At 40.0% G+C, this 72,089-nt stretch overlaps 2 protein-coding genes across 3 annotated transcripts in view; both read left to right on the plus strand.

The window, feature by feature from the left end:
• The first annotated feature begins 27,072 nt into the window (after nt 1-27,072).
• Nucleotides 27,073-60,500, plus strand: plekhh1 (pleckstrin homology domain containing, family H (with MyTH4 domain) member 1). Of its 2 annotated transcripts, none has more exons than XM_085257116.1 (30): nt 27,073-27,336; nt 32,280-32,451; nt 42,161-42,223; nt 42,683-42,832; nt 42,932-43,015; nt 43,129-43,210; nt 43,318-43,500; nt 44,735-45,483; nt 45,715-45,793; nt 49,395-49,486; nt 49,619-49,766; nt 49,974-50,110; nt 50,226-50,336; nt 50,615-50,701; nt 51,069-51,227; nt 52,387-52,467; nt 52,559-52,738; nt 52,836-52,947; nt 54,074-54,186; nt 55,207-55,383; nt 55,551-55,648; nt 55,748-55,925; nt 56,241-56,396; nt 56,849-56,946; nt 57,152-57,293; nt 57,438-57,580; nt 57,719-57,848; nt 58,103-58,186; nt 58,808-58,954; nt 59,143-60,500. In XM_085257116.1, exons 2-30 carry the CDS (start codon nt 32,308-32,310, stop codon nt 59,293-59,295), a joined length of 4,260 nt encoding a protein of 1,419 aa, XP_085113242.1. In that variant the 5' UTR covers nt 27,073-27,336; nt 32,280-32,307; the 3' UTR covers nt 59,296-60,500. The 2 variants fall into 2 exon arrangements, with proteins under 2 accessions (XP_085113242.1, XP_085113243.1); XM_085257117.1 differs by having other exon boundaries at nt 27,073-27,310.
• A 2,150-nt stretch (nt 60,501-62,650) lies between these two features.
• The window catches only part of slc25a21 (solute carrier family 25 member 21), an 85,686-nt gene continuing 76,247 nt past the window's right edge, over nt 62,651-72,089 (plus strand). The window contains exons 1-2 of the mRNA XM_085257688.1: nt 62,651-62,758; nt 62,869-62,958. Of these exons, the coding sequence (XP_085113814.1) occupies nt 62,889-62,958 (70 nt within the window). The 5' untranslated portion in view covers nt 62,651-62,758; nt 62,869-62,888. The remainder of the gene's footprint in view (nt 62,759-62,868; nt 62,959-72,089) is intronic.

Raw genomic sequence — 72,089 nt, forward strand, 5'->3', positions numbered from 1 at the left:
CCTCTAAAGTCACGACATGCAAACTTGCCCTTTCAGAGTAATTTGCTAAAGATTCTTGTCATATGGTTCCCACTATAGAGAACATACTGCTTTTCAAGCAAGGGTTGAGGAAACAGGCTTATAGCGATGCATCAAGCTTGGTCCAAACTAGACTAAACTAGATTGAATCAGACATTTGACCAAACCCGACCAGACACAACACATGTGAGGGGGATTGTCCCTCTTCCTCCCGAGGTTGTTATCAGAACAATGATATCACTGTAGTTTTGTCTGCCTGTAACATTAGCAAATCTAAGATGAGGTTTGGGGACAGAGGAAAAAAGCAGAGCAGCAAGAAAGATGGGAATAAGAGCGAAAGATAGAGACTGGGAAAAAAGATGCCTTGAAAGAAAAGGCCACAGCTTCGGAGAGAGAGAGAAGGAAAAGGAGAGAGAGAAAAGCTTCGAGCAGCGGCTTGGCTGAACTCATCGTGAACCTCAGCAGATTTATTTTCTCCGAAGCCAGTTGCTTGCTCAAAGGGGCCCAGATTTACATGCCTCTCCCAGGACCGCTGTGAAGCTCAGCTAAGGGAGCTGAGGATGGGACAAGTGGGCTGAAGGGATGGGGTGGAGGAAGGTTATGGAGGTGACAGGAGTAGGAGTCCATCGTTTGTTGATTAACAATCTGCCCATATGTTCCACGTGCCCTTGTGGAGAAGTCCAGCTTACCAGCTAATTAGAAACACTCTCTCCATTAACTCGGGTGTTTCATTTAAAGCCCTGCCACTCTTATCGATAGGGCTGGTGTGAGCTGACTGATACCCTGCTCTCACAGCTCACTAATTGAGTCTAGAAGTCTACAAACACTGTGGGTGTTTGTATCAAGGTTGTGTGAATTTTTTATAATCTAAGCTAATGTACTGTACACAGTAATATTTATGTTTGTAGACTTCTAGACTGGCTTGTTGTCGAATCAAGCATAACTTTACAACAAAATTTAGGATTTTTTTCTTACATTTCTGCATGCATATCACATTTGAAATTATAGTAACATTGATTTGATCCATGCATCTAAAACTGGAGCATTAAATTTTAAACATTTCCTGGTGCTGTGATCTTCTCTTTTCTTGAAAACTTGCATTCGTTTCTTGGGGACATTCGTTCGTTTCCTACAGATGGCATTTGGTGGGTTTTTTTTTTTGTTTTTTTTAAAAAGCCAGATAATCTAAATGTGGGTTTGATTGATTCTGGGTAATTTTGAAGAAATGAGGAAACGCAAAACTAAATTTTGCAGTGATAGCTTCTTTTTTGTGTGTGTGACACAAAATGTGAGACAGGGAATCCAATAAACACACCCGCACCGCAAAAAGATTTTGAAATTATGTTCAAAACAACTGTTAGAGGAAGTGAAATTAATGTCTGAAACCCTATCATTTCATGAGAAAAATAACACTTTGTTTTCCAAGAGAAATTTTGTAGAGAGGAGCCTGCTTTTAGTGACCAATAGAGGAACTGCGCCCAGTGGTAGCCGCAACAAAGAGTAGTGGATACATGCAGGAATCTAGCAGGATTTTAAAGGCAAAATAAGTCATCTAAATACATTAAAGCAATAATCATGTAATGCTTTAAATGCTACATCATTGTCAGCTTTTCCCTTTAGGGCAAACATTGGAGTTAACTTATAATGCCTTGGAACAGCTGTCCACTTTGTGTCCAAAAGTTGACTTCACTCTCAATTTAAAAAGGATTTCCGTTTTTCCTCCAGTTGTACTGCATGCGCTGTAATTTTAGAGGATAATACTGCATGCAAGCTCACACTGGAGCCCGCTGAGGAAAGGAGGAATTAGCTAGCTGTCCTACACCTCTGACTCAACTCTCTGTGAACTGCCTGTGGAACCAGGGGTCAGCGACTTTGGGTTTCATATCATTTTTCCTCTCCCACTACTCTGCTGTTTTTGCTAAGAGGTGAGTTTTGCATGGCTGAGGGAGGCAGGATGAGTCACGTCAGCCCCACACTGCCACCCACTCACCCAGCCATTTCTCCAGCACTTGGTCTGTCTGACAGGTAGTAACGCTGCGTAAGCCTGTAGGAGCGGTCCAGCTGTGAGCCAGAGAGTTAAGAGGTGTGAGGGTGAAAGGCCAAACAGGAGGCTGGAGTAAAGCATTAGACCGCAGCCCTGCAATTTGAATTCTTTATTTTTCAAAGGGGCTGAAGGAACTCGCAAAACACACAATATTTTCTGCAACCAACAACACTGGTTTACAACTTTTTCAAAATTTCTTTGTCTTCCTATATACGTCTCCATGAGCTTGTAAAACTTGAAAATTTTACGTTCTACCTCTCCTGCTCCAAAAGCACAAGTGCTTAACAAAACTGTATGTGATATGCTGCATCAGCTGAATAAGCAATGCTTTGTAAAGCTGTATTTTTTGGTGTCTGGGGTGATTTTACAAAAACAAGGAAGCTAGAGAGGAAATTATTTCACCCTTTAACAGACAGCTGCCTTCTCACGGGTCAGTCATTACGTGGCTGCAGCCAAATTTTGCTGAATCCCACAGAAACAGCTGTATCTCAAAAAAGCCCCCAAGCAAAAACTCGTACACTATGAAATTTATAGAACAAACATGTTAGAAAAGCATTAATTAAGTCAGTTTGTGTCATTGGAGATACATCAGCATGCTGACAAATCTAATAAGATGCTTGTACTTAAGAAAACATGCAGATTTGTTGCCTTAGAAAAACTACTTATAGTTTACTTAAGATAGCTAAGTTAGGCCAGCTTAAATTAATTTATGTACTGCTCAGAAAAATTGTTAAGATATACGCCATGCCACGGCAGTTGACTTGTAGAAAGGCTTAAAAACTATCCATGGCAGATGGGCAGTATCGTCAAATACTGCCCATCTGCCATAGATAGTTGCCCCTCAAAAACACAGAGAACAAAATTTAGGCAAAATAAATAAATAAATCAGAGAACGTGAGAGGTACATCTTAAAGATACTACTTAAAGAAATTACAAGAAGGCCAAATAAAAGAAAGAATTGTACAATGTCGGTTTTGCCTTGTGTTCTGCATTTTCATGTATGTTTGCTCTCGATTCAATAAATCACGGCACCTATTTGACATCCTCTAAAGCATATAGAAACGAGGCGTGGCTCAAAACTTTTGCAAAGTATTGTAAGTGGAGTTGGACGAACTGGATCTTTCAGGAAACATTTCCAGTATGAAGCCTCCTGAATCCACTAAAACCACACAAGATACACAAGTGCACAGAGACACATGGCTATGCAGAGTAGGAGGAGCAGATCAAAGAAATCTGGTTAAAAAGAACACCCGGGGACACCCAGCTCCACATAAACAGGGGATCTCCTTACCAAAAACAAAGAGACCTGAGCAGCCAGCCCACTTCCAGTGGGACAGGGAGGGGTGAAAGGGGCTTCAGAAAAAGTATGTTACATGGGCGGAAAGGTACAGCAAAATCATTCATTACTGTAATTACAACCTGAGCCCACTTACTCTTTCATTCAGCAGGAGGGGGGAAGAAAAGAAAAGGAGGAGAGGCGAGATTAAACAGAGGTGTTAACCACATTGTGGGAAATAACTTGTTCTTTCTTCAAGTGATGAGCATTCAGAACACACACACACACACACACACATACAAGCATCCACAGACATAGGTATAAAAAATAAGAGACACACACTAACACACACTGTAGGGGTTTCTCAATCAGGGTCTCTCAGTCAGGATGCAGTTTTTGCCAAAGGTCTATGTATCCTGGTATTTGCTTTGAGTCATGCGGTCCACCTCCCCTGACTCATTAAACCTCAAAAGCAAAACAGTGTTTGACTTACAGATAAACATTTGTTATTCTGTTTATGTTGTCTTTACTTTTCAATCAAGGCGGCTTATTGGACAGCTTAGATTTTAGGAAAAGAACATTAAGCTGGCTCAGTGTGTATCTACTAGATTTATACTGTTAGTATCAACCTTTTTATAATAACAACAATGAGCTGAAAGAGCCCAAACATTTTAGCATCTTTCAGCTCATTATTTTGGTTTTATGCCCCCTTACCTACACCAATCACAAGGCAATCAAAGTCTGCGATACTTATTTACCATATAGGAGAAGTCAGCAGAGATTGATGTCTTGTTATGAAGAGTTTCTGCTTCCGGTTTTTATTCTACTTTCCTTTAATGAGGTTAAAAACTTGAAAATATTCCAGTGTTCCTTTTTTTTATTAAATCAGAACTGTTTCTTTTAATCATTCAAAGCGAGAATATCACACGTTTATAATCATTTAGGTTATATACCCATTGCACCTTTCTATATTCTCAAAAGAGAGATGTCTTGTTACTTGGCGATGACTAATAATGGGCAGTGGTTCAGCTTCTGTTTGTGGACTTTCTGGAACATGTTGACTCACTTGACAGCTCCCAGTCTCTTGTCTTTTTACTGGCTCTGCTCAATGTGTTTACCTTGCTCTTCTCTCTGTGTCCCACAGGACTTTTTAAACACTGTACTGGATTTCCCTCTGGGGGGAGGGTAAAGAAATGTGCAACAGAGAGGAAGGGAAACAGTAGCTTAATAAGATCTGAGGACAACGACAAGTACAATGCCAGGAAAGTTCACCTGCCGAGCCACATTCTGCTGCGGTTTCATATGAAGCTGTTTCCAGTCATTCATGAGACCTACAGGTGTTTCATTTGTGACAGGAAGTATGCCTCCGGTATCTTCAATCAGAATCAGAATCAGAATACTTTATTGATCCCTGGGGGAAATTATTTTTTGTTACAGTGCTCCATTTTAAACCAACATTAAGACAAGACAGACAATACACTAACTAAGAATAGTACAATATATACATATATATACATACATACATAAGTCACTTATAAATAAATATTTGGAAAAGAAACATGTGTAGCTGTAGCAGCAAACAGTGTGTTAAGTGGATGCGTTGTACAGGGAGATGGCCACAGGCAGGAATGATTTCCTGTGTCGTTCAGTGGTGCTTTTCGGTAATCTCAGTCTCTCACTGAACGAGCTCCTGTGGCTGACCAACATGTCATGGAGTGGGTGTAGAGTTTATTGAGAAATATGATACTGCTAATGCATAGGAAGGTTCACAAGGTGTCTGATACGGTGCACACATGATATGCTTGTGAGGATGTTTTTACATGTGTGTATTATGCCTTTTAATGTGCTGTGTGTCCTTTGTGCTCTGTATGTGGTCCTTCTGACTTTTGGAAACAGAGACAAAGAATATAACTGTTTCCAAAATAGCTGGGAGGCTGTGTAAAATGTAAATAATGATCACTGAAACTTTATATTTATTTGGAAAGAGTAAAAAGGCAACTTTAAATTCCTCAAAATGTACATGATAATCACTCTTTGATCTACTCAGGGAGGAAATAGACAATGCTTCTGTTGTCATTTATATAGTACGTGTATTGGTGGAGGCTACGAGACTCACTCTCAAGGAGAAATCTGAATTTGTACAGTGCTCACCTCAGGGTTTTTGAAAACATGGTGTGTTCAGGAACTTCTGTCTCTTAAGTCGCACTTTATACATAAAGAGCACAAGTGTCCTCCAGTGGACAGAAACAGTACTGCAAACTGTTTAAGGCCTTGCTTACACCTGAGTGATAAATATAACCTACTATACCATGGTATACTTCAGACCCAGGGTTTATGGGGTATTTATGAGAATTCATATTAAACCTATTAATGAGTAAAAAATTGTGTGTTTTTGTTATAACAATAAAGGTCAATGTTCCCAATTATGATGAAAAACAAGTGTTTTATATGTCCTGAAATTACTTATTAAGATTTTAAAACATTTTTAAGTACTGGACAGTGGTGTAGTTCTTGCCTCACAGGAAGAAGGTACTAGGTTTGAATCCAGACATGTTTTCTCTGTGTTTCTGTGAGTTTTCTTGTGGCTTGCATGGGTTTAAAGTACTGACTTTAATGTGAAGCGTTGTCTGTCTCTGTATGTTAGCCTTGGTATATATTGGCAAGGGTGTCCAGGGTGTGCCTCTAGCCCTATGACAGTTGGATAGACTCCAACCCCTTCTCAACGCTGAACCAGATAAGTAGAAGATGAATAGATCCTTTTGTGGCACAGTCCACCCCTATAACAATGCTAATTTTAGTTTGGATTTTAAAGGCTTGCAGCCATCCTATAAAGTCCAGGGATAGTGTACATAAACCAACAAAGCAGAAGCTTCTTGTAAGATGCACAGGTGTAGGATGTGTATTTTTAAAAAAAAAAAAGCTGATGTAAAGGGCACAAAGTAAAGGAAATGATCTGGTCTGATTACCCCTTGTTGACCTAGGCATTTATAATGGTGAGTATACAATAAAGAGAGTGAGCCTTTCAACCAACAGCAACTTAAGCATTTCAGTGATGCTATTTAAAGCCGCCTTGGTCAGGCGATCAGTCACGAGTCATTAGATCCTTATTAAAGGCACTGCATCTCGTGAAGTTTAAAGACAAACTCAACTCAAGCAAGATGTGGCAAGATACCCTGTGCAGGCTTCAAGCACAGGCTGGATCTGCTTTTTATTAGGCATTAATATTTATATGCTATATGCATTGATGTTACTTTATCTTCAGTATTTTGTTTCCTTTTTTATGCTTTCAGGGAGGGTGTCTGTAGTGGTCAGAACATCTGCGTCTTCCACTGACCTGAAACAACTCCTCTGCTTGCATACATGCCGAGCCTCCACGCCTCAGACAGAATCCAGCTCTCAATAGCTGATTGTATTTACTCCTGTGAAGCTTTGCGTCTGATCTTCTCTCCTTCCGCCCACAAAACGGCTCACCCTGCTATGGCCCATTTGGTTATATACATAGACACACGTGTGCCTCTGTATGAAAAACAAATGTGTCATATGCTCTAAATATGAATGCAAACAGTCACTCTTACACACAAGCACCCGAGCATGCACGTAGAACCATACAGCAACCTCTCGTCTCTTTTCTGGTTACATCTGCGGCCCAGATGTGCTCTGTAGTCTGAGGTGCTGCTGAATGCAGGATGTTTTGCATTCCCTCTGTGTGGAACATGTGAGGCGTTCCTGCGGGCTGTCCGTCTGGCTGAATTAGTCTGTGTGTCATGGGGATCTGTTTGCCTCAGCCCCTTGTTGGCTGGCTCCAGGGGCTTAGGCACGTCCATTAGCATGCTAATTCGGGACAGATGTGGGATGCTGAATCAGGTGTTGAGAGGAAACTCCGGCCCTAGCAGGAGGGAGAAACCACAAGCCCTGTGAGGTGGCCTAGCCCGTCATAACAAAATCTTCCCGGCTTTACTTCCTCTGCTCCTGCTCTTGTTGCATTGATCTGGATATTCTAACCTACACTCAAAGGTACATCTTCCTTATGAATGGAAGGAGTCTGAACTATACTATTTGCTATGGCAAAGTTTGCAATTTTCCAGTAAAAATTTTCCAGTAAAATTATGGAACTCTTTTTTTTGGATTTCTCTCAATTTTACCTCCAAATAATGGTGCTTACCATGGCCGGTATTGGCACCTGATATTGGTAACAATACCAGCTGACCAATCAATTGCCAACTGATAAATGCAATCTGGCTAGTGTGGTGTTGCAGCAGTTAGCACTGCCTCATCACAGCAAGAAGGTTCTGGGATAAAATCCAGGCTAGGACCCTTCAGTGTGGAGTTGGATGTTGTCTTCCTGCCTGCATGGCTTCTCTCCAGTTACTCTGGTTTCTAGTTTTTGCAAAGACATCCACTGGTTCTGCAGCTCCCATTCCAAAAATCGATGTTTTATTTACAATGGAACATAGAAAACAAATGAGATGTTTAAGCTGAGAAAATGTATCCGGTTAAGAAAAAGTAAAGGTCATTTTGAATTTGACGGCAGCAACATGTCTCAAAAAAACTGGGAAAGGGTCATGTTTACCACTGTGTAGCATCACCTCTTCCTGTCTGTGAAACAAAGATACCAGCTACTGGACTGTATGGAGAGGCGCATTGTCCCAGCCTTATCTGATATAGAATTCTAGCTGCTTAACATGTCTTAATTTCATTGTGCCAAATTCTTTTAGCCCGTGAAAGGTCTGGACTGCAGCAGGCCAGTACAGCACCCAAACTCTACTATAAAGCCATGCTGTTGTGATTGAGGCAGTATGTGGTTTAGACTCTTGCTGAAATGTAGCTTCCCAGAAGAAAAAGTCCCCCGGATGGGAGCATATGTTGCTCTAAAACTTGTATATACTTTTCAGCATTGATGGTGCCTTTTAGGATGTGCAAGCTATTAATTCCATAGGCACTAATGCAGTCTCATAATATCACAGATGTAGGCTTTGAAACTGAGCATTGATAAGGGGATGGTCTCTCTTTTCTTTTGTCCAGAGGATGCAGCGCTCACTCTCTTTTCCAAAAAGAATTTCAAATTTCATTTTGTCTGACCAAACAGTAATTTTCCAATTTGTCTCAAATTCCCAAAGCCTAAGCAGTGATTTCCATGACAGAATCGTGTCTGTTATTAATGCAGTTCTACCTGATGACTTTAAGATCACAGACATCCAGTACTGATTTTCAGCCTTGTACCTTGCTCACAGAAATTTCTCCAAATTATCTGAATCTGTTGATATTATGTATTGTATAGAAACATATGTGCATTTTGTATATTCAATCGTGTTACTGACCTGTTGCCAGTGAATCTAGCAAGTTGCAAAATGTTCCTCCAGCTGTTTCTTTTTACCATTATTTACTTTTCTAGTCTTTTGTTGCATCATTGCATTCTGTTTTTATTCACATTTCAAATAGCATGCAGACTTTCTCAGAACTGGGATTGCGAATTGGCTACAGGTGTAAATACAAGTGTGGATGGTTGTCTATCTTTAGGCCTGTGACGGGCTGGCGACCAGTCCACTGTGTGTCCTGCTATTTACCGTGCTGAGATGGATTCCAGCACCTCCATGACCTTGAATTGGATAAGTGAAAGAAAATGATTGCTTTCAATCCTCTCACCTCTGCAGAAAATGGTGCAGAATCACACCTACACCCTGACTGTTGTATGAGATTCACCAAGAAGCTCTTTTTGAAGCCACATTAAAATCAGTACGCTCTCTGATGTTCCCCAGAAGATCAATGGTGATGGAATAAATGCATATTAAAAATCTCATATTCAGAATTAATATTTAATGCAAAATAAATACATAAAAATAAAACATGCTTTGCCTCTACAAGTCAAAAATTTATCAGCAAGATCAAAAGACAGATGATGACTAAATGATTGTATCAGAAAATCCCTGTGAACACCGAGCACACACGACACCCCCGCCTAGTTCTGCTCTTTGCATTAGTCTCGGTTGGTGTGGAAAATCTGAGGTTAATGCGGCACGAAAACTGAACAGGCATACTTCAGATGGCACAAATCCCAGCGAGGAAGTGAGAGGAACATGAAGGGGATATGTGTTAGCGGATACTGTGAAGGAGTGATAGATATGTGACTTGTCAAAGCTTTCCCTGTCAGAGCAGTGTACAAAGATTGTGCTTATCACAACATCCGCTGTAGCTGAGTGACTGGTTAACATGCAACAAAGATGATATTTGAGCAAAAATAATGGTAAACTCATTGCCAACTGTAGTATTACCATTTGAGGAACTCCACAGATTTAAAGTCATGTACTCTTCTGTGGAACTGATCATTTCATACAAACCATCCAGGTGATGTCATCACTTCAGCTTTAAAACCTTAAACTAAAAGAACTAGCATTGCAGAATGAATGTGCAAACGATACATAGGATTAAGTGACTTTTTGTCAAGCATAAAAACTGCATGCATGTTCTTCCAGCATATATTCCATACCAGCTGGACAGTTGCTGCATCGGATACGTACTTTTATAAGTATTTATGCAAAATTTCGGGTAAATCTTACCCCTAATAGCAGTTAGAAAATAAATTCCACCGACCTAAAATTTAACATCAAATACGCAACACTCTTTGTAAATATCAACCACTTTGAAACATATTTGACCCCCTGGATTAATCTTTCGTTCAATTCTTTCCATTTCTCATTTTTCCCTTTTCCATGACTTCAGTCTCTTCACGGTTTGAGTGTGTTTTTTTCCTCTTGAGTCATTCTTGTCAGTCTTACCATTGCTGACAATTGTTAAGGCTCTCGGCCAACAACCGACAGAGTCCAACTAGACACAAGCAGTTGCTCCCCTCACACCACCTGCTATAGGGGCATGGTCTTAGACTGCAGAAGCTCAGAATGTGTAGCCTGTGCGTTTGTGTCCATGCATGTCTGCGTATAGAACAGTAAAGGAACACATACAACCAACCCAGCGTGAGGCTTCATTGTGTCCTAATCAGTATACCAGGAACTGAATAACCAGTATGCCCTCCATCCTTCGCTCCAGTTCACCGAATAAAGCAAGATAGGGAAGGCGAGAGACTGAGGGCTGGAATTCCCCTTTGATCAAAGTGTCCGTTAATCAATGGGATGTGGCGTTGTTGGGGGTTTAAGAGTGGTAGGAGGCCGCTGGGGCTGAGAGCAAGGAGAGTGCTCAACTGTCCTCGTCGCTTTCTTTCTCTGGTTGCTCGTCCCTAATAACGAGCCAATACAGAGGTTGTGACCTGTTGCCAGGGCTCATACTTGAAAGACGCTCCACCCCCTCTCAGAAATTTATCCATTTTCATTGTCTTGCACAACATTGTCTTTTCTTGCTGCCCAACTTGATTAAGGATATGGCGAATGAGGCATTGGCAGAGGAGTAGATTAAATACAAGACTAGACAAAGGACAAATTGACTGTGTCAGTATGTGTGTGTTGTCACGGTGGCAGCATCTGTGATAGTTTTGAGACTTGCAAGAGTTTTCTGAGAGTTGGAGGAGGGGTGCAAGCAGGAGGGGAGCTGTTGGTTTCAAGAATCTGGTGTCATTTACTCTATTGTACTGAGCCAAAGACTGTTGATCAGAATATTCAGCTGTTAATGACACTGTTGCGTTTAACAGCTGTGTAACACATTTTTTCTTGGAAGTTCTGTACAACAAGACTCTGCAGTCTGTAATGGAAGAAACAAAACCTAAACATTAGATACGAATCTTTGGCTGACAGTGCTGGCATTGATCGGTCAGGTTAAGAGTGATGTTGGGAAGAGGTGTAAAAAAAAAAAAAAAAAAAAAAATCCAACTCAGCAGAATAGCATGACTAGGGGGGAGGTAATGTAATTGGAGTCCAAGGTGAAGATAAATCTGCACCTATGTTTTTAAACTGAGCACAAATAATTCAAGTAAATAAAATTCCCAGAGAATGAGATAAATTTTGGGGAAAACAAACCAAAACCAAAAGAAAAAAAAGTTGAAATTGGGACATGAGATCACATTTTAAAGTCTCTTCAAAATGTGGACAAATTTAAAAACCTAAAATGTGTCATAACATTTCCTTAAATTATTGCATTATAAAGGGAGTCTAACAGGAAAACAGGAGTCTGGTTTCCCCTCAGTCTGAACTCCATGTTCAGTGTTGTCGCTATGTAAATATAAACTTGTAAACTCGGCTCAGCACAATTGCAATGTGTTTGCAAGACAAGTTGTTCCTGTGACTTCTGTTATACAGCTGGAAAACAGATACAACGCATGTGTAACGATTTTCACTTTTTAGATTCCAACCCACAAGACCAAAAATCAGCACAGTTTCACATTTGATTTCCCGATGGATGAAAATTAGCTTTACCGGCTTCCTTAATGGCAAAACAGACGTTTCTAATAATATATACACACACACACACACACACACACAATTTAAAATGCAAATTATCACAAATTATTGAACTACAACTTCACACAAAGCAAAGTATCTCCCCTTTTGGAAAGTTGGTTGTAAAATTTGAAAAATATTGACTAATTTACTGAACCAAGACACTAAAATTCATCATTTTTCTATTCTTTGTTTCTCATGAGAATCATCTCTTTATACCCCGAATTGGACACTAGAGTGTGGAGTACAGAAATCAAAGGGATGGACATGGTCTGCAAGAGCACTCCTTTTGGCTGCACCCTGTAAAGGTTGCTACAGTGGATCATCTACCTCCGTCTCACCCTATCCCTAGCAGCTTCACATCAACCCCTGCATCTCCTTCACTGCATTCATGCATTTCCCATGGTCTCTATTCCCCCTGCCTAGCAGCTCCATATTTTCCCCTAATATATCCACTAAACATCCTCTGCACATATCCAAATCAAATTCAAATTTTATTTGTCACATACACAGTCATACACAGTACGATATGCAGTGAAATGCTTAGACAACTACTCGTGACCTAAAATAAAAAGACTATGAATAGGATAGGAAATAAATATGAAAATTAAAGCGAAGGCTAAATTTAACTAGGAAAGAATAAAATAAAATATAAAAATTAAAGTTAAAAATAAAATAACTGTACAACAAAATACACAATATACACAATATAGAAAATATATAAGAATATATGAAGAAATATACAGGGTGGGCCATTTATATGGATACACCGTAATAAAATGGGAATGGTTGGTGATATTAAAGTCCTGTTTGTGGCACATTAGTATATGTGAGGGGGCAAACTCCTCAAGATGGGTGGTGACCATGGTGGCCATTTAGAAGTCGGCCATCTTGGATACAACTTCTGTTTTTTTTCAATAGGAAGACGGCCATGTGACACATCAAGCTTATTGGTAATGTCACAAGAAAAGCAATGGTGTGCTTGGTTTCAACGTAACTTTATTCTTTCATGAGTCATCCAGTCAGAGATCAGGTCCACCACGACGGTGTCGTCAGCAAACTTAATGATGGCGGTGGAGCTGGTAGTGGCCACACAGTCATATGTGTACAAAGAGTACAGCAGGGGGCTCAGAACACACCCCTGGGGGGCTCCAGTGCTGAGAGTGATGGAGGCTGAGACATGTCTGCCCATCCTTACTGCCTGTGGTCTGCCAGTTAGGAAGTTGGAGATCCACTGACACATAGATGAGCTGAGTCCCAGATGCTCCAGCTTGGCGGTGAGTGTGGAGGGAATTATGGTATTAAATGCAGAGCTGTAGTCGATGAAGAGCATTTTAACATAATTCCCCCTTCTAGTGTCCAAGTGAATAAGTGATGTGTGGAGGAGATGAGAGATGGCAGCCAAACCATCTTAGCCTTGGCTCTCTAGCTTCCTCTCCAAACGCCTCAACCCGAGCTGTACCTTTGGAATACTCATTTTGCATCACTCCCGATGAAAATGCTAAGATCTTCAAAGTAGCCACCTCCTATTTTTGGGTTAGGGTTTGTAAAGTTTGGGTCTCCAAACCAGTCATAGTAGGTCTCACTACCATCTTGTAAAACTCCCGTTTTACCTTCGCATCCCGTTACAAGACACCCCTGACACAATCTTTTGGTTTGGAAGGTTGACCAGAACCAAAGACCAGAAGCAAGTAATTTCAAAGGCAGCAAACAACCCCTAAAAAACAACAAAAAAACCCTCTGAGCAGGAAACCCAAAAGATACCAAAAACATAAATCCAATGAGCACACACATGGGAGAGGAGAAACAAATAACACAGTATGACTCAACAAAGAACTTAGGCAACTGGGGCTTTAAATAGACGCATGAGGCAATCAGAGAGATGGAAAGCACCAGGGTAACCAGATACAGCTGACAAGTGATTAAAGAAATTAAAAGTAATGGCAGGGTACAAGCTACAAAGGATGAATGAAACAAAACAGGAAGCAACGACATGTGGAATGATAAAACAGATAAAGACAAAGCAAGATGTAAGAAGACACTAAGAAGACCAGACAAATCCAAAATATTAGGAGTCGAACATAATAGTTCAAACATTGAAGAAACTCGGTGCGGTCTTCTGCTGGTGTAGTCCATCTGCTTCAAGGTTTGAGATGTTGCACAGTCAGAAATGCTCTTCTGCATAGCTTTAATGTAATGAGTGTTTTTAAAGACACTGTTGCATTCCTATCAGTTCAAAGCTCCTCTGGCTTCAACAAGGTATTTTCACCCAGAGAAGTGCCACTTACACTGGCAGGTTATTTTATCCATGTGCATGCTTAAATGCACAGAGTTGCTGTCATGTGATTGGCTGATTAGATAGGAGTTTCAATGAGCACTTTAACAGGAATACCTGGTAGATTAGCTGGTGAGTGCAGACAAATAAATTCAGTTGTTTTAAAAATGCATAACCACTTCAAACAGAGTCGATATTGGAGACAACTGCTCCTTACTAAAACAGAATAAGTCTTCTGGTACCAATTGGAACCAGCTGATTAAGATCAGTTTTACTTTTATTCCTTCTATGTGAGTTTGGCGTGAACTTTTTTATCATCTGAATCTTGTGTGTGACACAGTTGCTGTAGCTCTGGGAGTCCCCTTGCGGAGGAAAATAAAAACAGCAACTCACGAAGGGCAGTGCAGTTGCTGTCCAGCAGAGGGCAGCGTACCCCTAAAATTACCGAATGGACTGAACCTTTTCCGGCTCGGTCAAGACAGAAAACTGCATTTGCTATTCTAATCTGTTTCCTCTTTTCATTCCTTTTACTTTTTTCACTTTCTCTCGCTCTTTTTTTTAAATTCAGCCCCCATGAGTCTCTCTTTCTCTGTCAACATTGCTTAAGTTGCACACAGACAGACGATACCACAGAAGCAGGGAAACCATGTCTGGTTCTTAAGTTGTGCAAGAGAGAGCTGTTTTTTCTCTCCTCTCCTCACTATAATAATTTCAGCTCTACCTGACTCTGCTAAAGCCATCACTCTGCCCCCCGCCCCAGCTGAAACTTTGTGTCTTTTTTATTTTTTATTTCTTTTTGTGACCCTTACTCTTTACATGTCTCCTCACTGCTTGTCTCCTCACCCTTCTCCCTCCCTCTCTCTAAATGTTTTTGTTGCTTTTTTTTTCCTAAGTAATAATTCTCCCTCTGGCCCATTCTCTCTTTATCTGTCCATTCACTCCCTCCATATCTGCCTTTTCCATCCCTTCTGAGTCCAAATGCTGTCAAAGTCATTGACTGCATGGGTATGACATCAGCTCCCACTGAGATCAAAGAGGCTGACATCTGATCTGGGGGGGGGGGGGATGAATATGTGTGCATGTGTTGTTTTGAGTCTTTCCACCATGCTCATTACACATTTCATCATAGCTCTGCATCCTTCTACTCTGAGACGAAATCAGCATTTAACTGCATGTTTGCATTACATATCAAAGCTTCATTAGTTGTTGTTTTTATTTTTTTTTGGGGGGGGGGGGGGGGGTTACTCGTCTTGGACCTTTTCAGAGGTTTTTCAAATTACATGTGGGCTGGATGAATATGCAGTCTTGTTTCTGTGATGAACACAGAAGAATATTCCAAGTGTTGAATCTTGATTTGATTTTACAGGCATGTGGATCTTTCACTGTCTTTCACAGCAAAAATGCTACAACATCAAATCGAAACATTACCCTGTTTTTAAAAAGAGAACTTCAACTCAACGGCTTAGAAGTAGACAGTTCTCAAGTTTGGGGACAAGTGTTGCAAAAAGCTCCCTTTCGTTCTGCGCCTGTATGCTATGCAAGCAGCAGGCGTTGATTACATGAACTCAAAGGACCTGCTGGGGATGTATGGATATAAAGTTCACTGACGTGTCCTGGTGCTTGTCCATGCAAAGCTCTAAAAGTCAAATCCCTAATCTTAAAGGAGACTCTGAAGTTAATGAGAGGCAGTGTAACTGAATTTGCATGGGTGTGACATGTGAACAACTCACAGATGTTCCAGGGAGGTTTTGTTAAGACAAGTAAACAACACATTACAATAATCTAAATGTGATGAAGTAAAGGAATGAATGACAATCTACAATTTAGGGCATGACACAATGGATCTGAACTTGATAATACTTCTAAAGTTAACAAATTAAGAACAAACCAGAGATTTCATGTGAGCATCCAAAGTGAAAACTGACTCAATGGACACCCCAAAGTTTCTGATATAATATTTAGTAAATCTGGCAAAGGGGCTCAAAGTTTCCATTTCCTCAGGCACAAATCTGTCAGGGAAACAAACCAGGGCTTCTGTTTTCTCTTCATTAATTTGGAGAAAATTCGCAGCCAGCCAATTTCTCAGAGAGTCCAAGCAACTATGTAACTATGTAAGTTAGTAATATCCTGAGAGTTAAAAGAGGTTTATAACTGAATGCCATCGGTGTAGCAGTAATAAAGATATCACAAAAATTATTTAAAATGTGCTGAAGGGAGAGCTGATGTAACAGAAACCGCGAAGGCCCCAAAACAGAACCTTACGGTGCAAGTACCGTGAAGGATTGTTCAGACATATATGAGGAGAACCACTCTAAAGCATCCACATTATGTGATGAAGACAATGTGATAGTCAACAGCATAAAGGGCACAGGTCAAGCACAAAGCCACTTCAGAATCAGAATTTTATTCATACTGGCACCGTGCTCGTAAAGTTGGTAATGTCTGTAATTTGGCACTTTAGTGTGGACTGTTGGCTTCTTACTCTGCTTTCAAAGTAAGACAAATGACGTGTCTTACCTGCATGTTAGAAATGTTATTAGCCTCCTAGCTTCATCGCAAATCATGACATTTCTTTACATGAGCATTGTTGTTTAACATCTTGAGCTGTGTCGTTATTTTCCTCTCTTTGGATGCTAAAGACCACCCACAGCAGCAAACATGAGAGAGTATTATTTTTAGTGTTTTAGTCTATGAGTTGAGCTGCCGTGTGAAAGATGCACAGCAAAATGTGTATTTTCGGATATTTTATGACATTTCATCATGAGAAACAGTTCATTTTCTAATGTGGTTACATGTTTATTCATGTGCACGTGAATGTGCTTCGTGGCTCCTGACTAGTGGGTCTTTTTAACAATAAAGCATGTTTGTCTGCATTTACATCTCCACCTTAACAAACACCTCTGAGCCCTGACTGAGCAGGAGATTTATGGCATCATAAATGTCTGGTTTGAGAATATAGGTAACAGTTTCCCTTCTGGCGGTCACTTGGTGCTTTGGTTTTCTCTGTCAGCCTGTGTAACCAGCAAGTGCTAATGAACACTCTGCAACAGATTGCAGGTTGATTGATTTGGCATTGTGTTGCATATACAAACCTTTTTTCTAATGTAAGAAAGTCAAGTCAAATCAAGACATGTCAACATGTGTGTGGTATCACTTAGAAAAACAAGGCTGTGTTGGTGTTTTTTCCTTTGTGGGGCATTCACACTCTTCTGACAATGCAAAAGACATCAAGCTTTAAATATGTGGAGACTACAGCAGGGGGTTCAGACTGTATAAAGATCTGTGTGGGCTTTACACCTTCTACTGGAACTCCTTTCTCACTCTGCACTGGCCACCTCCAGCACCACATGTCTATGTGTGTGTTTGTATTAACACATTGACACAGCTCTCTCCAGAGGACCAGAATAAAGAAAGACAGTTGGAGAAAAAGGAAAAGAAAAGCTCTGTTTGACCTCCATGGTGATAGTGTGTGTGCCATCCAATTTACAAGTGCTTGGTCTTGAGTGTTTCCATTTTACAGTGCACTTCAGCAAGGTACTTTACTTGCAAGGGGTTTGTTTCAGGTGGAGAGAGTTGTTGGTTGTTCCCCTCTGTTCCCAGTCTCTGTGCTAACCTAACTGGCAGTAACCTTTTATTGAGTTGTTTTAAACTTCCTCTCTGACTCTAAATTAGAAAAAAGGGCAAGCAAATATACGTGACTTTAAAGATTTTGCATTTGCTTCCACTTCAGTAAAACCAAATTACTATTTTTTTCCCACCGCTGGCCTCATATAAAGTTTAAAGACAGAATGAAAGCCAATGTAGCCATGATAAAAGTGCACAGAAATGGGCATTTTCAATTTTGAATTCTTGTTTCTTTAAAGCAGTGGCACCCAAGCCTCACTTCCTCTCTGTCTGTGTCAAACAAAGCACTTATCAAAGCCGGATCTTTAGATCCCTGCATGCAAAACACTCTGTAACCACTGACACTGGACCAGACGCAGGGTGGGACTCAGCCAGAATATCCCCGGAGGAGTACAGCCTTCAGGCTAGAGTCACAGTTTTTAATGTTGGGTTTTGTCCATTTAATGCTCTCATACTCTCCATTGTCCTCTGGTTTTCACAGCTCCCCATCCATAGAGTTTCAGAGGGTCATGTGACATTGCCTCACCCTCTGCTTGCAAAACACCCTGCTTTTTCAACCTCCACCCTTTTCACTGTGTTTTTATCCAATTTTCTCAGCACACATGCATGCTATCTGGCAGTACACTCGAATTCTATCTCTTCCACCATCATTATTCGTCTCCTTAGCTTATTCCCCTGTGATGGACCGAGCAGTGAAGGAAACTTAGGCACAGGTTAAAGTCCAAAAAACGATTTTTTATTTAACCCAAAAAACATAATTGGTTAACTCATGCAAAAAGAATCAAAATCTTGGGCCCATAAAAGAGGTCAAACTAACTAAACTCTACTCAAAGTTGACAACACAACTGATAACTCAAACAAACTGACCTAACTTAACAAGACAAAGGGGAAACTTAAATAGTGGCTGATCAGCCCACAAAAACAGGAAAAGGGGTAAAACACACAAAACCTAACTAAACCAAACATAATGAACTCCAATCCCCCCCCATGGTCCCGAGTTATGGCGTGAACCAATTTGTAGCCTTCCTTTAAAGCTCGCTCCGCCCCTTTTCCACCTCTTGGCTCCTTAATCAAGGGACTGGAACAGCTGCAACTACGGTAACTCAGAAAACAAAAGATTAATCATACATAACAGTGTAAACTAAAATGTGCGCACTTATTTTAGAATGCAGCGTTATGTGGATATGTGAATGAATTCTAAACCAAAACCAGTTATTTATTGTCCTGTAAATAAATTCCTATATTTAAAGAAAGAAATGTGAATGCAATATTACTTATAAGCCTCTACACTAACATGGTGATATTACCACTGTGTGGCTGTAAGTGCAGCCATCACATCCCCACTCGATTCCCCACTTCCCAGTGTAAACAGAGAGTGTATTGTGTCACTGCAGATCTTGTCTGTCCTCAGCGTTGGCTGTTTTGTCTGTGGGAATCACCATGATGGATTGAAATCACTTTGATATCTGCAATGCTCGCAAGTGGATGCTCCTACTCACTCTCACTTGCATTCACAAAAACCCAAGGGTATTTAGTTAGGTGTGTTAGTCAGTTTTTCTGTCTCTACATCTAGTGGAACACATACTGAAAGGATATAAAATGCGCAATTGTTTTCTTGTGAGGATTGTCTACATGAAACTACAGCCAACTATCATGTTTACAATGAGAAATAATTATGAATCATCTGATCTAACAATACCAAAAGGAAAGTAAGTGGATTTCACTGAGACATTAGAAAGTGCTCCAGAGTATTTAGCTCTGTGACAGCTGCAAAAGCTCTTTTTAAGCTAGCCTGTTGACAAATGAGACCATCACATGGCTGCAAGGTTAAAAGGTTGAATCCCTCCTCTATCTAAAAGTGTTAGGAAAGACACCAAACCTTTCCCTCTTAAATGGCATATGTAAGCCGTCTTAAAGGGCAGCTAAATTTTCAATTGCATAATCCAATGACACTAGGAGCTTGTCAGAGTGAAATCTTTTTTGACTGAAGTTGGGAATTTGTGACCGCAGGATGTGAACGTGGCTAGTTTCACAGCTTTAGTTTGGGTGGAAAACTATATTCAACAATTGTGGTCTGGTGGTTTGTGGACTGGCTACGATTTGCACTCCGACCAAATGTAAACACTCTGGCCAGATCACCTATGGTAATTCGCTGCAAAGCACGACCACGAGATTCTGTGTGGTAATTTAGATCTTTACAAGGCTTCGTCCTGCACACAGACAGGCATTAACTCATGTGCAAACACACATGCAGATTCTGTAGAAAAACACATGCTTACTTATGTTCTTTAGAGGTACACACTCACGCGTGTGAGTCACGCTCGTGCATACACTCCCACGTGCAGCTTTATGAAATGAGTGTTATTGTGGAGTGGCTAAACAGTCATCACTGCCTGGACCTGTGATTTAGGGATCATTGCCTGACCACACTCATGCTGTCTGCCTCCAAGGACATTGTCACTAAGCACACTGCACTACATCTCACTCACCAGATGTATTTTCCAATAGATCCTAAGCGCTGCTGATGTTGACAGTATGCACAGTGCCAGACCTCTGCTTTAACGTCTGCTGCACATGATCAGCATTAAGTCACAGTGTACACACTAATGTTGGTGCTGCATTTATTAAGAAGCTAGAATTTGTTCCCCGATCCTGCAGGACAAAAAGCAGCTTATAATAAACAAGGAGTTTGCCATAACAACTGGTAACATTACCATGTGTTATGTGGTGTATGTGACTATAGGCCAGAAAATTACTTTTAAGCCAGAATACATAGCATATATGGCAAACAAACAAAAACAGAAACGCCTTACTATCCACCTATTTTATGCATGTTTGCGCATTAGTGGAATGATTTTTTTTTAAATACTGCAAGTGTAAACAGAGCTTTTTTTCTGCTTTGTTTCTTTTTTGAGTATATTCTAACAAAAGACAGTCTATATTCCACCAGGAGTGCTTAAATAGCTTGAGAAACCACCGCCGCACTTCCTCATATTGATGAAAGTGGCTGTACGAAGATTTTTGTCATCAATTAAAACGGCTGTGATTTTAAAATTGTCAAATGAATCCAGCTTTAGTTGTGCAATCGCTCCAAAAATAAATCTAATGTAGGACAGTGGCTTTTGGAGTGCATGTGTGTGTGTCCTTTTACAGCAGTAACCAAAAGGAAGATGACCCCTACCTTCACTGCTGGCCTTTGTCAGCTTAAAGATGCACTGTCGCTCATCAAGCAGACCACACACAGAGTGAAAAGAAGCACAGCAAACCCAAATAGGAAGAAAAGGAAATAAGAGAAAGGCAAAGGAAGAGGAGTTAACGGTCTTGTTATCACAGAGGGGGGGGAAATGAAATGGTGAGTAGTTTTTTCCGCCATAAAAACTCATAATGTATGTTCATCAACTCCCCTCAGTGTCAAACGTGTTGTCCTTTGCATTTCTCATCCACAGAAGTGTCCACTCTCTCACAATGTTGCTGTTTAAGTGAGTTTGGTTTATTTTCTTTTTATATGGAGTTTCCATCATGCTCCACTCCCTCTGTGGTTCCAGCACGGCTGGCCAAATGGTAGTAAAATGCTCAAAGGACATCAGAGAGGGAAAAGGAGACCTATTTGTTAGCCTAACAAAATCTCCAGTAGTTAAAAAGCCAGTCAACATGTGAGAGAGCGAGAGAGAAAAAGAGCAATGCTCTGCTTTAGTGCTATAGTGAAGGCCAAGACAAGTGGACTAAAAAAGCCACAGAGAAGCTTCACTGTCAGTGTCTGTCAGCCATCTAATTTCACTTACTTAATTTATGTTTTTTTCTTTTTTGTGAACTTTCAGATAAAAACTCACTGAATTAAATAAGCAAAATACAAGAGGAAAAGAATACACATTAAGAAACAAAAACAGGACTCAAACTAGAAGCTTTGGTCATATAAAAAAATTCAGGAGTCATCATGAAAACAACCTCTCTTTACTTGTTTGCTCAAATTATGGCTTTCAAATGCAAGACTGGAATGACTGAGTCTACGGTGAGTTTTTTTCCCTGCAGTCTGCTCCATTTGGATGTGAAGTGATTGAAGACTGAAAGCAGATTTTTCTGCTTTTATTTTGGTTTGTGGAACCTCGAAAGTGAAGCAGCACTGACAAATCTGTGTCACTCTACCCTCTATCTGAGTCATGTCAACAGAGAAGATTCCTCCATATGAAACATTCCAACTGGACACACAATCTGATTTCACTGATATATATTCCAAACATTGCAAAGTAACACTCAAACAAGTGTTTTTTGTCCCGTAAACTTCACCTAACCCGCAAGTGGTTACGCAGGTGGCTGCCCCTCCATGAGCCTGGCTCTGCTGGAGGTTTCTTCCTTTTAAAAACAGGGAGTTTTTCCTTCCCACTGTCCTTGCTCAAAGAAGTCGTCTCTTTGATGGGGTGTTCTGTCTATTATTGTAGGGTCTTTACCTCACAGTATAAAGTACAGTATTTGGTAATTATATTGTCTCTTTTCAGGGCTTTTTGTTGATGTGCTAAAATGCATTCACAACAGGTTGTCTGCATGAGTGTACTGGATTTAATCAAAATAACATATGCTGCATGTAGACAGTGAGGGAAAAGAGGTACACCAGACTGTGGCCTTGCAGAGAAGAGGAGATTTCTTCATTTCTTTAAGAAATGTTCAAGTATCAAACAATCATTGTTCTGTTTTATTATCTCTGCCTAATGTCGGCTACAAAGTCCACTTTATCTCAGACTACTGTCATCTACCACTTCCTCTCAGCTCTGACAATGGGTCACTTGGATCTCCCGGGTCTGCTCAGTGACCCTGTCACAGTCTGGGTCATCGCATAGCTCTGCAAGTTAAATAGCTGTAAGAAAACACATTAATCTGTGAACACTTGATGAAACTGGCCTTAAGCTCCCTCTTTACTGTCCTGCCTCCCCCCAGTGCACTGGCAGCTGTGCCCGAGAATAGGCATGTAAACCATGTAGGCCTGACACCAGTTGTTTTGACTGAGAGCACTGAGGCACTGACTTATTGTGCAACACAAGGCAGAGTCTTTTGGCCAGCTATAATGCCAAAATCCCTGCTGTAAACTCACCCTCCCAGTCTAAATCGATCATTTCCAGGATGAAGTTTGGAAACATTTTCCACAGAAAGTTGCAGTTAATCATGTTAGAAAATGTTGATGCAACCAGCAAAACCCAGCAAGTTTTTTAAAATGAATTTTTTTAAATTTAATGACATGTTTCATATGTCTATGCAGTTTACAATCAAAATAAAGGTATTCACATGCAGTGTGAACCCCGTATCAGTCCAAAACAACAGCAGAAGTTTATTAGTATGGACTGTGAAGCATGATGTCATCCGTTGGTTAGTGAAGCCCTGTTGTGAAGCCTCGTTGACCTGCCCTGAAGCATCATCCTTTTGGTCACTAATGGGACCATAATTTATAAAGCAAACATCATGTTGAATTTATTAAGACTTGAAAATAGCAGCGGAGACTATAAACTCATCAGTAGAGTATTTGCTGAGGTCATAGATGAAGTGAGCATTAGAGACGTTTTCATATAAACTTCTATAAATCTGACTTGTTTTTGCAACCACAGTATCCCCAGTAGCCCTCACCTCCCTGAGGGCCATTAGACAGAAAGCAGGTTTAAGGAACTTCTTCAGTGGCTTCTCTTTATAGATCTGGAAGCTGAACACATCTTTCATATGGGTTTTAGCCATGCAAGCAGTATGATCAAGCCAGTGCCTGTCAGCTGGTAGGTCCAGTATTCAGACCCAGACTGAAATACTGAAGTACTTTGCAAAAGTAACCCTAATTTCTTTATATTTTTCTTGGACAAAATGGGTGCAGTAATTTATTAAATTATGTGCAAACATACATGTAAATACAGTATATAAGGTAAAAACAGCTTGTACAACAGCCTGAACTCTCTTGGGCAAGCTTTCTAGTAATTTCTTCAGGAATAGTTCTCCGGGTTTCTTGAAGGACATCCAAATCTGCTCTTTGGATATTGGCTGCCTTTTGTTGCATTCTCTACATTTGTGTCCATAATTCCATCAACTGTGAGAAGCTCTCCAATGCCTCTGGCTAAAATGCAAACACAAAACACTCCACTGTGCATCTACACTTGTGTACAGGTGGCTGTAGACACTCATCATTATATCTCTCTCCTGACCACCTCCATACATACTGACAGTGGTTTCAGCCAAAATTTTCAAATGTGGATTCATCACAAAAGACCAGTTGCTACAGATTTCCCTGTGTTAGTGTAATTTGGCGCTCCTCAGCCCTTTCTCTCTGTTTTTTTCCTTAAGAATTGCTTCTTGACAGCCACCTTTCAAGTGAGCTTGTTTCTGATGAGGCTCCATTGAACAGTGGATGGATCACCTGAAGGCCCAGAAGCATCTCTCAGGTCCTGTGTCAGGTCTTTGCTAGATTATTTACTGTTTCTCAAGGAGATGAATTTCAGATACTGTTAATTTGTTGTAGAGAGGATTTTAGGCCTATCACTTCTCTTCTTTTATCCTCAACTTGTCCAGATTACAGTTTGCTAAGACATGCAAAGTTTTCAGATAATAGTTCTTTGGGAATCACCTAGTTTGTGGAAAAACACTATTGTATGCATAGCAAACTGTGTTATCTTTTTCATGGATTAAACTAAAGAAATGGAAACAATTCCTGTCTTTTTATGATAGACTTCTAATAACAAAGGGCTTAAAAATATATTTTTATAATTCTTAAGATTCTTTGCCAAGTTGTCTGTTACATGTAGACACAACACTGGTTCATCCCTTGATTTAAGTGTCTTTTTATACTTTAAGGATTCATAGGTAAGTGCCAACAAACAAAGAATCATTTCTGTGAAAATGGTCAGACTGAAGGAAAAGGAATAAAGAGCAATCAACGTCCAAAGAAAGACTTTGAAATACCTTCAGAAATGGAGAACTATAGTCCAAGACCACATATAAAAGATAAAGAAGTGAGGGGTTGACTCAAGACTTTTGCACAGTGCTGTATCTCTTTGATGGATATCTCCATGACAGTGTTGTAATAAAAATGAAGATCATTTACGCTTTAAAACAGCCCCACCATCAGGTCATCTCTACACACTGTATTCTTCAATATTTAAGTGAACAAATACTCAACTTTACCTTCAACATCAGCTTAACTTAGAACTGCTAGAAACAGTTACGACATGAAGTTGGTGCTCGCTAAAAATAACTAAATAAACACATGTTGTTACTGTGCCTCATATCTCTGTCCACTTTTTGCAACATCATCAGCTGAGAAGATTTTTGTGGTTATTTGTGTGCAATCTCGGTCTCTGTCCGAATATGTCTTCATGCATGCCCTCTGTATTTACTACATCAGTCAGCGGACGAAGCAGGGTGTGTCTCACCACTGCATGCTTGTTACATTAACAAACCAACTTTAAAATAAAATATGCCACAGATCCATTTTTGGCCATATTTTAATTCGATCTTTTTATTGTTGCTGTTTTGTTATTACACTGAGCGACTTGAAACTGAACTGCTGCTGCTGCTTAGTATCAGATGCTGTGTAAATGTAAAAGGAAGCTTGCTACTAATGATTTTTTTATTTGGGTATAACATGCAGCATTTGAAATGCACAGACAGACAGAGAGACACTATAAAACGTTCCAGATGGAGATATGCAAAGTCCATGAGTAGAAACCGATCTTCCCACCAGGGCCACTAGTCTGGCTTTCTGATTAGGCCCCATTTGTTTTCAGACTACACTGCTGATTAAAGCCGCTTGAATCTGAACTACTTCTGACATTTGAGGGAATCCTTCTGAGGTTTAAGGAAATAAGACCAGGACTCTGAAGGGGATGCAAGACCTGAGCCTACTTGTATTTCGTTGGTGTGTTTTCAGCTACTCCCAAATGATCCCCTAACAATTCTTTTACTGCCTAGATAATTATTCACTACAGTGGCAAAGCACCACACATTGGTTTAACAACTTTTGATTCCAGTAAAGCCCAGCCTGCAAGCTTTGCCAATAAACATACAAACTGTAATTAGGCTACTTAAAACCTCAAATTTGGACTTTTTAGTGCTCACACATGGTGGTCTTTAAATTCTTGATATCAGCTGTAATATACAAGCTGCTTTTAAAATGTTATTTTAAAAGTAAAAGGTACTTCACAACAAAAATGCAAGGATATCAGAACAAAGGTTACCAAAAAGCAAGTTTGAAAAGACGAGTTTGTCACATTTAGTTATCAGCTTTGTGCTCTTGCTGCACAGCCAGCGGCTGCTGAACACATGAGGTCAAGGACCTCAAGTTCACTGATGTGTGCCGCTGCTCGGAGCTCTTAAAGTTAAAAACATAATCCTGAAGTGGACTCTGAAGTTACTGGGGAGCCAGTGCAGCTGGGTCAGCAAGGGCGTGACCAACAAGTCTTGGAGCAGCATTCAGATAATTCTGCAGATGTTCCAGGGAAGTTTTGTAATGTGATGAAATTAAGTGAGGAAGATAAATTTCCAACGCCAAGCATGACATAAGAAATTCAACTTGGCAATATTTCTTAAGTGAAGAAAGCTAAAGTGAACCAGAGATTTAACGTTAACAACCAAAGTGATCAATCTTCCTGATAGAAGATATAGCAGAAGTGGCAAGAGGACCTAGAGCTTTCATTAACTTTGACACAAATCTGTTAGGCGCACAAACAAGGATTGTTGTCAGCCATTCAACTGTTAGTTGAGTCTAAGCAACTATGTTAGATCTGTAGCTTAGAAACATTTTGTAACTAAATAGAGATATATAACTGAATGTCATCAACATACCAGTGATAAGAAATGTCCTTGAAAATGTTCAAAGTGTACTGAAGAGGGTGCAGATATAACAAAAACAGTAAAGGCCCCAAAAGTGAACCTTGTGGCAGGTCAGGTCCAACATCAACAAACCTGAACAGTAGTATTTGCTGCCATACTTCTCCTACTTCTCAAACATTTCTTTAAAGTAAGAGATAAATTCTGATTAATTCTCAAACATTTTTACATGAAATATGTTTGATAATCGACAGGCTAAACTGAGGGAGAAAAGGCAGGCATGCTTTTTGCCAATGCTCGAAATTTATCAGCAGTAGACCAACCACTATGGTTCAGACTGAAAATCTAAAAGAACTAATAATGAACTACTGTAAAACTTTCTTAAGATTTTTTGATGATGTATTCTAAATAAAAATTAGGGTGACCTGACATCTCCTGTCGCCCCATTTTTACAACATCCTTGGCCTTAAAACATGAAGCTGTTTCATCTCTCCTCGGGTTTATAGACTATAGGGATTTTCTTCTTCTTCAGCAAAGTAATATTCACTGCTCTTTGTTTACATCCTAAAGGGAAAACCCAAGTCTGCCTTAATGCAATATCCTGAGCAGCTTCTGCGCACAAGAGGGGGGCCTGACTCCTGGAGAAATTTGATCCCGCATTCGGCCCTTTAAAGGAAAATGGGATGAGTCTGTTGAATGGAGCTGTGAGTGAGTTGCACTGAAGTCGCTGCGCTCCGAAGGAAAACGAAGGACGGCACCGGGACGGACCGACACAAGACATGAAAGCAAAGAAATGAATGAGAGAAGCGAGTGGAAGTCGACGCGGTGACGGAGACGTTATGAGCCGAGTTGCGACGAGTTGCCGGGGAAGGTGTCCGTGAGAGGAGAGACTCGACTGAGAGGTGGGCATAAACAACGAAGTCACAAGGTAAAGAAGCCTTACAGTGGTCCGTTTTAAAAGCACATGACATTAAGTGATCTATTTCATTTATATCTTCAGTCACTCGCGGAATTTTATGATCGTGCAAAATTAAATAAAGTCGCGTGCAGGAGGCTGCTGGGGACAAAAGACGCCTGTGTATTTTGAGAGGTTCCTGATGGCTCGGTTAACTTTTTTTTTTGTTTCTGCAGACCTACGCTTTACGGTTGATGCTGTGCTGCTGAGCTGTGCACACACCTGTTCCTTGTGGACCTTTTTTCGTATAATGTCTCGCCCTTGGGTTAGCTCTAAATGCGTATATTAAAACTGCGATGTCTGCATGTGAAGTAAGAAGGAAATAACATCTGTTGCATTGGGTTTGCATGACCTTAGAGTAAAGTGCGCAGCTTTTCTTTTTTTTAAAAATCCCATCATCTTTTTTAACATGTGGGGAAATCGTAAAGGCTCACATTGCTGCTCCAGATCAAACTGACTTCTCCGGCAGGGGCTATTGCTGTGATTTAACACATTCTCAGGCTGATATATAGACCCGAGATATATATATATATATATATGTATGTATATGTATGTGTATATGTATATATGTATATATATGTATATGTATGTATATATATATATATATATATATATATATATATATATATATATATATATATATATATATATATATATATATATATATATATCATATTCCGTTCCACACAGTGTGTTTAAGCGTGTCTCCTGCTATAACTCTTGGATTTTATGTCAAAAGCAAAGGCTTTCTATGCCCTGCAGCGATAACTGCAGAAGCCAGGACTTAAAAGTGTGTGCAAAGGACAGAAGAGTTGCAGAGGTAGATGTTTACACCTCAGTGCAGAGGAATGTCAGGGCCTGTATTTAAGCCCGAGACTGATAATGAGTGTGGTCAGTTTGCTGAGGCCTGTCATTAACCTGGGCTGGGAGAGAGCTGCAGGTTTTCTTGCTGGCAAAGGTTAGGAAGAGGAGGAGAGGATGTGGAGGAAAGAAGGGAGGAGGATGGAAAGTGAGAGGTGTTGGAGGAGAGGTGAGTAAGACAAGACAGATAAGATAACTGGGGAGGATAAAGGTGAGGTGTAGTTGAGATTTTAAAAATAGCCTAAAAACATCCACAAGGCTCTGCAGTGGTTTAAATGTGTAATTTTAGAATTGTAAAGTTACCCTTTGAGTATAACTATAAAAACAACAGCAAATGATGTTGTTTTTCTATGTTTCTATCATGAATCGGGTCAAAGGTTAATAAACAGTGAGGCACTGATTCTTAAAAAAAATATAAAGTGTGAGGCCTACCTGACCAGATGGGAGTCAACAGTGGTCCCCCTTTGTTAAACACATGAGGCCACCGAGGAGACGATAAGGCAATATTTAAAACACCCACACTTGACTCCTCGTGCTCTCGGATAGGTTTTCTGTGTCAGCTCTCATGCACAGAGGGATCTGCCACGCTGACACAAATCTGCTGTGACTGACCCAGATTTACGCACACGCTGCTGTGCTGTCTCATGGGAGTCTTTTTCAAAGTGGGGGGACATGCCAAAACGCAGGGAAGCCAAGTTGGACCTCTGTGGAGACAACAACATCGGGGATTTGAAATGTCTGGTGGGGATGATATGACTGAACCACCTAATCACTTACATCACCACAGCTGCATGCTCAGCAGTGTGTCAGTGGTGTGCACGCACATGTGTCTGTTTCCAATCTAGTCCTCTGTGTATCTCCATCTGCGCCTGCCTGTGCTCTGGTAAGCAAGCGCTGAAGAGTTACGACTGACCGCGGAGTGTGTGTTTGAATACGTGGTGATTAAAGAGGTTCATGTCAACGAAAGGACCGACTTGAGACTCCTTTTTTTTTTTTTTTGTGCGCAGAATGGCAAAGGTGCATTCACACGCTGTCCACACAAATTCCTTTATTTCAATCTGTGATTATGAATAAAACCTCTCCTTACTGAATACCAAATCTCACTCAGTTTGAGGAATACTGCAGTATAACTGTCAGTGGGAAGCGGTCGTCTCCTATGGCAGGCGTAGAAACTATCCTGCTGGGATCGTTGCGGTGGCGTTTCCATCCAGACGTCTTTCCCAGTGTTTGCTCTGGCTGTGGCTGTGTGCAAGTTCTTGCAGCTAGATGGAAGTAGAGAAGCTCCCAGGGCCTTCACATCTATCTGCTGCCAGGAGAGCACTCGCCGTTCTGCGCTACATCCCTCGCATGCATCTCCCCACACAGTCCGCTCTGGGTGGCCCAAGTGTTACCAAACATGGATCTACCGTGCAGATCCTGGAAAGCTTGTTTTTGTTGTCTTGACTTTCTTTCTTTCTACCCCTACCACCTGAATGTTTCCAGCACAAGAGACGATACTTGAGTAGAGAATAGTATTTATCAGATCATATTTAACACTAGACTCAGTGGAAAATTGCCTTCTGCATTGCTGTAAACCATCCCATGATTGAGGGCTATACTTGAAAAGGATAAAATGACTCCAGTTTAATTCACGTTGGGCTGTATTGCTCCCACACACCTTGAGAATAAACTAATTCTTGACAAGCTGGTGTTGTGGGGTTGATTTTTATCTGCATGCACTCTGAGGAAGTGAGCAGAAAACATTTCTGTAATCTTTATTTGCCTTCCCTCCTCACCTTGAGCAAGTTTAACTTTACACTTGCTGATTATTCAACTGGGATCCTGGCACAGGTTGCCCTTAGCTTTAACAACCTTTAATGTCTCCAACAAGCAAAGAGCACTAAAGGAATTGGTTCAGGGAGAATTAGCATAGCAGTGCTGAGAGTGTTTAACAAGCAAATGGCTTGTTTACACCCAGCTGTTTTAGCTCCTGGAGGAGCATCTGGCGTTGTCTTTCCCTGTTCTGCACAGTATGACCCAGAAGGGCTTATTCAAGCCAAGGGATCCAACCTCTTACCCACAATGGCGTCTGGCTTTGCATGACCCTCATACCCTCCAGTTTGCCCCAGAGAGAGACAGAGACACAGGGGAACTCTTGGTAGATGGACCTTGACTGTCCAGGCTGGGCACAGCGGTTGGCTGGTAAAACCTCCACTCGCATGACTTCTGTAATTTGTTTTCTAGGCCTGTATTTACGAGCATGCTAATTGTAGGGAGCGCCATGTTGCAGTTATAGTTGCCGGACTTTGAACGTCTGCTGTTCTGCTGATGGTGTCTGGCTGCACTTTGAGACTGGATGTCTTTCTGTCTGAAAACTCAGCTTTTATAACTTCCTTGAGCTTCATTTGTTTTCATTTTGATGTGCAAATGTTCACACAAACCTGCACATTAGGCACACAACCTCAAAGCTGATCATTAGAACTACTTTTATTTCGGGATGTTCACACAGCAGGCCTTTAACCTTTTTAAATGAGTATCTTGTCGAGGGAAAAAAAGCCACCAGTCAATCGTCCTCAGGTAAAAACAACTTAAGCGCCCCAGTTTCCCACATTCAGAGCTCGGTCCATTCACTGTCACACATTCTTTCCTCCTTTCTTTGCTGCAGCAAGCTGGTGCCCCCTCCTTTTTAGCTGTGATGGGACTGTCATGCAGAAAGACACTATTGTGCTGCACAGGATCCCGTTTTGCTCCTTCCTTGTAATTAAGAAGGGATTGCATAGGGGGGAGGGCAGGGGATTGGGTTAGTAGGTAATTTGGCTAAAAAGCAGAGCACTGACCTGCTTTGTGGCTGGCAGACCTGAGAGCCAGTACACATGAACCGGCTCCCCCACTGACAAAAAGTCTCCCTGCTGAGGTTTTGTTCAGTGTGTGTGGGCATGTGCAGAGACTAAGAAAGAATAAGATAAGATAAGATAAGATAAGATAACCTTTATTAGTCCCACACGTGGGAAATTTGTTTTGTCACAGCAGGAAGTGGACAGTGCAAAAGTTATGAGGCAAAAATTAGAATACAATAAGAATAAATACAGTACACAACTGTACAGAATAGAATAAAATAAAATACTATATACAGTAGAATAAAATAAAATAAATATACAATAAGATAAAAATAGAATACAAATACTATATACAACTGAGTAAAAATACAACGATGACAGAAAGGATTATTGCACTTAGTATTATTGCATATGTATGGATGTGTGTGCTTGATCAGTTAAAGTCTTTATTATGGAGTCTGACAGCAGTGGGGAGGAAAGACCTGCGAAATCTCTCCGTCCCACACCGTGGGTGCCGCAGTCTCCCACTGAAGGAGCTGCTCAGTGCTGTCACAGTCTGCTGCATGGGGTGGGAGACGTTGTCCAACAGGGATGACAGCTTAGCCGCCGTTCTCCTGTCACTCACCACCTCCACTGGGTCCAGAGGGCATCCTAGAACAGATCTGGCCCTTCGGATCACCCTGTTCAGTCTCTTCCTGTCCCCAGCAGAGATGCTGCCGCCCCAGCAGACCACGCCATAAAAGATAGCAGAAGCCACAACAGAGTCATAGAATTTCTTCAGGAGTGGGCCCTCCACTCCAATAGGAAAGGCAAATAAAAAAATAATCCTGTGGTGATCTCTCTACAATGTTTATTTATGTGCCTAACACTTGTGTTTGCATGTAGGTTTCTTTTTATGTGTCACAAAGCAACACAGAAAGTAAGAGGAAGCTTTCATTAAACTTGTGTCATTGTGGATTCATCGTTAGTATTTTCCTTACTCACGTTTCGTCAGTGAATCATGGGAAGTGTGGTCAGCAAAGGTTTTGTGCTGTAAATGAAAACAGAAGCTGAGCCTCGTAGGGAAATGCCTTTCCAGGATGATTTTTTTTTTTTTTTTAACCTCCTGCTCAGGGATGTCATTTTCAGTCTTTGATCAAATTTGCAAATTTTCAAGTTTGTGCAGCCCATTCATAACTATTAAAGTCAAACCATGCAGGCCCAAAGTTTACAAGCAGATTTGTGTTTTCTGTATTTCAGTCCAGAGGAAGAGCCCTGAATTCTCGCCATGGCTGACGTGTTGGAGAGCAGCGGGGCAGGAGCCGCTGGAGCGGCCAGTGTGGATTGGCAGAAACGCTGTATCGCTCTTGAAATGCAGCTGCTGAGGTTCCGGCTCCAGGCAGGGAAAATCCGAGAGCTGCTGGCAGAGAAGGTGAGAGTGAAAAGCATCATGGGTAGTAGTTACACATAGAAACTCTGCCCAAAATCCCCAAATCATTCTCTTATTCACTCATTTACTACTCCCTCTTTAAAAGACACTAGAACTGTATTGACATTTGGGACGTTTAACAGTTATTGGCACAATTTTCCAACTCTTACAGGTTCAGAGTTATACTACAGTAACATAGAAATATGGTAATGTTGCTTTAGAACTTAGTGCAAATGCTAATTTGTTCATTTCATTTTGTTAAAAGTGTAATTGAGAGCTTAATTAGTACTCCATGGTGTATTGGTTAAGACATTTCGATTGCATGTGAATGGTTTTGGGACTGGGAAGAGATGCAAAACCCCTGGAAGAGTGGCGTCAGGAAGTGTGTCTACAATGAGGTGACTATGCAAATAATGGAGCAGCCAAAAGAAGTTTAAGTGGCTCCATGGTGTAGCGGTTAACACGAGACTGATTTAGAGTTCAGACGTGATTCTCTGTAGAGTCTAAAATGTGACCTACATAAATGGCTACATTGTTGCCAGCGTTCATGGTTGTGCATGGAGCATTATCAAAACATATTTGACCCTCATATCCATTCCGAAAGTTTTTTGCAATCTCCTTGATTTTGATCACATCTATGAGTCCTTCCATTGGGGTGGTTATGCTGTTGCTGATAAATTAAAAAAATGATGGCAAACAAGTAGGCTAGAAATGCATACAAGGAGTTGACAGTACTGAACAGGCCAATAGTTCTAGACGGCATTATACTCTAAGTTTTTAGAGGAGTGTGCAGTTACTTATCACCAAGTGTAAATTCCTTAATACACAAGAATGATTCCCATTTCAACACCAGTCAAGCTCTTATGGGGCCTTTATAATCTGATCCTTATTCAGTCAAAGTGACACAGTTATAGCTGTCATGTAGTGGAGCTCAAATCCTGTCTTATTGGTTTTTGTACAAGGTTAAAGATGTGTGCGGCTGTGGCTCAGGTGGTAGAGTTGGAGGTTGGTAGATAGATGCCTGACTGTGCTACCAAGAAATCTGTCAAACAAAAACGTGGTAAATTTATCATAAAATATTGGTTTACAAGCCTCAGAACCATTTTTTTTTGGTAAGGACTGAGTTTTAAAGCCTGAGTTTTAAAGTTTGAGCCTAATATAGCAGTGATGTGGCACGAATAGTTTAGTATGAACTGCTTTTGGCTTTTTGAACCATAATATTATGGAAATTTGATTTAAACTTATCATGCTACTTTGATCTGCAAAATTAGACATGCCGCTAGATGTTCTGAACAAACGCTCAGATCACATTGCTTCATCACCTTCTTCTTCTTGTGATCTGGCAGTGTGTTTAAAGTGTTTTGTGCATGAGGAAACTATTAAAGCACGTGACTCAGTTAGAAATACAGGTTTGGATGACTGTATGTTTATGAGTGCGAGGGAAGACAGATGAGCTTATCCAGCTTATTTGGTAAACACTCGGTCCACTCATTGTGTGTCATCAGAGGTTGGCTGTAGTTTAAGCCAAAAGGAATATTTACCGTTTAACTCACTTCTGGTGCTTACCCTCAAGCTGGGGAAATAACCGCCAATCGCTGGCCAAATGCTTGTAAAACTGTGGCTGTTGTAAAGCCTGTCTACCAGACACTTTGGAAAGTAATCAGCTGTCATCAGGAGATTCAGCTTTCTGCTTAAGATTTGTTGGTAAAACTGGAAATGTTTGGATTAGAGGAAAGCATGAGTTTAGCAGCAGAAATCAATTTTTGTGTTGATCTGATTTACATATGGACGGGTTTTGAGTTCGGAATAGCTTTCAGGTACTTTTATTTGCCACAGTGTTCACTTGCTTTATCATTTGCACTTCCAGATTTGTGGAGTGGTTCGGTCAGTCAGTCAGCAGTACGTTTACAGTCCAGACATAACCCTGTAATTGTTGTGGATGGCTGCACCAATAAGCTTATAAAGAGATAAAATTAATATTGAGCGCAACCGAGTTCATCTTGTATGTTACTGTTAAATTGCAAATGAACTACAGTAATCTAACTTAAACACAATATTGTTACTGATGTTATTGTTTATATTGCTTAGCTCTTTATAAAGCAACCTCTTAATTTCTTTCCCTATGGTATCAAGGATTTTCCTGGGTATTGGTATCAAGTACTGTGCACGTTATGTGAAAGTTGTCCACCATATCGGATGTAATACAACCACAGGCTGCTACGGAAAGATTTGTGTTCCCCGACCTATTGACACTACTTCCTGGATGTTGCTGGCTTTTGTCGGATGAAACCATAAAGAAGACGCTGAACCAAAAACCTCTGAGTGATTGCTTTGGTTGATACAGACTGCCATGGTTTAATTTCACATCGTATTCACCGCATTGCAAATACTCACTACCTAGTAACTCAGTGATATTAAAACATGAAAAAGTGTGAAAAAGTTTCTGAAGAGACAGTTGCCAGGAGGTCACTGATTGGTCTGCAGGCTGGGGCTTTAGGAATCATTTTCCTTGTGATTGCTGAAGGAACTACTCATAGCTACTCAAAATCAGTCAGAATATTAATTTTTCCCTCACGACTAGTGTTTGCCACATGGTTAGCAGATTAGACTCTAGGCCTGGGTGTCTGTGATTTTATTTACTTGACCCTACATTGTCAGTATGATTGCCCACAAGTTAATGTCACATGGTTAGTGGTCACATGTCTGCAAAACATCAATACTGGACATGCTAGGGAAAAATCTGTATTCCTTGATTGGTTGGCAACGGTTCACAGTAGTGGTGTGTGATACTGCATATTTTGGTATCGATCCGATACCAAGTAAATACAGGCCAGTATCGCCGATACCGATACTTTTCAATAAATAAGGTGGATGCATGCAAACCAGTAAACAAATGAAAACAAACAAGTACTGTTGAGAAACTATAATACAAAAATTACAATTAAAATTCTCAACAACAACAAACAACAACTGGTGAAAATATAAATATTATGTAAACAACTTAACCCCTCCCCCAAAGCGTCTAAGACTATGTCCACACTAGCCCGGATAGATTTGAAAACGGCGTTTCCGTCTGAAAACACTCCACATCCACACTAGCGTTTTCAGTCGTTTTCACAGAGTTGTGCGTCTACACTGAAACGGACGAAAATGCTTACATTCTAGTACTGCGCATGCGTGAAACGCAAGAAGATTCTACCTGCCTCATTTCTGTCTGCCGTTTATTTACTTTCCGGCTCTTTGAAACGTCGCGGCAAAAGGTCGAGGAAAAGCACCGAGTTTTTTAAATGGACTAACAATGAGGTGGAGTTGTTGCTGCAAGTAACACAAAAAGTACAAAGTTACCAAAGCGAGTGAGAATTAAATAATTTGAAGAAAAGCTATCTGGAGCATGTACAGACTGATATTAATCTTTAATAGGGCTGTCTGAGAGCAAACAAAACAACTGCTGTATAATGCCCTGTGCTATCTTTGTGTAATTGGTCACATGACTGCATCACATGACTAAAATGCATCATCGTTTTTGAAAGTCTGCGTTTTTGAGTGTCCACACTGCGACGGGACAGCTCAGTTTTGAACTGTATGCTTTTTCAAGAGCGCGTTTTTACTCGGGGAAAACGCCGTCTCGGTGTGGACGGGAGGCCGAAACAGAGAGAAAATGATGCGTTTTCAAATGAAAACGCATTAGTGTGGACGTAGCCTTAGTCACGTCACGTGACAGCGCAACAGCTAAACACAAGAGGGGGTAGGGGGAGCAAAGTGTGCCTGTTCTGTGCTGACATAGCAGCAGTGAGTCCGGCGACCAGGCTTCTTTGTCTTTCCTGAAACCACAGCATTGCAAACAAGAGCGGAACTTAAAGTAAAGAATCGATCTCACCAGGCTAGTATCGATCCAATACCGATGCCGACTTGGTATTGATATAATCAATATTTGGATCGATCCACCCACCACTAGTTCAGGTAGTTACTGGCTCTTGCTGGGTGAAATCAGACAAAAGGTGTTGTACCAAAAATAGCAGAGATTACCGATAGAAAAGTTCAAGAACTCGCATGAGTTTCACTGTCATCGACAGAAGTTGCCTCATCGACTCGTATACCGTCTCCTTTCATAAAGTTTACAATCTACTCCAGAGTAAATAACAGTGGACACCAGCTGAGGTAAACTGCAGACTGACAGCGCCCACTTGTCACAGATAAACAGCAGCCAGAGTTTTCTGTCCTACTGTTAGGATTATGCACTTGAGTTAGGAGGGGTAAGAAAACAGAATTAAGTTGACTGTAACCTCCAATCTCCGACATCTAGCAGAGATATTACACACTGTACCTTTAAGGTCAGACATAATTTGTGCTTGGAGCCTGCAAGGGTGAAATCAGTTCAATGTCAGATGCATGCAGCTGCGCCATGTAATGACTAGAAAAGCTCAGGCCTGGAGTGCATGTGTGAGGGAGCTATACTGTATATTCTCACTGTTTGTTTCTCATTTCTAAAACACGAGAGTTCAAACTTTTTATTTTTTTGAAAAGTGACTAATTACTCTCTTTCTCATTTTCTGTCCAATAAAAACCACACATTCATTGTTAAATGTTCTTTTTGGCAATGCTGCTAAAACATTCGTTTTTCTGTGAAAAGGTTAATCAATCTCTCACTTACTCCTTCGCTCGCTCTGTTATAAACATATACACACACTGTAAACTCTGACAAACACAAACACACAGTGCGGAGCTGGGTTTAAGTGGAGTCCCGTGCTGCTGAGTGTGTTTTTTCTGAGCTTTCTTGAGGGGGGAGGGTGCTGAGTGACTACCATTCCGTCATGTTATTGCTGTTTGGAAAGACTGCTTCACGCTCTTCATCTCCTCTCTTGCCAAGTTAGGAGTGTTTTACACATTGACCCACTTTGGTATGGAAAAACATGAAAAAAAAAAAATTGACGCGGTTGCCTGTGACATGGCATTTATCTCGAGAGGCTGACGGAGAGTGAAGGAGAAAAGAAAGAGGGAAGGAGATGCCCCATTTGCTATGCGAGGAGTGTAACAGGAAGATTACTGCATTCAGGAATTTGTTTGAGTTTTAACTGTAGACTGGGAAAGTGTAACCTATGGTGGTTGGCAGTTAGCCTAAAAAAAAGAAACTTCTCCATAAGAATTGAAGAGTTTCTAAAATAGCAAATGCAGCTTTTGGAGCCACCAAAAAGCCAAAGTTAATAATTTGAAGGGAGGGCATACATGTTAACAAATGAACGGTAATCTAAAGGAAACAAAACTAGCAAACTTCATTTAAACACACTGACTGAAGTGATCAAAGCAATAAAATCCTCCCTAGAAATGACTAAAATAATACATTTAGTTACAACTGACCTGCCATTCACAGCATTTTTAACAAATACATTTTTTTTTTAACTCTGTACAGAAAAGAAAACTTTAGAAGTCAGAGGGACCCTTCACAAGAGGTGACTTTTAGATGAAAAGTTCAATCAGAAACCTCAATGGGAGTTGGTGGATTTGGAGCTTTGAGGAGGTGAAACTCTAAACTTTCTGGATTTACATCTAATTAGGCAGTCCTGGCTATACCTCATTCAGAGGAATTTTTAAATTGGGTGGCCTTCCCACTTCTAGGTTTCCTTTCATTACTTGGCTAATTGGATGCTGGACAAATTGAATTAATCTCTCCCATAAGCCTTACATGGCCCCAGGAGTAAAATGCTGTTATCTGACTTAGACAAGTGTTCTCAGTCAGCAAGGAGGGCTGCAGAGAGGTCACCAAGTACACACTGGTGTGCATAAACATTTATTTTCATGAGGAGACTTGTTTGGATCAGCCGCCTTTTTAATAGTTTAACTGTAAAAGTCTGGACTTGATATAAAGACTGTTTAACTTCTTTGTAGCCTATGAAACCTTCTGACATTTTATCGTCTGTCTTGCTGATAAAAATTACCTCTTTTCCCCATGTCCATGCATGTTTCATTGTAAAAAGTTAATTTAAACATAAGGAAATGCATAATGGCAACCGGTGCCTAATGCTCACCTCACGTATTTATGCGTGTATTATTATCATTTCTCAGTATTTTATTTCTTTAACTTGTTTTGAGGGGAAAAAAGCGGTTTTAATATTTAATAACTGAGTGGGAGAGTTTAGCTGTCAACTGTGCAAAGTTGATGTTTAACATTGGGAGGCAGGTGAAACGCCTCAGTAGGCAAATCTTTTACTGTGAAACCCGTTTTTAGACGGTTTATCTTTTACAGTTTTCTCTGTAATGTAATGTAGTGGCCCTTGTGATCAGTGTTAACCATGAGTATTATAAAAGAAAAGAAAATTAATTGTAACTATGACATTTTGGGATCCTTAAAGAATACAGTCATGTAAAAAACATTTTCACAGTTATCCAGTCCTGTGAAAAATGAAATGCATCCTTATTCCGTACATCTCCAAGACCACGGAGATCTTTGGTCATAATGTGCAGCACCATAAACACAGCATATCAGCACAGACATCTCATACTAACTGTCAAGCACGGTGGTGGAGGGGTGATGTTTTGGGTTTGTTTTGCCACCACAGAACCTCTTGCAGTTATTGAGCCCAATAGATCTATCTTACTGACATGAGTGCAAATGTTTTAAAGCAACAGAATGAAAATGATTTTGGTAGAGGCAAGTCTGGGTTGGGAATGGAGGAGAATCTCCGATTTAGATAATCAAGCCAGCTGGCTTGAAATACAATCTGTGGGCTCAGATTTCTGTCACTTGGTTTTGGCAGCAAAAGCAAACAGATCTTTAGTTGTGACATATCTGTTAGCTGCCTGGGAAATGGATGATCTGCTGTCTCTTGCCTGCTTTCATTTTATCTCCACCACTCTGTTATCAGTCCCGCATGAATTCCCATGAGGGAAAGACACAGTCAATATAAACCTAAAACAAAATTACCTACAAGGTTTTGCCTGCGAGTGTGTGAGAGACACACACTGAAGGATGAATCTGGTAACATTATTATCAGCATATCCTTTAAAAAGAGTTAAACAGCTGGGTTCTCAAGTTTTACATTACACAAATGGGAGGTGCATTTGTTGGAGACTATTTTCAGTTATGGATTGGCTACCCTATAGAGTATTTATGACAGTAAGACATGTATGTGGGTCCGACTCCAAATAAACTACCCAGTGCAAAAGTGTGGCTCACTGATGTGTTTTTCTGGGGTCATATCTTTGGCCACTAAGGCAGTAATTGCTAGTCAAATTAGTGTGGATTTAAAGGATTGGGAACAGTGTAGTTTATCAACTGCTTACTAGTTCTTTCTCTAAAGAATAACTTTAGAGAAACAACTGCAAAATTTAATTTCCAGCTTATCTATTTTAAGAATTCTCAGCAGCACAAGGTGATGTGTTGCACTGTGGGCTGACCGATTCAGAATAGCTAATATAACTGTGTCACTCCTGTTAAGCAACTCGGACTTCAGTTGGACTGTTCCATAACTAAACAACCAGAGCTTAAATAACAGTTCCAGATTACACTGTCTGTATCTATATCTCAAGGCTTAAGGTCAGTTTGTTGCCATCAGCTTAGCCATTTGATTATATAGACTGACTAATCAAATCAATCCAAGCACTCGGTTTATTTTTATCGCTGCAACAGCACAGACTGTTTAAAAACTGTATTCAAAAGCATTCCTGTTCATTTATCATTGTCACTCCATATTACTTTGATCAAACTAATTTATGACTGTAGTTCTAGCGCCTTATGTGTACAATTTGACTTTCTGTAAAGACCACACAGGAGGGTTTACATTAAGAGTGTTTGCTAGATTTTACTTTAATCCCATGACCCACAATCAAACAACCAACTCCTTCTGTCCACTAAACACGATGAGGCATTTCTTCAGGCACAAGCCAGTGTGCTCCTAATGCTGGTCCTAAGCCTGGATAAATAGGGAGGGTTGCTCGAGGAAGGGCATCTGGCATAAAATCTTTGGCAAATCAAACATGCAGATGATCAATAAGAATTTCATATGAGTTAGGTTAATAATGACCGCCTCTTGTGTTGTTGGCCGGCTTGGGCTTGGTGGAAACCGTCCGACTGTTGGCTGAAGACAGTGAAGAGAGAGAAGACACATTTGGAGGAAACAATAAAAATGGAAAGAAGGATCCATGAATTTATGGGCATTTAGATGGTTAGTATGACAGAAGGGGGATGACGGGTGATCTACTGTGGTAACCCCTTAACTAACCAGCCGGAAGAAGAAGCGTAAATAATTAATACAATCTGAACCTTTTCATTGGTCCGTGTGTTGCATGCTTTCTGCTGAAACTTGTGTTGAAGTATCGACAAACTGCATAAACTGCAACAATGTTTCAAAAACTAAATCAAATGTTCCAAATACTCAATCAGTTAAAAATGTTAAGCACTCCCAGAGTTCTTATCCTTTTAGAAAAGTGCTATTTTCCCAGAACTTCCCAAGGTAGAGTTCCTTCGAAGGTTCTTTGTACCTGTGAAAACTGTGTGGCAGAGAAGTCCAGACTGTGACCTCTGCAGTACTTTGCCATTACCTAAAGTCCTTTTTAGCCTCTTCCGATTCCGTTTTGTTAAATAAAGACAAGTATGGGTTGAGCTTGACTCATGATGAAGGCTTTTGACCTTGAGGTGAGCAGTCATCCAACCACTAACCATCAGTCTCCACCCACATCTCCCATTGCAGATGTGCTCTGGCTTTAGTGAGTGTTAAGCCGGCTGCGGGGAAGTGTTCAAATGTTGTGAATGTTGGATTCTGGGAATCAGGGGGCCTTTGTCGAGGTGATGAGAAGGCATAAAGGAAGATTGAGAGAGACAAAGAAAAGGGGAACAAAAATTTCGAGAGGAATTCAAATGCATCTCTCAAGCAGAGTGAATCCATTAGTATGTTTGTTCTCCTTTCAGCAGGGTCACTGACCTCGTAAGAAAAGGTGTCCTGTGTATTCTGTGCAAACACTTCTCTGTATGTGTGTGTGTTTGAGAGAGACAGTCCTTGCAGATGTGTGCATACTTGCAGGATGGACAGTGTTTGCCTTTGAAAGCATGAGTATGCATGCTTGCACAAAAGGTGACGCAAGCTTGTGCACACACCCTAGCATTATTCCATCACACTTGTGTTTGACCAGAAGTAGTAGAGTGAAAGATGTTCAGCCTCGTCTGAGGGCCTCTCAGCTATGACTGCAGTATGCCTATGTCCTTTTGCTCAAGGTGTAATTCATTGTTAGATGTCCTCAGACTTTGTTGAATCCTCATTACCCTTTATTTTACTTTCTCTGCCACTTTCACTGTCCTGTTACTAATTCTGAAATGTCCCATCTATTAAAATGCTTTCCTATTATAGCTGCTCTGTTAAAAATGTCTCACTACATTCATCTTTTAAATGTCTTTTCAGTAGTAGTAGTGATTATTAAGGACTAAGTGTGTTACTTTTGCACACTCTTGCAGGTGTTTGCTTGTATACCAGGCAAACTTCTAGCTTGGAGTTACATCCGTACAACAAGGCCTGTATGATCTGTGTTAATAGCACCTGTAGATGGTTTTTAATCTTTAAATTAAACATAACTTTTCACAGAGGGCAAGAAGTCAACCTTTAACTTAGTGAGAGCCTGGGATTTTCCCTTGACCACCCAAGCCTTCAACCCACTTCCTTGGCAAACAGAGACAGCTGACCCAAGTCAGAAACCATTTTAACCTCATCTTTTGTCCGTGCTTCAGATGCAGGAGCTGGAGCAGAGAGTGACCGAGGCTGACCAGCGGGCTGAGCATGCTGAAAAACAGGTAGATGGGCACCATTTCAGCTTATACTTGACTCACTGTACTCATCTTTAGTAGGTGAACGGTGTCTGTATATTATTACAGCAAAAGAAAATCCAGCCTGACCTGACAGTTTTTTTGTAAGCCTTTAATGGGACTTAATAAAAGGATTGTGTGGTTTTAGGATTACAATCCTCATAGATATCACACATACTCAGCCACTTTTGGTGTCAGGTTTAATCTCTAATTTGCTGTCATTACTGTCTGCTCCAGGTGTTTTCCCCAAGTGGTAATTTAATGGCACCATTTCTTCTCTTTTTTTCTTTTTCTTTTTTCTTGTTTTTAAAAAACGATAAATACCTAAGAGCTTAGAAAACTGTTCTTTTGGCTTTGTGTAGTGCCCATCAAAATTAAACAACCACGTAAATTTGAGCTGTCTTTTGGCCCTGCGTGTGCATTCACTCCTCTAATTATGTATTTCAGATCCATGTCATGGAAGAGAAGCTGAAGTCTGCAAACATACAAACCAATGAATCCGAGAGCTCGCTGTACAGAAAGTATCAAGAGCTGACCAATCAGGTTCAAGAGAAAGATGCTGTAATAAAGAGATTAGAGATGCAGCTGGAAAAACAGGTATGTCTGGAGCCATCAGATAAAGAACAGAAATGTCCATTTATGTTCATGAAGTGTATGTTGAAAAATTCCACAAAACCTGTTTTCTCTGGCTTATAGATCTTAGTCAGAGCCCAGGAGGCAAAAGTCATTGAGGAGAAGGCTGCCAAGATTAAAGACTGGGTCACCTTTAAGCTAAGAGAGGTAACATATGTATGGATGCATCCCTAATAACTTGTTTATATAGTTTATTAGTAGTAGTAGTACATTGACTTAATGTTAATTATGGTTAATGTCGCATATATGCTGAGTTACAGATGGAGCAAGAAAACCAGCAGCTGAAAATGGCGAACCTGAAGCAGACAGAACAGATAATGTTGCTGCAAGACAAACTGCAATGTGAGTACTGTGCAGGTGTTTAGAGACTATAAACTATAAAAGTCAAAGTAGAGAAACACTTGAGATCTCAGACTTCAAAATATAGTGGCGTTGTCTTTCTTTTCTAGCCCTCTTAGAGAAACCTACATCCTCTGCATCCCCGGCCACTTCCCCGGTAATGGATACACACCTGGTGCCCAACAGCCCCCTATTTCCTCCCAGCTGCCCTGGCACACCACCTGCCCAAGATGACAGCTGGAGACAGACAGGTTCCCGCAGGGCCAGCTCAAACATCAAGACCCCACCAGCAGGTGTGCTGTCCTTAATTTGTATTATGCTGGGATGGGGAAGGAATGCAAGCTGGGCACATCGCATGACCAGGTAGAACCAGTAACAATGGGGGGAAACTTGAGGCTGATTTTAAACCATTACAAATTCAGATGGGTATCCAAAATGTTTATTGCTGCTTATTAGTCCAATATAAAAAAAATCAAAGAGTAATTTTTAAATAATATGAATAAAATATTGTGAAAAAGTCTTGAGACACTCCTCATTTCTTTATATTATGCTAGGGAAATGGGTCCAGTGATTTATTAATACATGGAAACACAAATGGAACTACAGTGTTTACAATTCTAACAAGCTTGAAAGTCTGTATTTGGTATGACCACCTTTATTCTGCAACACAGGCTGAACTCTCTTAGGCAAGCTTTCTTCTAATGTGCTAAATAGCCTTCAGGAATAGTTCTCCGGGTTTCATGAAGGACATCCAAAGCTCTTCTTTGGATGTTTGTTGCCTTTTGTTTTGCTCTCAGTCTGGATCCCACACTGCTTCAGTGATGTTGCTGACACGATGATGGTCTGACAAGGCCAATCCATAACTTTTCAAATACTGCTCATCTGCTGGAGATTTTATTTAGGTCTACCACTTCTTCTTTTGTTCTCCACATGTTGTTTGCTCAATTTCTTTTAATCACACACTGCACACGATGCTGAAATATGCAGTTTTGGATAATGGCTATTTGGGAATGACCTAGTTGGTGCAAAAATACTGTTTTATGCCTGTCAAACTGTTATCTTTGGCATGTCATCAATTCAGCTAAAGAAATTGGTGGAAATTATGTGTTTTTGTGAGTGGCTGACAGTAACAAATTGGCTAAGGATACAATTAGAAATTGGTGTGTTACTAAGTTGTCTGTTCCATGTTGATACATCACTGGCTCATCCCTTGGGTTAGGCGCCTTTTTTTTATGCTTGAATGATTCATAGGCCAGAGTTAGGTGAGTTAACAAGCCAATGAATCATTCTTCAGGACTGGAATGATAATGAGTGAAAAAGCATCCAGTGTCCCAAGAAAACCTTTAAAACACCATCAGAAATCCCAGAAAAGTATTGCTCAAGGCCACTTTGAAAAATTACAAGAAAGTCTAGCTCCTTGAAGCGTGGCACTCTGTGATAAACAAATGTAATAAACCATTTTTATCAGCATTCTCCGCTTCTTTAATAGGCTGTCTCAGATTTAATCACACTCTTGTATTTCCTCAGATGTGAAAAGGACTCCTGAACAAGTCAGTAAAGGGATTTGCCTCGGAGACCTCACTCATGATCTTCTCTCTCAGAGTCGGAGCAACACTTCTGTTTCCATCAGTGCACCAGAGCTTACAGAGGGTCAGGCAGGGTCCTCTGACAGAGACAACTCATCTGATGAGCTCAATAGCAAGTTTCGCTCTCAGTGCCTTCATTCGTCCTCATCCTCTTCATCTTCATCTTCGGCCTACGAGATGGCACATGGATCAAGTTCTCCAGAGTCGTCTTTTATAATGGCACCCAACAGTGTGCTGCTTTCTCGTTCCCCCTCCACCAGCAATCCCTTTCCCAAACCTCACCAGCCACTGGGTAACCAGTCAGGCACCAGCATGACGCTACCTAAGGTACGGACTCCCCTCACCCCCAGAGACAGCATCCAGCTGGTCAAGAAGCACTACAGCCAGCCTCAGCCCAGCCTGGACAAACTCCACCACCTCAATGTTAACATAGACATTATGACACCTTCTTCCACCTCCTCCACTCTTAAGAGCGCAGGCACCACCTCTTCACCTTTCTCTCAGGTTGTGGAAGAGACCGACATTGATGATGGGCTCCCAGACAGCATGGATGGAGTAGTGGAGGGCCCAGCGTCAGATGAGCTGTCCCGGGATGGGGTTTCATTTGTGGGGCTTGCAGAAGAGTTAGACCGATTAGATCCGGAAGTTCTCAAACCGCCAACACCGCCTTTACATCGATTCCCTTCGTGGGTATGAGAGACAAGTATTAAATATGCAACATATGAATGCTTCTTGTTTTTTGTTGTGTTTGTTTGTTTTTTAATGCATGCATTACCTTAATTTTCTTAATGTTTTGCAGTATGTCACGCTGTTTCCTTAAAGATTTACCAAGTGCCAAAATACCTATCTGTCTCTTTGAAGGTGGTAGTCATGTTTAAGTTGAATAATCATGAATATTTCTGACTGTGTTGCTTTCTGCAGGAGAGTCGGATCTACGCTGTGGCTAAGTCAGGAATGAGAGTGTCAGAGGCCAGTCTTGGAGGCAGAAGCCCTGGACGAGGTGAGTCCCCTGCACCCAGAAGCAAGAAGCTAGTCATCCACTCAGTCATCAAAACGGTTATACTATAACAAGGAATTAAAGTCTGTAATCAGGATGCCAGAAAAAAGATTTTCTCCACTATAACATTGGGTTTGTGCTCATTGTTCTGCATCTGTGTCTTCAGCTTGGGTGGTGGTGCTTCTGTTGTGGGAAGTGAGTCAGTACTGTGAAGAGGCATGTCATTCAGCTGATGCTTAAGCTGATGTGTGGGTTGAGCGGGGTCTGTTTGGATCTGTCATTGCTGCTTTTGATGTCACTTCCTTTGGCCTGAGGCTCCACACACCTGTGCAGGTGTGGGCTGATCTCCAGGAGGACTGCCCCCTCCCTACCTTGTCTTTATTTAGAGCCTTGGAGGGGGGGTATATAGAGAGGCTGCTTTTTAATCAGCTGCGATGAAAGGATTTGGTCTGGGTGTAATTATTGCTGCAACATCATCCATTTTGTCAGGATGCAGGAGCTAAAGTTTGACAGCACTTGGACGATTGAAATTTGTAACTGCTATGTACATGCAGCTGACTGCCAAATCACTGTTATGGATTAAGTTGCTGCTTGCTCAGCTTTTTCAGCTTCCAGGCATGTTTTTCTCTTAAGCTGCATCAGTGGCAGGCAAATTCAGGTATCCACCCAATTAAACCATGGGAAGTAATTTTTTTAAACTTTGTTTTACATGAAGATAATTTAAAAATTTCCTTTCAGTGGATAGAAAAATGTGTAAAAATGGATTTGTCCTGACTTGTCTTACTTTATAGTAGAGTACTTTTTACCTTTTAAAATGGTAAAATGCATTAAAAAATGTTCTTAGTGTGAAATGAAGCACAGTTAAAATACATATATTAATCAACATCCTGACAATGACTGATGTGCTTTATTAGATTTGCTAAAAGTCCTGGTCAGGGGCAATAGATGGATTCTGGTTGACAAGAAACATGCTGGCCTTAAACACTGCTCATTCGTCTTTGACGTTTGCTGGTGTTGCAGAAGGTTACCAAACTTTGGAGTTGCAGAAGGCTAACACAGCTAGCACAGATGTGTGGAAGTAAGAGTGCATTGAAACAAAGATGGCAAGGGAGCAAAGTTAGGAGGAAAACAAAGCTGAATATTATTATTTTCATTATTATTATTATTATTATTACTGTAATTATTAGTTAACCAAAAAGAGACAAGTTGCTATCATGATCAAGTGAAGGAAGAGAACAACAACAGTTAGAATAAAGTTAAAATGTCTAATGATACACAAACAAAAAATCTTTATCTCCACTGAGCAGATGTATACAGCCAAGACACTCTGCCACTGTAGCTGTCCACTGTCTGGGTTTATCCATATGATCTCATTGCTGATTGGAGTCAGCTGCCAAGGGGAGCGCAAGACACACCCACTGGGGCAAAGTCACAGCAGATCCTGCTCGGCCTGTAACGCAGTATGCTGAAGTCCGATGTTGTCGTTAGAACAGAAAAAAATGATTTATTTATTAATTTTTTTTGCCTGTCCCATTTGGTACTTTAGCCGTCAGAATTGTTGTCTGAAGGCCAACGAGGATACCCAATGGATTTACTTTACCAAGTGGATCATCACGGCCTTGCCGTATTGGTCCATTTGATCGACCTTTGTTGTTATTATTTATTTTATTTTATTTTCAGTTGTTACAGACGGGAGACACATGACTAGGGGATAGGAAAGGGAGAAAGAAAGATGATGGAAAAAAACAGAGGGGAAGAGGGACAGTGAGAAAGGGCACTTAAAGAGCGAAAGAAGAAAAAAAAACTCCTGGATCACCTGTTGAGAGAAAAAGCTGCAGGAGTGTCTTCATGCACTGTCTTCTTCTAAAGAACTGACGAGCCAGAGGAATCATTAATTTAAAATAATAATAATAATAATCTCAAACAATTGGAAGATACTCGGTTGTGTCATGGCTAATGTGGCTAAAATCGATTTTGATTGTAGCAAAGGACTGCTGGAAAATGTTGGAGACTCTTTTGATACTAGCAAACTGGATTACTGTTTTTTCCTTTTACTTTACTCACTGTCCTCACTACTGTATACTGTATTCTGATCATAGTTTATTTAATCCCAGTTAATCTACTCATAATTGTGCATTTTTTTAAGTCTTTTGACACTTAGAAATAAATGACATAATCATTTCTGTTGTGAGCTCCGGTAGATTTTCTTTGTACACAGGCTGTGATTGGCTGACCTGTGCTCCTGCTGGTTCCGAGGTTGTTTCCTGCTCAACTATATTTTACAACCCATACACGCATGTGACATGAGCCATTATGGCTACTTGGATATAAGCTTTAAATTTCCAGATTACATAATGTTACTTGCTGTTTAGTTCTTACCTTTTTAAAGAATATCTTCCTCTTGTGTTTTCTCTTTTTTTATATATATCTTTCTTTATTTCAGACAGTAAAGCTATCACACAACTAATGTTTCATCTTCCTGGAAAATACAGACACTGTATCCTTAGCTAGCAGACAGCTGCATGGAAAACGTTCACGTGTCATAAATGTGTACGGCGGAATCATGTAGCGATTTAAATGTCTCTGTGGCATCAGCTAAAATGACCACCAATTTGCAGATGAAACCACTTTGTATTAAACGAACTTAAACCACCAATTAGTTACTCATTAACTGAAGGTGCCAGAATGGATTTCTGTATCATTCCAACCCACTTTAACCCATGGTGGGCAGCAGATCTGCAGTTGGTTACATGCACTGTTTTCCCCGCTCTCTCTCTCACTCAAAGACCTCTTCGTAAAAGTGCCGGTGGATTTGAACTTTTTATTTTGAACCATAGGCCGTTTATCATCTGAAAAGTGCCTTAAAACTCTAATAGCCAGAGAGAGGCAGCTCCTCAGATCAGACTGTATAGAAGCTTACGGGAAAACAACCACTCAGCCTTCTGAGTCTGAGTTTAGTGTTTCAGTTACTAGTGTGTCTAATTGAATACAACATGACAGGAGGTAGAGCAGGTCACCTACTAATCAGAAGGTTGGGGGTTCAATCCCTGTTTGCTCCAGTCTGCAAGCCAAATATCATTGGGCAAGATACTAACCCCAAGTTGCTCTCTGATGCATCCATCTGAGTATGAATGCATGTGAACATTAGATAGAAAGGACTTGCATGGAAAGAGCATAAAAATAAGTGCTTATGTGAACAAGGCAAGTTATATAAAGGGCTTAGATTAGAAAAGCGCTATATAAGAATCAGCCCATTTACCATTTTGTAAATTATGGCCGTTTGGAGTAAAAAAGGATGGTAAACCAAGGGTATGTTTTAGGTTATGGCTAACTCATGGGTGTAGTGTCCCTTGGGTTTGACTTTGTTTGTTGCATTCAGTTTGAAACAAAAAGGCAGCAGTGGCTAAAATCCTCATGCCGACTTTGTTGACTGGATGACATCACATTGGCCATATCTCTAATGTAGTTAATAAGTGGAACAGAGCTAGAAATCAGTGCTACACAGACCACTACTCCAAACATGTCTATGGGGCATATAACCCTAAAATAAGCATAGACCTTGTTAAAAATGTTCCTTGTCCTTTAATACATGTTTACGCTGCAGGATCCAACTTACCCCAGTATCCAGCAGCAGGCCCATTCACTCAGCTGATCTATAAGAATATCAGCGTACCAGTATACACCACACTGAAAGGGGTGAGTGAAATTTTCTTTGCGTTTTCACATTTGCTTAACTTTGTCCAGTTTGGATGCTAATATACAGCCTAACACACTATGTGTTGCACAACACCACCTTTCATCTGTGTTATTTTATTTTGTGTGCTGTAGAAAGCCACTCAGATCAGCAGTGTGCCTCTGCCAGATGATGACTCTGGGTCGGAGGACGATAGCAGCTCTCTGGCCAGCGTGCGAACCTCCATTCTGAGCCCTGATAGGAAGGGAAGCGTCCCTGGCAGCCCGAGAGCTGTCAAGAGAGGTGATTGTTATGGATTACAGTGCAGACGGCACAGAAAAAAAACCAATATATGCAAAAAACTGCATTGCAACAGTGCAATAGTCTTGAATCTTTTGTTCTCTGTAAAATATGAATATTTAATTGCAATGTTGGCCTTTACCAACACTCCTTAAGTTACCTTGCCTCTGTGTCTTCTTCTGTTTTCCCCATGATTCTCTGGTACCCCAGGTGTGTCCATGTCCTCCATCAGTTCAGAGAGCGATTATGCCATTCCTCCTGATGCCTACTCCCTAGACAGTGACTACTCTGAACCAGAGCATAAAGTCCAGCGGACCTCATCCTACTCTTGTGAGAGCACTGGGCCTGTGAGTAGAGGCACCTCCACTTTAAACTCTTTAATCAAGATAATCACTAGTATACCAGCAATTAATCAGTCACAGTTATTGAGTATAACTTTACCTGTGCTGTTTATGTCTGTAGGAGATGCTGGAGAAGTCTGGATATCTGCTCAAGATGGGCAGTCAGGTGAAAGCCTGGAAGCGCCGCTGGTTCATCCTGAGGAATGGAGAGATCCTGTACTACAAATCTCCTGTGAGTGTGTCTCGCTTCGAGCATGCCTGTCTGCTTCCTTCTAAGGTTTTTCAGCCTTCATGGAAAACATTGTAGAAATATTTCTAAGATTGGTGTGTTTAAGTACAGGATGGCTGCAGTAAAGGCATGCGTTATTTACAACTTTTATATCTAAATTTAACAAAAATGTTCATTCGTGCTCACTGCATTCTTTGTTTTTTGGGTTTGTTTGTTTTTTTGGTTGTATTTCTGTATAATCTTGGACAGAAGTTGTGATGTTTTTACGCATGTGTTTTCAGAGTGACGTGATCAGGAAACCTCAGGGTCAGATTGAGCTAAACTCTTCCTGCTGTATAGTACGTGGAGAAGGAGCGCAGACATTTCAAGTGAGTGCAAACACACTGCTTTTCTGTAAGAGATCCCAAACATAGGATACCCAAAATTGGCACTACTACTCAAAGCATTTAAATTATTGGTTAGAATCCACAGTTTTAAAACTGTAAGAAAAAAAGAGACAGACTTTGCACTAGGATGCTCATTCACACACAGCGTGCTTAATATAGCACTAAATAACAACAGAGCTTTACTGCTGCATACCACAGAAGCGGCCTGAGATGACATCAGGTATAGCATCGGACTGGAATGTTTTCATGGCTCTTCATAAGCTGATTCTGATCTCTTCTGACATGATGCTGCTGTCTCAGTTGGCTTGGCTTAGCATTTTTCCCATATTTCTCTTTTCCATCTAATCAGCTGATTACAGAGAAGAAGACCTTCTATCTGACCGCGGATTCACCCAACATCCTGGAGGAGTGGATCAGGGTTCTGCAGAATATACTCAAAGTCCAGGCTAGTAGCCCACTTACCATGGAGACGACTGCAAAGCCCTCTGTGAGAGGTTGGCTTACGAAGGTCAGAAGTCATTATTTAAACATTTTTAGTTCTAGTGAACCAAACAAAATATAAAGATGGATAAGAGACTGCACAGTGATCATATGTGGGCCTCTGGTGAGAGTGCATTCAGATTTGTGCAGTGCTAAAAGTTATATCAAAGATCACACTGACAATCACAACTTTAACAATCTTGTCATCCGAATCTCAAAGTAGGAAGCAAAGTATTTCGATATGATATTAAAGTTCTGCTTGTTGGGGTAGTTGTATAACACTCAAAAACATATATTTTTTATAGGCTTTTAGAAGCGTTTTGTCTTTTAAAGACAATGCAGGAAAACATGGCAGATATAATCCATAATACAGTGGGCACTCTTTAAGTGAGGATCGAATAGAGCACTCTTAAAGCAGATTCTTAAAAGAACTCCTTCATGTTGGGACAACACCACAAGATTAGAGCTGTTGGAACACTGCAGAGCTTCTTTCCTCTTTCCTTCCACCTTCCTCTAGTCTCCCCCTGCCTTTTCTTAACTGAGGCCTGCTTGTTTTGCTAAAATTAAAACACTTAAACATCTGACGCGTGCGTGTGTGTTTGATGACTTACTGGCAGATGACTGACAACCCCAAGCTAAGATGATGGAGCCCTTGTCCTCTCACCAACACCATACTCCCTTCCTGTGAGTTGGCTTTGATCTGTTGTGACATGATAACAGATAAGGCTGGGGATGTTCTTCCTCTCAGAGCTTAGTTAACCTCGATAACCCCCTTCTGAGGGAAGCACAGCTGGCTTTGTCTGGAAGGCATCCTCCAGTGACATCATTGCTCCATTCAGATACAAGAAACGCTTTGAAAGAACCCCTTCTCGGGAAAATGACATGTGATTATCATCTCCAGCTGCATCACTGTTTAATATGACACTGAATGAATGCAGCAGGGGAGTCGTGTATGTGGATGGGCTGTTTTCTTTTGGCAGGAATTAGCTTGCACTTTACTTCTTAAGTGATTTTCACACTGGCTTCCCAACAGATGGACAGAAGCAGAAATTTCCTAATGATCATATTTCAGTCTGTCTAGAAATTCACAAGCTTTCTAATATCATAGATTCATTGTAGTGAGTAACTTCCTGGTAACTTTGGATTTGTCCTGAAACTTTGCTTATTTTTTTGTCTTGTGCTTTCAGGTCAAACACGGCCACTCAAAACTAGTGTGGTGTTCTTTGGTTGGAAAGGTTTTCTACTACTATCGCAACCAGGAGGACAAGGTCTATTAAACAAACATCTCTCTACTCCTGACATGACAAGACTTATTTTAGTGCTCCCTAGCTGATGCTGATTTGCCTTTCTCTTTTTCAGCTTCCTCTGGGTCAGCTGCAAATGCGGGAGGCATCAGTTCAGGAAGTAGATCGCTCCTGCGATTCAGATGAGGACTATGAGGCAGGCTCTCGAGGTTTTCTCTCCTCCCACTACACCTTAGTGGTCCAACCGAGAGACCAGAGTCCTACATATCTGCTCATTGGCACCAAACAGGAGAAGGTAGTCCAACAATAAATATGTTAATGAGTTGTTTTTCATTCAAAAAAAGAAATAAAATTCTGTTTTCATATTAATTAGTATGTTTTATTTTACATAGGATACCTGGTTGTATCACCTGACTGTAGCAGCTTGTAGCAATGCAGCCTTCAAAGTAGGCACAGAGTATGAGCAGCTCATTGGTAAACTGCTTGATGCTGACGGAGACCCTGGTAAGAAATCCATATTTCTCAACAAAAATAGTTCAATCATATCCAAACCTTTCTGATGTTTTTTTCTGATGTTGTTATTTGATTTTAATTATTGACAGCAGATAATTAACAGGAAAACACCAGGGTGTTATAATCGCATAGTCACTATCATTAGCTCGTAAGATAGTGTTTTAGTAACCCAAAACAGCGGTTACTTTGTTACAAAAGTTTGTACTTTATCCTGGACAAGCCCCCGCTTGTTATGGCTGGCTCACTCAAGTACATTAAAAGAAGAGAGAGCAACACAATAACAATTTTCATTAAGCAAATTTATTATCATAATCTGACAAAAGGTGAATAAAAATGGGAGAACTATAACTAAATGAAAATCAAGTTGGGTGCCTCAAAGGCAGCAGCCTTCAAGGAATAGAGAGAGCCGTCTTGAAAGGAAGCCAGGTTATATAGGCTGCCAATCAGGTGACGTCATTTCATTTATTAGATTTCATCGATTAGCACTGTTGCCTCACAGTAAGAATGTCTTGAGTTTGATTCCATCCCCTGGCTGGCTTTGGACTTAAATTATAAAAAAAAGGTAAAATGTGTAAATTTTTGTAATGTGTAAAATTACAAAAACAGCTCTGGTAACTCATCGGCCAAATTGTCTTGTAATTATACAGCAGAATTGTTTTGCTCGTTGACAAAAAAGTTCATTTTTTAGACACTTCTATAGTAGATAAAACCAGGAACAATGTTTATTGGTTGATTACTTTGATATAGTATGAATAGCCATGATGCAGGACTTTTTCATTATGATAAGCTATAAAACTTGCAAAATTGCAGTTCATATTTTCCAGAGTGCCCAGTGGGCCAGTTTGGTGTCTTTGCTGGGCCAATTCTGGCCCCCAGGCCTTATGTTTGACACCCCTGGCTTAGAATATCTATAAGTGGGTATAAATGCACACACTAGCATGCTGCATGTTATTTTGATCTACATTGCAGACACTGTTTGAGACTGTAGCACCGTATATGAATTTTTATCAGCTGTTGAGTCATTAAAGCTTTGAAACTCAATCTTTGTTTGTCCGTGTGTACTCGTGTTATATTTGTGCCTTTTTATATATGTGTGTCTTTCACCGTCTTTTCCCAGAGTCTGTGTTGTGGAAGAATGAGGCCTTGAGCTTCTGTAAGGAGGGTCTCCGCTCGCCTCTCACCACGCTGCCCTCTGAAGCTCTGCAGACAGAGGCTCTCAAGCTTTTCAAGGTCAGTGTGCCCACCTCTCACTCTTCTCTTTCTTTTGTTCCATCCCACTTACTTTTGATTATGCTTTTCCCTTTTATCCCTTTCTCGGAATCCCTTTCCACTTCTCTATCTCCCACTCACTGTGAGGATCTGTTCAAGACATCATCCATCCCACTCCAGTTTGTCCCCCTCTTTAACCCCTTGTACTCTTGGATGAGCTCTGCAGCAGTCTCCCCCCCCCACCCACCCCTCCTGCCACTAAACCAGATCAAAGGCTGAGGACCGAGGGGCCCAGCTCATCAAAAGTGTTGAAGATAGATAATGGCCTTGATTATCTGCTTTCATTGAAGCTAACTGTTCCTGTGGTTTAGAGCCAGCGTGAAGGTAGCCCTCTTTTAAGAGGAGACATGGGAGGTCAAGGCCTTCACAGAGTGACAGCAATGGATATGGAAACTACACGATAGGGAAGAAGAAATGGGATCAGAGCAGAACAAGGACCTTGTAGGGAGATGGCAGATTCTTTTCCTCTCATGTCAACCAGAAGCCCCTTCCTTCCAATTTATGCTTCACAGCCCCACCAACTACATTAGGATTGATGGCTGAATAGATCGGCTCTCTCTGACCATCCAGCCTTAAAAATTGTCCCAAACACACACAATGAAACTGAATGAAAGGACGTTGCATGCTTTTCAAGTCTATGCTCTACTTCATGTCTTTGAAGTATTAATGAGACTGACAAGACTGATTAAACCTGTTAAATGGCGTCTTTGTCTTCAGCTGTCACACTGAATGAGAACAAAGTAATGACATTCACCCTTTTCCCCCCCTTACACTGGAGCTCTTCTTGACCTCATGCTGGGATATTTTTTGTTGTTTTCATCACCCGAGTGTTATGATCACCCAATCCTGTATTAATTTAACTGTTTTAAGTTGCTTTCAATATGTGTCCCTTACTTTTGTGTTCAGGTTTCTGGGTTTGTGTTTGTCTCCACCTGTTGGTAGCTCAGTGCCATTAAATTTTGTTTCTTTGACATTTTGCAGTCCTGTCAGCTCTTCATCAATGTGCTGGTTGAGTCTCCATCTATTGATTACCACACCTCGCTGGCCCAGAATGCTTTGCAAGTGTGCCTGAACCACCCAGAGCTGCAGAATGAAATTTACTGTCAGCTCATCAAACAGACCAACTGTCGGACGCCACACAACTACTCTCTCACACAGGTCAACCCACTACACAGTAAAGAGTCAGGAGCCATGTTTAAAGCGCTCAGACATTAATTTTTAAATGTACTTTTTTATGTACTTAAAATATATTTTTAAAAAATGTATTTTTTAAAAATATATTTTAAGATAAAACGCGTTAGTTAAAATATGTCTTCTCCCTGCAGTGCTGGCAGCTGTTGTCTTTGTGTGTGGCTCTGTTCCTCCCTCAGCAACATTTTCTGTGGTACCTGAGACAGTATCTGCAACGCAATGCTAACCCAAGGTGAGCTAACTTAATCCACACCTTAAAATATAGCAGAAAAACTCCCAATACATAAAAACCTCTTCTAATTATCTTTTCCCTTTTTCCCACCACATACAGGAGTGAGGTGGGGAAATATGCAGTGTATTGTCAGAGATCTTTGGAGCGAACTCTGCAGAATGGAGAGCGGGAGGCTAAACCTTCACGTATGGAGATAGTTTCCATCCTTTTGCGGAACCCCTACCACCATTCACTACCTTTCAGCATCCCAGTTCATTTCATGAACAACACCTACCAGGTAACACATAGCTTACCAGGTAGCTAGCACAGGTGTTGTAATGACTATACCCCTGTTTCGAGAAGCAAATAATACATTCTTCATGCACAAATTTCCTCTAGGCTTTCCTTTAGTTGTATATATTTTAGTTTGCATCTATACCTTCCCAACTGTACTTTGTATATGTCCTTTTTGGAAAATGAACCTCCTTTTTATTTCTGTTACATTTCTAATCTGCTGTTGCAGTTTTTTGACTGCCATTGGAACTACAAACTCCTGCAACCACTGCAGAATCTGAAACTCAGTGCCAGCTGTGTCCTTTGTTTTCTACTATAGGTAGTGGGATTCGATGGGTCGACTACAGTGGAGGAGTTCCTCAACACGCTGAACCAGAGGATTAGCATGAGGAAACCACAGCTGACTGGATTTGCCCTCTTCACTGATGATCCATCTGGCAAAGACCTGGAGCACTGCCTGCAGCCATCTGCCAAGGTAGGGCTGTGGGTCACAGACCATTAGTAGATGGGAGAAAGCTGCTGTACAGAAATCACTGATGGTTTTTGGCTCTGTGGTTTGAAGGTAGATCATCTGTCTCAAATTTTCTAATAAGTTAGAGGATCAGTAGTGAGTAGTGGGATTATTTTTTTGGCAAATTTACACTGTCCAAACATTTTTTGACAACTTAGGATGTGGTCTAGTATAGGACAACCTTTCTGTGTTTTAATTCTACCCAGTCATATTTAAAGTAGTGCCTCTAGATTTTTTTAATTATTGTTGTTAAAAGAATCCACCATTCCACAGAAGTATAGGTCTGTCTGGCTCATGCAATGCACTGTATATAAGAGTTTGTGTACAAATCAGAATCTCTAGATCACCTGCTCACTGTAACATGAGTGAAAAAATGTGTGCTTGTATGACTTGAGACTAACTTTTGCTTTTCCCAGATCTGTGATGTTATTTCCAAATGGGAACAGGCTCTAAAGGAGCTGCATCCTGGGAAAAATGAAGGAACACGGATTGTACGGCTAACATACAAGAACAGGTATGACTTCTATTTTCATATCTCAATTTTGTAGCACTCAAACACATCAGCAACATTGTACTTTTACTCTATAGTCATAGAGATGTATTTAAAGATTTTTTTAAAAAATGTTATAGACTGCAAAGTGAAATATGCTGATGTTATATCTCAATTTTCAGTTTCTCCCAAGAAAACGGCCTTAATAACAATATGCTCTTGTATGCAGGTTGTATTTCAGATCTCAGGTAAAGGGAGAAATGGAGCGAGAGCGCCTCCTGCTGGCATACCAGGTGAATGATGAAGTCCAGCAAGGCCATTTTCCTGTAAACAAAGAGCTGGCTCTTGAAGTGGCTGCCCTCTTGGCCCAGGTCTGTAACAATTCTATCAAGAAAAAGAGACTTTTTGGAAGGAAAAAAATGCTATTCTTTTATCTACAGTGCTGAAATGTATGATTTTATGCGTTTTCGAAAGCCTTTTTGTCTTCTAACTATCTGTTTTCTTTTGTCCTCCAGGTTGAACATGGTGATTTGGACAGACCAGGTGCCTCCTCTCCCTCTGGCTCTTCTCAGCCTAAATCTCAAATAATTCTCCTTCAAGCCTTAGAACGCTTCTACCCAAAACGCTACAAACAGGACTGCAGCTCAGAGCAGCTCAAGTAAAGAAAAAAAAAAACCCAAAAACAAATAAACGTGCCATTCCACAATTTCTTAATCTAGAACCTGATCTGAGAACTTTATAAAGCTTTGTTATCCTGCCATATTTTAACTCACCACTGTTCCTTTTATCCTCTCAGAGACCTTACCGAGCGTCTCGCCACTAAGTGGTCAATGCTGCGTGGGTGCAGTGCATCCGAGTGTGTAAGAATATACCTAACTGTGGCTCGGAAATGGCCTTTGTTTGGAGCCAAGCTCTTCAGTGCCAAGGTAACAAAAAAAAAGTTGAATACATGTCTTCTGTTGTTTTGTTACTGATGTTATTCTATGTGAACTTTATCGCCTCCTGTTTGTCTAATCAATCTTTAAATGTCGGTCTTGATGTGATTCTTCATCAAAACCAAAAAGCATACTTAGATCATTTTGAACCAAAACCTTGAACTAAGCTTTCAAGCCCAAACCTGTTTGAGACGAAGCTGTATAACATCTGTAAAACGACCCTTCTTTGTTTCCCCTGTCCACAGCCTGTACCCCCCTCTACTATTGAGCAGAGCCAGGTGTGGCTGGCAGTCAATGAGGATGGATTGTGTGTGCTGGACTACACAATGGTGAGTTTCAAGCTGAGCAGACCATCCTGTCATGTGTTTTCAGAATAAAATCTGCTGCCAGAACAATTTAGAATTTAGAAAGTCCATTCTTTTATTGAATTTCCGGCTTGACTTTATAACTGTTAAATCTAGAGATAGCTTTTAACTGCTGCAGCAGCTGGATAGGACACAGCTGCAAAGCTTTCTTGACCCACTGGTCTGGAATGATTTTCGTTCTGTGGTGTTTCGAACACCAGAAATCCCAAGGAAAATAAAACGGCCAGCCTCTGAATTGACATACTTGACCCTGACACACAGCAGTTACATCATGTAAACTATGCTAACGTGAGCTCTGTAATTTTCTGCAGCTCATGTTGATTCATTTCATTCTTGGTCTGGCGTGCAGACCATGTGCCTTCAGAAAGAAATGGGAGAAAACAAAGTGAAAATCAGAATAAGTTGCTGGAAATTATGTCACATATCTTCACACTCAATTTACTCCTCAAAAAGAAGGAGAAACCAAAATGATTTCCTAAGTGAATTCCATACTATATAATGGGGTCAGCAATAAAATCTGAACATGAATTCTGTTTATATCCACTTCACTGCAGATTTCACACTGGCAATGCTCCTTTTTTTCAGCACACTCTGGTCACGTACTCCTACCAGTCTGTGATTACCTTTGGTGGTTGTCGTGATGATTTCATGGTGGTCACGAGCCAACAGAGGGAGGCTGGAGCCGGGAAGAAGAGCGTGGAGAAGCTGGTCTTTGCAATGCCTAAACCTAAGGTATACTTCCTGCTTTTATCATTGTAATTATATATCTATTTGTGGTCAGATTGCATTTACCTAATCAAGGTAAACATATTCAGTTGGCTTTCTTGCATTTTCTGGGCTTCCAGCTCACCTGAATTACATAAAACTCATTAATATCATTGACTTTAGGTTGTTAAAATCTATTTTCACTCTCATGTCAGATACTGGAGCTGACTCTGCTCATGGCCAGCTACATTAACCACTGGAACCCCAGCCTCCCATCTGCCTCTCACCAGCCCCTCAGTCACTGGGATGCAGACAGCAGGCACTTCCCAACCATGAACTACACCACCAAGGGCCCCACGCTACTGTGAATTGCGAAAATAAAAAAAAATTGAGAAAGACTGTTAGTAGAGGGAGGTTTGATGGCAGCAGTTACTATTACTTTGCATTCATCTGGAGTGCACTGGGTTGCATGTCCTGAGTTTTCATTCTTACAGAAGAGGTACTTTTATTAAAGTTTTTATTATTGTTGTTGTTCTTATTAAGAGTTAGAATTAGAAATGTCAGGATCAGTCTTTTAGACTATTTATTTCAACACAGGTGTTTCAACTTTGCATTTCATAGGTGCTAGTTCACTTGGGAATTCAGTGTTGAAATTGGACATCAGAACCATTCCTGAAATACTGTAATGATCTGAGGACTTGATGATACTCGATGTTCCCACTTGCAGAAGTCATAATTTGTCTGCCTGTGTGTCACTAGAATTTTTCATCATCAGCGATCAAAAGTAAATGACAATGAAGCAAGAGTCTGAATATGATGAAGAGCTGCTGCTCGTTTAGAAAGGAGCTAATGTTGCGTATTTTAGGACAGATTCATACATTTTAATCTGTTAATTACCCATAATATAATATTTGACTAATGTAGGGCGGCAAATAGCAATTAATATGGTAGATTGAAATGACTAATTTCTCAATTATCTAATTAATGAAATATTTTGTCCTGCAAATGTCAGAAATTTCAGTTGATGCCCCTCACAGATGTCTCTCTAGCAAATGGACAGATTCAGATTTAGTTGAAAAATAGTCTAAAAAGTTGAAAGTTGGAAAAATATTTGACTCTTGAGTTACTGGAAACAGTGAATTGATAGTATTTTCTTGCTTTGTTCTTTCACAATAAGACAAAATGGTCTTCCCTAATTACACTAAACATACAGTATATTTAAAATTACATTATTTTTAATAGATCATCAGGCAAACAAAAGGAGAGAACACTTTCTTTCTTTCTTTTTTTTTTTTAAAAGAGCTATCAAAATATTATAATGACTTGAACTGTTTTGGATAAACCACTGTCTTGCTTATGTTCATAATAGCTATTTATTTCTCCATAACATTAGGAAATGTTTACCACAAATGTCACATTTGTGTGGGGAAAATGTAGTTTCCTTTGTGTAGCAGAGTACGTCTGGTTACTGTATTGACATATGTTGCAATTGTTTAAAAGATGTAGCTTATATGTCTGTGTGTGGTTATTAAAATAAATGATAAATTCCTGACTTTTTTTTTTTAGCTCCAGTTTTGTATAAATTTTATTATGTAGACTATTTAATACTTCAGAGTGGTAGAAAGTATTGCAACTAAGTACATTTTTTTTAAAATTCAATTTTCAATTGTTTTATTTAAATAGCATCAAATCACAACATCAGTTGCCTCTAGGTGTTTTATATTGTAAGATAAAGACCCTGCAATAGCAAAGAGAAACCCCCAACAGTCAGACAACCCTCTAGGAGCAAGCAATTGGCAAGAGTGGGAAGGAAAAACTCCCGTTTAACAGGAAGAAATCTCTGTTGAGTTGGGCTCAGGGATGGGCGGCCACCTGGCATGACTAGGCGTGCTTCCATTTTTATTAATTATGTGTCTAAGGAAATGGTAGAAACATTTTAAATGCTATTAACACTTGTCCTATTTTCTTTTCCTGGAACAAATGTTCCACTGGCTTTCCCTTATGAAACACTCCTGCTACTAAGTACTATAAAGTTTAATCATGAATCAGAAGGTTTAAGCAATGGTGACAAGAATCGTGTTCTAGCCAAAGCGTCCCTTGGAGAGCACAGAACTTCTTCTCTCATTCATTTTGTCCATAAACTTACCTTCTGTGCCAGTTGTACACAGCCTTCCAAGTATATATTATCATGCTCTGTTTTTTCTTATCCAAGGAGGTCAAAGTGGTAATGGTATTTTCCTGCCAAATGTATGCTATAAATTCCAGATTTTTATAGCTTGTCTGGAGCTCTTGTTGTTCCATAACTACTCTCATACAAAATGAAATTCTATTATAGGGCTCACTGCTAAATTTCTACATGCCTTCATTTCTAAACAAAAAAGAATATCTTTTGCACTTTATCCATGGTGCAATAAGGCCACATGCTCTATTTGAATTTATAGCAAACAATCTCAATGTTGTAGCTGTAGATGAACATTTGCTTACCTTGAAAGTCTTACTGGGTGTGTGTTTAACTAGACTAATGTTTGCAAAGGAGGATGTCTGTACATAGTTTAAAAACATTGTGTTCGTATCTGACTGTTTACTTCACAAAGTCATCCAGAGTTTACCCTTTGCTGTTTTCTCTGTAACCTTATGTTCTTTAAAAATACACAAAGCAGGTGATATTTCTTAACTAGTTTCTTCAGAGTGCAGTTTGGCATCCTAAATGCATCAATTTGCTTAAAAGTAACACAGAGACAAAAAAGAAAAATAAGAAAAAAACAGTGCTGGAGGAAGAAAAAAGTTTGAATAACAGAACAAATTATATTGTGAAGAGTAAAAATACTCAACTCAGCACTACACAAAAAATGACCCTATTCAAACGTATAAATATACAATAAATAATGTTACAGGGATTCAACAGTGTGAGTCCTACATACATTTCACATCTTTGTAAAACAACACATTTAACTGGAAAAGCAATGGGAATCTACAGCACCTGCTCTTAATTGACCTCTATGGATCACAATGTCGGTACATTACAAAAGGGCTCGCGCAGATATTATGCAGATATGCATGCATTCTACAGATAAAACAAAATGCATGACTTTAAACCGTTATAAACACTTTCAAATATGAACTTTGGACAAATGGGATAATTTCCAAATTTGTCTTTAGCTGACCTATTTACACACTTGTACAACACCACATCACATGGACCTTGCACCACAAAGCTGTTTGACTAATGTGTAATCTGACTTGCCCCACTGCTGTGTTTTCACGTTGACTTCTACCGAGTGACGTCTGAGTTCACGGTGCATGGCAATTACACCATAGATGCCGGGTGTGTGTGTGTGTGTGTGTGTCAATATCTGATTTTATTTTATTAATTTATTGAAGAGGTATTGTATAGTGTGTTGCTTCTAGATCCCCAAACCCCTGAAAACCACGAATAGTGCTCGTGAGTGGTCTCATTCTGGCGTGCACACCAGGGCTTTGACCCATCTAATATTATAGGATTATAATTAATTTAATTAAAACGCCTGCATTTGTAATATAAACAATGCATAAAGATTTAATAGCTGCCTTTGTTTAATATAAAGCACTAAGTGCATATTAATTATCTATACATAGGATTATTTGCTTTACGTTTATCGGTGGCTGGATTAAATTAAACTATTCAGAGAGTGGAGAGGTAAGTGTGGGCCGGGGGGGGGGGTAGGGTAACTACTCCATATTAGCCTAGCCTAGCCTAGCCCGTGAGCACTCGGATAGATAGCGCTGCTGCGCTGTCTCCAGCTTGGGCAGGACACCACCGAGCGGCCTCAACGTAGAGCACGAAATCCACAGGTTTGTTGCGAGTTAATCAGCACCGACGTACGTGTAATACAGCATTAACGCCACAGTAGCAGTAACCTTACAGGGCGTGTAACAGCGTATGGCCGTGTTTTCTGTGACAGGGCATCTAAAAACACTAAAAATGACAGCCACAAAGCCACAGAGCATGCTCCGAGAAGCCTCTCGTCAGGTCATCGCCGGTGGATCCGCTGGTAAGTCCAACCATGGTTTAACTTTTAATGATTTTTAGACGATTTATTGAAATCCCTTGACACTTCTGAAAGCGTGAACGTAGCGAGGTGAAAGCAGCATCGCTACACGAAAAGCACCGACGCACTTCTCCACTACTTTCTCATTAAGCTACTAACTGTTTCTCGTTGTCCGTGGAGCCCAAAGATTTTCTTGTGCTGCCAAGATAATTCCCACCCTCCTCAAATGCTGAATTTGCACACCGGGACATAAAGCCAATTGTGCGCATGCGCGCAACTGCTAATCAACTTAGCTTTCAGCTTTAATAAATTGCTGAACGATATTATTGCTGGACAAGCTTATTCAGTACCAGTTTAGACAAAGAAATTAGGTAAATGCTCATTTTGACATCACTGTTATTAAAAGTATAACTTCCATGCAAGTTGTTTTCTGTCACTATTTGTTTTCCTTAGATATGTAGTAGGCTAATAGTCTTGGAGATGCGCGTTATTGATTGGCTCCCAGATCAAAATCTGCATTTGTTTATCAGTTGAGTAACATTTTCAAAATAGAAACTCAGTAGAGTGATGATATTCTTCTTAGTGAGCACTCCACTGAAGGATGGAGAGAGAGGCAGACTTCCATTAAAGTTGCTAAAAGTTATGTTACATTAAAGGTGGATATGAGGAGCAGTGAAGTATGCACATCTGGTTACAGCAGTTTTGAAATTATGCTGATTTTTTTCTAAGACTGTTTGCCTAAGATCGGCAAGGTTAAATGTGTTGAAGTCCAATCTGTCAGTTTTACACCAGCAACTCTCAGATATTTCTGTGATAAACCTAGAAAAAGCTGAAGCTGAAGAAGTTAACCGTTTTTAACGTCTTCAGAAGTGCTTGCAAAAAAAAATACTCAAATTGGTTTTAAATGGTGCTAATAAACTCTTTATTTTTCCAACATATTAGAATTCAAAATATTTTTATGGCTTTACTTTATTACTCTAAATACTTTTTGTGCATAGAGAAGATATATGTCGCCTTACCATTACTGTGTTTTAGTATTAGATTATCCATTCTGGATTGTCTCAAATGTTCAAATATTTTAACAGTGTTGGAACTAGAATAGAGTATTTCTAAAGACTCCAAAATGAAACGTAAAGTTTAAACCTCTGGCTACCATGTGAGGGGGAAAAAAAGAAGTTCAAATTGAGTGGGTCACAGTTGCAAAGCGAGAACAAACTAAATAACCTTTAAAGTGTCTTTTGTCTATGGATACAAGACACTTGAAAGATCATGAAATACACACTATCCTTCTTATCATCAGAGACAGAACATGAAGAACTAACAAAAAAACAACTTTTTTAAAAATGTGAACAGCAAACAGCTTTATTACAATCAGTAACACAAATGTCCTTCACTGTGTTCTAAAAACAATTGACAGCAACTCTGAAATGAAACTCAACAAATGCTACATTCATTTTAGTCCCGGTGCTCTCAGGCAACGTCATCACTGAGCGCTCCACACTCGGCGACCTTTGGAAAATCCCAGGGACCTCAAGGCTGTACTATTTACATATTTGTGGAGTGCAAAATGAGTTGTTCTATTTTTGCGTTTTTATGTTTCAAGTTAAATCACTTGGGTTGTGATTTATTTACCTTCATCTGACACCATGATGGAAGTGGGTTGCTGGGTTTGCATAGTCGGGGATATACAGATGGATTCACTGCTTATTTTAAAAGAGGAGATCTTTATAGCCAATTTCAATGTGTCTGGCTAGAGATAGTCACACTTCATAAAAAGAAGGCAATAGTAATTAGTGGTCTTATTATATATCTAATCAAATGAAAGTTAATTAAATTTCACAGTGAGAAGGGATAGTTTACTAACGCTTTTATGGTTTCCTAAAAAAAGTAACGTAGCGTCACTCATCCAAGTGACTTCTTCATTCTCAGCTGACTGCAGGTTTCCCAACCTCATAAACAGCATGTTTGCATAATTGCAAACTAGCACCACATGTTAACAGCTAATTGTTAATCAGTGGTGCTAGATTTCAGTCATTATGCAAATATACTGTTCATTACCATGTTTCAATATTCGATTAGCCTTGTCTCAAAATATTGAAATATTTGATAACTTTGGTGCTAGAACAGTTTTTCCTAAAGACTCTCAAATTAAACAGGGGTTAATTAGGATTTAATTAATTTAACTATATTTATATTTTTGAAAAAAAGAGACTTTAAAGTTCATCAGCTTAGAAAAAGGCTCTTTCTTAATTTTAAATTTAATTATGTATTTAATTTGCTCGTTTATCTCTTAATTTTAAGTGTTATATAAAACTTAGACATTAGAGTCAAACTGGGGTTCTGTCACTTCAGGATTATGAGTTTTAATTCTGTATGAAAGACACCATGCCTAACCAGAAAGGGAGCAGAACTGAGCTTTGTTTTGTCTTTGTCTTGCTTCACAACACTTTCTGAGTGGTGAATGTGAAATGCGTTACATTTGAAATGTTGAAATTGGCCACACACTGGTTGTGGTTCACTGCGTTAGAAACTGTGCGTCCACTGTTCTTTATACTGGTACATTTTTGTGAGATGTGTATATATAAAACTATAGTTTTTATTTTGCTTATATTGTAGGATAGCCAGGGAATGATTTGAACAAATAAGCAGAAGTCTCCGCTGTTGTCAGTGATTCTGCAGTTGCTGGAATGTCTTTGGTTAAAGATTTGCACAGTTAGTCATTGAATTTGAGTAATCATTTACCCTTTAAAAAGAACCACTGTGAAACTTCAGCTTTAGTTTCCATTACTCTTGATGTGCAGCTCACTGTCTGACAGTTTGAACTTGTGGTTTGTGTGGATTTCTGCACTGGATGTGAGGGGGAGAAAAAGAAAGTTGTGGATGCTTTGTTAAAGTCTTTTAATGCATACAAGGATGCAGTCATTCCAACAGAATTTCTTTTATGGCGAAATTTTCATTTTCTAAAAGCTGATTTTTGTCTACATTAACTCAACCTTTAACATGAATATTATATGTTTATTTAGACATCAAGGTAGTTGTGTTCCTCTAGCCATTGTTTGTTTGTAGACTGAAGTGGCGGTTTTGCAGTTGCAGGATTGCTCATTATTTTGCAAAAAAATTAGCAAAATGGTATTTTTTTTTTATATAGACAAACCATTTGGTTTGTCTATATAATGTTATTTTTCATGTTGTTGCTGATGTCCTCCTCACTGACTTTATCTATGATTTATTTTTTGTCTACATATAGTTTTTATCTTAATCTTCCAGTTTAAGAATATATTTCCTAAATATTTAAAGACTGGACTAATATAATATTCACTTTTGATATGCCAAAATATTGTTTGAATCATTCGCAATTTTCTCTCAGTATTTCGGAGCAATATTTACATTGCACTTCCATATTTATATTAATATTGCGTGCAGTATTTATATTTCTTTTGCATTTGTATTGAAACAATAAAAAAATGTAAATTACTTCATCACACGGATTAGCTATAGAGTCAAACCCAGTAACTTTACAAATGCCTACGAAACCTCTTGCTCAACATTATATTCGCCTCCTTTCATCAAAAGATTGTCTTTCGAGGTGAAAGTGAAGCCTAAAACACGTATTCTATTTCATCAGTCTCATTTTTTATGTGCATGCCAATTTTGCTGACTTGCAGTCTTCTGTTATTGGCTAAACTGGTGTTTCAGTTGTCATGCCATTGTTCTTACTTTTTATGTGGTTAAAGCTAAAAGTGAGTAGAGGCCTTTTGTGACCGGTTTGTTCCTGTGCCATATTTGTCATTATCAATTTAAAGGCAAATAAATATATCTATATATCTATATAGATATAGATATATATATGAAATGAGGTGTTATATTATATTATTGCAGCTTGTCTATCCTTGTCGATTCCTCACAAGCCCCCTGGGTCTGACAACCTTCTGTCTTGATTCGCACTCATCTGTGATGGGGGCGTTCAGGGGGCAGAGGGTTATACCAGAAGAGAAAGACCTCACTGTTTTAACTTTTTTGAAAATCTTGATTCTGTGTTAACAGGGAGACTGGAGATAATTTATGTACAACCTGGTCACAGGGCTTTAGTTAAATGCGGTTTGAGCGAAGAAAGCTGTATTTGTCACTCTGTAAAGTGATCTGATTTCAGCTTGGCATTCTAGGTGCAAGCAGCTATTTTTGACCTTTTTATAGGGTCAACACTCTAACTGGGCTCCATTTCTTTGTAAAGACGGGTTGTGAACTTCTTTCCTGTGATAAGCTGACAGTTTGTGGAGTCTGTGTGTCTGTTTCAATATGTTTTTTGGTGAATATCGAGTTTCTGTGAAATACACTTTTTTGCAAATTATTTTGTTTTTAAACAAAACTGAAACATTAATTTCAGTCTCTCCTTCCTCACAAAGTTTAAATCTTAGTCGCGGTTAGTGGGTTTTAGGCCCATCTTTTGAGGAGCAGCATGTACTCTGTATTGTGTGAGGGTGTGTTAAAATGGTAAAAATGGTAAATGGCCTGCATTTGTATAGCGCTTTTCTAGTCCATAGGACCCCAAAGCGCTTTACACTACATTCAGTCATTCACCCATTCACACACACATTCACACACTGGCGATAGCAAGCTACATTGTAGCCACAGCTGCCCTGGGGCACACTGACAGTTAAACAACTGCATTGTTGACACAACAAAATAAGAGAGTAGACAATATTTACAAATGAATCTTATAAAGTAGAAGTTGAGGAAATTGTTCATTGTTGTTACCAGTGCGTTTGCAATAGGTCTACATTCCACATATTATCACAACAGAATTATTATGGTTAGAATTATAAAATAATTCAGTTTAGCTTCCACAGTGGGGTTGCTTGTTTTACTTAGTTTACATTGATAAAAAATGTGGGGTTTTTTTTTTTGTTTGTTTTTTTGTTACAGATTTAAATGTATTCATTCGTTTATTTAATGTAACACTGGTTTATTTGCTTATTTATACAAACTCAACATTAAACTTATCCACCCAAAACTGCCTAATTCTTGTTTTTGTAACATATCTGACTAAAATATACTAAAAGATAAAGAGCAGTATGATTTTACAGCTAGTTTTATTTATTTATTTTAAATTTACTATTGTAAATTAGTAAATTTTTACCAAAATAGGTAAAATGACCATTGTCGTTTATCAGTTCGTTCATATATATATAATTTTATACATATTTTTTATTACTTTTTAATGGTCATTCAAACTTTATCCACAAGGGGGTAGTAGTTGCATGTTATGTTTAGTTTCTTGGTAAAGGGAAGTTGCAACTTTTTAGAGGCCAAGCTTCAGTCACTACCTTTGGATGCAAGGAGACAGTAGCCATTTGTGCTGCATCTTAAAGGCAGCTTAAAAACGTGTTTTCTTATTTGGAGGGGGAACAAGGCATATAGTATAGTAATAATTTCCTTTAAGCTAAAAAAAAAAAAAAAGAAAGAGAAGGAAAACATTGAAAGAGTATAAATATTAAAATAATGCAGTCATTATGATTAAGTACCGAATGGACCAAATATAAAAATAGAAAATCTATCCAGTTACATGCTCTTTGCTGTAATGTTTTCTCAAAGTCCTTTGTTATTTCCTCGGTAGATGCTTTTTTAAAACTCCATGAGTAAATCGATCCGTCTCCAGCAAATGGACTGTGACGACATGAGACAGACGCCCCGCGTGTGATTACTGCAGCTCTCCCTCCAGACTGTCAGAGCCTCGCTCAGACCGCACCGCAGCTCCTTTGATATAATTGGTTTTAAACAGCGGACCTGAAATCAGTCGGGAAAGAACAAATAAAGCCACTTAACCTAAATGTAGGAGAGGAAGAAAAGAGGAGAGGAGGAATCAAATAAATAAAGTCAAACCAAAGTGTGTGCGCATAGGCTACGTGTGTGTGTGTCTTTGCAGTGGTGGGGGTTATCCACTGACAGAGACGCGCAGTTAAGGAAGAGTGTTTTTTCTCCGCGATTCCCGAGCGGCTGCACCAATCACAGCCGAATTAGGCCTAATATTTATTTCCAGAAACAATTGTAGCCTACATGTTTCAGCAGGGCTTTGATTGAACTCCCGGCGGACATGTTGTAGACAGATGTTTAGATGACCTCATGTTTGAAGTAATGTTGATTCTGGATGGGGTGCTTCTTGGCCTATTCCTCTAAATCAGCTCTCTCTGCCTCTCATCATTTTTTCTTCTTTTTTGTCTCAGCCTAGGGCATGTGGCGGCTCACATCACTCATATTTAATATGTGTTTTGGCTTAGATTAAAAAGCACCCTTATACATTTTTTTACTCCGTCTTTGACAGACACATGTCCACCCATGGGGTCGTGGATGGCTTGGCTAAAATGAGCCATGCAGTGCTGAAGGATGACTACTTAACCGGACACGTGTGTTTTCTTCTCTTTAAAAAGAAGAAGCGGGATTTAACACGAATACCTGCTGGAATCTTTCTGTCTGATAGACGAACTGATTTCTCGATCGAAGTGATCTCACACATGAATCCGAGTGAAATTCTCCACGATGTTTCTTTAGGAATAAATTGCACGCTTCAGGGTGTGCAGCATGTAATTAAAGTAACCCCTCATTTAATATGGAAGAAGTACAACACACCAATCAATCCTAAAACAAACACCGAAGATTTATTATCTCCGTTAACTAATTACCTTCCCCGGTAGATGTGAATGATCACAATGCCATAAGAAATTAGCTGAATGCGAACAGGCATCAAGTTTAATGGTAGTCTAATTAATGCACTACAAATGCCTCGCATCCCAAAATAGTTAGAAGCCAAAAGGTTAACTGGCGCTGAGATTTTGATGATCAAATAATGAATGCTTTTGCACAATTTGGCGTCGGTTGATATATTTTAGATCGGTATGATTAGGCCCGAATTAGCCCTCAGATCTTAAATGAAACTTAAAAAAAAATCAGTAAGGTATATTTTAACAAACAAAATGATCCTATAGTCCAAAAACAGCTGTAACATCTCCCAAAAGCATATTGTCCACTACTTACGCGCACAAAGCAGACATCATGGTGATTTTTCGTTTCGAGACAGACGTGAGGAACCTCAGCTTCTTCCTTCTGCGTTAAGAGACAGGGTGCAGGCGGTCGTGCACCCCGACTCCCCGCTACAAGCGTTGCAACTGCGTTTTCACAGCAGTACACGCCTGTGTCTGAAATATTTTAGTTACCCTACATTGAAAACAATCTAAACATCCATTTTCTTCATTTAAAAGTGCATAATCGCTAGAGTAGCCTCGTTGATTATGGTATTAAAGTAGAATTTAACTCTTAATTCCAGCAGCACAATCTTCACTGTTTCACTTTAGCCGTGTCTTCGAGTTAAATGTCTTACAAGGCTTTAGGCTGCATGTGAATCATCGTTATTTTGACAAGAGCCATCAATATTCACTGAAATTTCCCGACTCCGAGTGAGATCGGTCTCTGTCAAACCTTAGAACATAGAGTCCTTAACGCTAAATTCAAAAGTGAACAGGCCTGTAGTCTCTCAGTGTAAAACGTAAAGCTTACGAAATTCAAATGGATTTAAACAATCTCTATTTTTCTTTTTAAATTATCTTTTGAAAAGCATAGTAGAGTTAGGTTAAGGTGTAACATATTCCTGTATCTTACTGATGCATTTAAGACGTTAATCCGTCAGCTGGCAGGTAAGACTATTAAAAAAAAATCCCTATTTAGTGTGTTATGATGTGATGTGACGTATGAGCTCCAGACGCGCTCCCGACGTTATCTTAACGACATGATTTATGAAAATGTTTCACTGGTGGAGTTTCTGGGGGTCAGAGGAGGCCAAGCGTTGGGGAGAGAGCACCCAGAGGAAGGCTGTGTGTGAAATGAGTCCAGCCAAGACGCGAGAATTACCGGATAGTACTTGCTCGAGCTCGCACGGTTACGCGCACGGTTTAAACTTTGAGAGGGAGCCAGGGGAGGACGCGCGCACTGCAATGACTTCTGAATCAGCATTGTTAGTCAGGGAAAGTCCAGCGGGATACATGAATGATACAAAACTGCCTAATTTATGAAACGGCCGCATAAATGCATACAGTGTTCTATTATGCCAATCTTTTGCAGCCATTCTAACACTTAATGTCATTTCGGGCTTTTTAATGCATAGTAAATCTTTGATTTTAATTGATGATAATTGAGCCTATAGTTATTTCCCCCCAAAGCAAACAGCTATAAACATTATGATTGTCCACCACATGCTTTATTGGTGTGTGGGTGACATTAAAGAATACGCAAACTATAGTCTCTTTAAAAAATAAATGTATTAAATTGTGTGTGTGTGTGTGTATGTGTGTGTATGTATGTGTGTGTGTATATATATATATCCCATATACATATTAAATATGTGTATGTGTCTGTGTGTGCACTGCAACTCTGATGTTCATGAGAAAACAAATGTCTGACACTGGTTGTAAATTCAAAGTCTGTGCATGTGTGTATATTAATTCCTCAATGCTCTATTCAGGAAGCGTCCTTGTCTAAGCCAGACAGTGTTTGAAGTTTGAAGTAGTGCGAATGTGATTGAAGCGGATCTCCTATTTTGTGCATGCATGGAAGGTCAAATGCAAAGACCCCACAACATTCTCCTGACATTCTCAGCATGAGCATTCAAGACTGCATAATTCAGCTGTCCCGGTTCTCCCAGTAATTATTTGCTGGAATTGTTAAAACAGTGATTTTGGATGCCGCTATTGCAACAACTTGATTGCAACCAGTTATAGTCAGTCTGATCTGTGCGATGATGCTTCTGTTTATTAAGCATCATTGCACTATTAAGTTGTGGTACCGTGCATACATCTTAGCAAGCCCGGCCTAACAGCCTGCACTCACAGGACATTTATCATACATACAAGTTCTTAGAATAATAATAATAATTATGCTGTTATGGTAAGTATGGATTCAGGAAGAAAATTATGATTGCTCAACATGGGAGGCTTTCTCTGGATCATTGCCTTCTATTTAGAGGTACTTTTTATTAAAAACAGCACAGTGCACTACAGGCAGCTGAATTTTAGATTGTGGCACAAATGGTGTTTCATTGCATCATTGCAATGATTTCATACTGCAAACAGGATGATCACAAAGAGCCT

This window comes from Mchenga conophoros, linkage group LG19 (genome assembly GCF_057382185.1).
Source record: "Mchenga conophoros isolate Kocher_MC1m ecotype Shallow Benthic linkage group LG19, M_conophoros_male_GT1.1, whole genome shotgun sequence".
NCBI classification, from domain to species: domain Eukaryota; kingdom Metazoa; phylum Chordata; class Actinopteri; order Cichliformes; family Cichlidae; genus Mchenga; species Mchenga conophoros.

Bases quoted from the DNA above. Each gene is read 5' to 3' on its own strand.
- plekhh1 (XM_085257116.1), top strand. From the start codon at position 32,308: ATGGCTGACGTGTTGGAGAGCAGCGGGGCAGGAGCCGCTGGAGCGGCC. The intron at 54,187-55,206 runs GTCAGTGTGCCC...GACATTTTGCAG, and splicing joins AGGCTCTCAAGCTTTTCAAG to TCCTGTCAGCTCTTCATCAA. The intron at 58,955-59,142 runs GTATACTTCCTG...CTCTCATGTCAG, and splicing joins TTGCAATGCCTAAACCTAAG to ATACTGGAGCTGACTCTGCT.